Source organism: Morone saxatilis, unplaced genomic scaffold (genome assembly GCF_004916995.1).
Source record: "Morone saxatilis isolate NCDOM2014 unplaced genomic scaffold, NCSU_SB_2.0 Contig24, whole genome shotgun sequence".
Lineage (NCBI taxonomy): Eukaryota > Metazoa > Chordata > Actinopteri > Moronidae > Morone > Morone saxatilis.
This window is the reverse complement of record NW_023339807.1, coordinates 7,907,154-7,958,599: the sequence shown is the minus strand read 5'-3', so window position 1 is coordinate 7,958,599 and position 51,446 is coordinate 7,907,154. Positions and strand designations below refer to the sequence as shown.

The window sequence follows — 51,446 nt, the reverse complement described above, 5'->3', positions numbered from 1 at the left end:
TGTGTGTGTGTGTGTATGAACCTGACCTCCTATCTGGGTTTTTGTTGAGCAAGCGTTTCAGAAGATTCTGGAAGTCCTCACTGGGTGGACTGGATGAAAACTCTGAAACAAACAACAAAGAAGATAACTTTACAACACATTAATTAAACAAACAAAAAGCTGTTACTCTTTAACAGCAACATGCAAGCGTAAGTTGTTCTGTGTCTGAATGTGTGTGTGAGAGAGTGTATATTACCTGTCTGTCTGGGAGGTCGTGGTTCCTGATGTAAAATCATTTCCGTCAGTTCAGTGCAGCTATCAGAACAGAATGGAGGTTTACCTGCAAAACAAAAACAGTTTGGATTTAGGTTTACAATAAAAAACAATATAATATAGTATAACACTAAATGTTGAATGTTAATATCTTGTTGTCTGTTAACTGCAAGATTCAGTCATCAGTTATAATACACTAATTCTGTTCATAATTAGGATTTTTTGTTTTAATCTATTCATCATCAGTAGCATCATCATAATTATCATGAATTAGAAGTACCCAACAATAGCGAAAAATAGGAAGAAAATGTTAAAATCAATTCACACTAATTAATATTCAGTGTGTGCATGTGGCAGTGTGTGTGTACGTGCACATGTGGGTACCAGTGTACATGTAGTAGAGTATACAACCCAGAGCCCAGAGATCAGAGCTCCTATTGGTTTCTGATCCCTGCAAAACCTCTGGAGCGCTGTAAGTGGGAGAACCTGAAAATGCACATACAGTCATCAGAAAAGACAAAAACAGTAAAAGAAGACAGGCATCCTAATCATACACAATAAATGTTTTGATGTTAAGTGATGTTAGTCAAATTTTACATTTGTGGGAGCTAAATTGTGAAGAATTCAATAAATAATAATCCCGCCCCCCCAACCTTTTGAAATCAAACATGAGAAAAGCTGTTTTTCAACCTATTGTTGCACACCCAGTTATTCCTCAGGTGACACTAGTCTTTTTCTGCATGCTTTTCTACCACCTGTCACATAAAATCCCTGCATGACTCGTCACGTTCCCCGGCTGCCGAAGAGTTCAATTCAACTGGATCCACTGGCTAATCTACTTCTCCAATAATCAACAATGCAATGTATACACAGAACTAACATGATAACAAATACTCATCTGACCTTGTAGTCTTTTCCTGTTATCTCCTTCACCTGACTCCTCAGGTGTAGAGAGCAAGCTAAAGAAATGATCCAGTGTCTCTCCCTCTACCTTGGACGTACAGAAGTTACCAAACTTCAGAATGCCACTACCATCCAGTAGGATCTAGGGACAACAAAACCAGAGTTACTGTATCCATATGATAATGATACTTCTGCTGATATACTGTTAAGTCCTACACACACATGAATGCAGATACAAACCTTAGCAGGGGTCAAGTCAGAGAAAATGATTCCTAATTCATGGATATGTTTCAGTCCTTTCACCAAGTCCCATCCAAACCTCCTCACCACATCTTCTGACAGAAATCCATCATTAGCAATTACAGTCTGCAGGGAACCACCTGATGGGGACATTGACAGCCAGAGAGAAAAGGGGAGACAAAAGCATGAGAGAGGAAAAGTAAACCAGAATAAAAGGGTATTTACTATTAGGGAAATCTTATCAGTTCAAAGCTGCTATAAGATGCATTTCTCGCTCTACGTTATCTGATGGCTGAAAACCAGAAATGTATAAAGTTATAATAAGTAATAACTATTAATGGCACATGACTGCTTACCAGGAGAGCCAGGAATAACTACTGACCTGTACAGAGCTCCACCACCAACCAGAGGTGATTACTCGTCTCATACCACTCATAGAAGCATACTATGTTTGGATGATCCAGATCATGGCTCAGACGTACCTAACAGGGAACAGAATCAACACCATCATTTAATGTGTACAGTGGGTACTGCAAGACTCAAAAGCAAAACCCACCAGGAAAAAGACTGGTCATTTCTCTGCAGGCTGCAAAACACATCGGTTTAAAGCACTACCCTACATGGTTAGTGATCTCAGGTCGCTTGGCTTTGTCAGTGCAGATAATGGCTACATAGTTGAGATTGCCCTTCCTTCTTCCTTTATAGACAACCGAGCTCCTGCCTGTCCCAAGCTCCTCGTACAGGATGAAGTTCTCCATTCACTGTGGAACAGAAACCAAAGGGACAAAGTTACACTCATTAGACATTTTAAGAGGCTGAGCAAAAAGAAGAGAAGAGAGTAGAGTTGTTCATCCATGAGGAAAAGACACAGACTTTTTTCATCACAGAGTATTTTATAACCTTCGCTTTATCATAAACACTGTGCATTTGCTGTGATGTTATCCACTCCACAAACAGAAATATAATGTAATACTCTAAATATGTTTTAATAGTTAGAGATTATCCTATTATTACATTACCACAAACAAACTTATTCAAGTTGTTGTTTATTTGGTTTGACATAGGCCAGCAGTCTTTACAAATAAATCATCATTAAATTATTTTATCACGGCTCAAACAAATAAATATGAACATACTGTAAAGTAATACTGTAATGTGTCATATATCTAACGTACACTCGTCCTGTTAGGTTTGCTATAAGTGAGTTCACATTTAACAGAGACATACAGCTAACATTACCTGTAAAGTTAATCAGCTGATTATAATTACGGCTAATTAACCTAACACCTGTTTCACTCTGAAGGCTTGATTTGAGCGGAAAAGCTTTAATTTCCAACTAGCTATGGCTCTAAAACATGTGGCTATTGCAGTTATATTAAATGGGATGTGTGTAGTTAGCTTTGAAGTGGTGAATAAGATATTAGCGTTAAGTTAAACTGTCATGGTAGAGGCTAACAGCGGGCTTGTATTTATGTGGTCTGGCCGTCGTCTGTTCAGGAGCACAGGCAAAGTGTTCGCTTGTAACAAGACCAAAGTTACCCGCAACACCTAAAAAGTAACGTACGTACCTAAAAACTGCATACAACTACAGACACCGCGGCCAAAAACTTAACTAACAATATGTTTGTAATTCCTCACACTCAATATCAACTTACATTAACTTTAACGTTACCTCTTCAACGGCCCGCTGTTTGTTGGCGGAAGAGTGGTGGGCCACGTAATTCCAACTAGAAGAGGGAAGTCTGGAAGTATTCAAATAAAGTGAAAGCTAAATTAAGTCACCGAAGTCATTACATATGTGTAAAGAAGTTTTTTTCCTTTTTATAAAGTATTTCCACACGCACACGATTCAAGAAATACGTTGGTTTCATTGTAAAAGTTGTTGTAGATTTTAACCCAACCACCTCCAAATGGCATATTCCTGCGTCGCTAGGATACAAGGGCGCTCACAACAGACGGAGCATGGCGGAGGGCATGAAATCTAACAATCACACGCACCATCAAAATAAAACATTTTAAAAAGTATATAACACAAATGTAAGCAGCAAGTTCCACAATTTACAAAATACACGTTTCCAAGCCACAGCTTTTTATTTACAGTGACGCTCTTAGATTTTCTTTTTTTTTTTCTTCAAAAGTGAATGTTTGTTACTCTTATTTTAATACTACAGTCAATATAAAAATGTCCTGCTAAAACTGCATGGTATGTATGTTATATTGCTCACGGTTCAGCATTAAAAGACCCCCCTCTCTCTCTCTACACACACAACACAACACCAACACACACACCACACCACACCACACACACACACACACACACACACACACACTATCAGACCAATCAAAAACTGTACTCTGATGGTCTGATAGTGTGTGTGTTTGGTGTGTGTGTGTGGTGGTGTGGGTGTGTGTGTGTGTTGTGTGCTGTGTCGGTGTGTAGGACGAGAGAGAGAGAGAGAGAGAGGGGGCGGAGGGGGTCTTTAATGCTGAACGTGAGCAATATAACATCTAGTACAAATGCAGTTTACACACACACACACACTATCAGACCATCAGAGAGTACAGTTACGTCATGCATACTGTCTGTCATTGAATAAAACCTGCAGCGGGACACAAGGCACCCGGGACACTCCTGAATGGATTTTATGCACACTGCAACCATCGGAAATGTTGCAGTCATGTGCGGGTTCACCGACCCAAAAATGGTGAGGTCGGAATTTTCTATTATAACCGAGCAACAGCCACTATAAAACACCATTACCTTACAGGACCCGTCTGTATTTATCTGAACAAGCAATTCATAATGCTGTTAAGCACTTGGTTAGTCCATTAGTGAACATTAGCCTATAAAAATTTAGTTTTTGCCAATTATAGAATAAAACCCTCATACAATAATTTAATAAAACCAACAGTTTAAGTAGGCCTATGAAGCAAAACCAAGCAAGGTGAAATGGGGTGAAGAATAATTTAAAACTGTCTAAATGTTGGGGTACTGTATATAGATAAAGAAAGGATGAACAACAGGGGACAGTGGAAATCCTTTCGGTGCACAAAACTTAAAACTTCCTAATGTGTAATGTGACACACGATTTGTAAGAGTGCTATTTCCTGAGAGTATTTCATTCTACAAAATAAAAGCAACAAATAAATTCAATTTAATAAACGTTTTCTCTTACATTTGCCCCTTACAACATTGTATAAATACATAAATAAATGTCATGAACATGGATTTCAAAAGTAGGCTGTTTTAATGATTGGTGACACTTGTGTTGCAGAAAGGTTAGCCCTTTTTGTGTGGTGATACATACTGCAACAGCCAGATTACTCTGTCGCTCCTTTTCTTGAGCAGAATTACACAAATAAATCCTACTTTCGACCTCAGCTGTAATTTATTGTCACCTGTTCATTTCCATGTGTTATACAGACAGTAGAGATTGACACAGATAATCCCATAATTTAGACTGAAAAGATTTCCGACCTTGCTTTGGATAGGTGTTAGTAATTATGTTTAGTTTGAAAACACACTATGACACTATTATTTCCATAATAATAAAACTATTGTACTACTTTGTTCCTTTCATATTAAAAGGCCTTTCTCATGCTTATCAACAAGCTCTCTAAATGCAGCCCAGTGTTTTACATATTCCATATTTGCATATATGTGATTTCCATTGTCCATATCACACTTTATATGCACGATCCAGGCAAACAGAGTTCACACACTACCTTAAAGGGTATTTATTATGCTTATAAAGCTTAATCCATATTATCAATACATAAAGAACTGATATTCTGAAACAAGCTATAACCTGATATGAATGCAGTTTATTTTGGAATCGGTCCCACCGGATGTACTCCCACATTGTTTCTACCTTGACTCAGCAGCTTTGTTTCCATTAAGCGATTCAGTCACCCTTACAAAGAAAACCACAGCAAAGAGCTGCTGAACTTTTGTGAACAGACACAGGACTGACTCTGAATTATTCCTCCGTTCACTTGGCTCGTTTTCCGCCTGACTGTGGTTTGATAGTGTGAACTGTGTGGACCTCTGCCCCCCCCCTCACACACACACACAGTGTTTCCCAGTAGCGGTGCCCTCCGCAGTCGGGGTTAGGGTTTAGGTTAGGTTATGGTTGGGCGGAGCAGCGATATCTGGTTGGGGGTTTAGGGTAAGGTTGGGGTCGGGTTAAGCAGCTCTGGTTGTGGATAGGACTGAGGTTACTCTCAGGTTAACACACACATCGACGGGGAGGCAGACTTCGGCACCACGCCGGTCGTATCGCGGCGTTTTTGGCTCAAATCTTTTTATCTGATCGCCAAACGGAGGAACCGGAATCATTTCACCTCTGCGGGGAAGTCTGCTAAAGCGGTAAGAAGAAGTCTTTTGTGAGTCTGTGAGCGTCTCAGATTGAAAGTTGTTGATGATCATGTGGTGATTTGATGATGATTCTGGAGCAGGTGCAGCGTGCACACGGTTCGGTAGATAACAGGTTACTCAACACTTTTTCCACAGTCTCTCCATGAGTGGGACCCGGGTCTTTTCCTCGTTGCATGTATACTAGCTGGCCCATGTGGTTTTGCAGGAGAAGCATCCGTTGGTCTGATATAATGAGTAGTTTGCAGTAGTTTGCAGTCGTTGGTCTGACTCAGAAGTGAAAATGTGCAGCTTTGAGAGTGTGTCACAGCCGTTTGTGGGCACCTTTTAATAAGATTGATTTCAGGATTTGGCTGGGCCTAATCCTATCACAGTAAATCTGCCTCCACTCATTAAAAGTGACTGAAGTCCTCTCAGTCTCCATAAGCAGTGTGACTCATTATCAGCTATGTTACCTCTCTGACTGTGAGCAAACCTTTGCCATTAGTGTCAAGATTGTGTGTTATTTCTCCTCTGCTCAGTCAGTGGGAGCATTGTGGACATGAATCAGAGTTTTTGTAAGACAGAAGTGTACCCTTCATCACCACTATACATATTACATACAAAGCAGTTAGCTTTCCAGTCTTTAGCCATGGTCATGCATTCATACTTTGTACATCTCTCTGTGTATCTTACATCTGTTTGAGTGATTTTTAGTAATGTAATGTGTAATTAGTCTTACATTCATAATCCCCATATTAATTTCCTTCATTTAAAATATATTTTACTTTTCAGTTTTTTCCTTTACAAAACAGTCACAAAGGAGGAAACTGACACAATCAGGCCGGTTACAGAGGGCTTGTGAACGTTTACTGAGATGTGGATTGTCTTGAAGAGGCTGCAACACAATATTGTACCTTCAGTGTGAATGTTATTAAGGGGGGCAGTGTTCACATGAGCTACTCTGCTGAGGAGGAGGGTTTCTCATCCAGTCCAGAGAGGCTAAATAAGGTTCCAGTTGGTTGTGCCAACTAAGAGCACATGATCTGTGGAAGGTCTGCGTACCGTCTCACCGCTCAGACACACAGCGGGCCTCGCTGTCAACTCAGAGACTCCTGAGAACGTTCAACACACAACCAGAAGCTGGACCTGAACAGATAGCTCGTATGTCCGACAGATAGAGCGACTGACAGATGGGCTGTGGGGTGGGGGGAGGTGTTTGTTCTTATCTGACCTCTCTGTCTCACTCCAAACACACGCGCACACACACAATCACACATTCACAGGGTTGTAGCATATGGTAAATCACTTATAGTTAGACGTAAGTTATATCAGTATAAACCGAGCACCCGCTTTAAACAGGTCAGCATGAGTTTCAAGGACTAAACTATATATGACTTTCTACAAGAAATAAGAAATGATGGAGTGACGACAGTGAGTGGTATGAGAGTGGTTTCATGTGAGTTTGCTGTACTCTGTATTGCAGATTGATTTGAAAGGACCGAAAAAAAAGTAAAAGGTTGCTTTTGTGTATGAATGAGGCCCTCAATATTAACTTCAAAGCGCGTTTACTGCACACTTTCACTGCTGAGTAACTTTATGGATTTATGACTTGCTGAATTTCGGTTGATTTTTACGAAAATGTTTCACGACAGGGTTAGAGTGTGTGAGCGTGTTCAGTTAACACCGTCAGAGGAGTGAGGAGATGTTCTCACTGTGTTGCCTGTGGGATCGGCTGTTTGTCTGATCATAGGCTGACTCCCCCGACTGAATTGTTGGCAAGCTGATAGCATCATGCTGATACTACTGCGGCACCAAGAAAGTAGTTTAGCTACAGTGACTTTGATACAGTCCTCAGGATTGTCACGTCTGTTACACAGCATGTTTCTACAAGCAGGAAAAGAGAGTAAGAAGAAATAATATACTAGTTTTAGGTTTTCAAATTGATCTGGTGAAGGGTGAATTTAATGAGATTTGTGTATCATCAGAGATAAATCCTAATTGACAGATTTCCTCATCATGTGTCTATCACATCACAACTGCAGTGATTTTACGGGGGCTTAAAAAGGCTGAAATCCAATCATCTGAAGTTTAGGCCTTAAAATGAAGTCCAGTGTGAAACATTTAGGAGGATCTACTGGCAGAAATTGAATATAATATTCATAGGTGTGTTTTCATTGGTGTATTAGCATCTCAATATAGGAATCATTTTTTTTGTGTTTGTGTTGTTTTTGTTACCTTAGAATGAGCCGTTTTTATCTACAGACACTGCGGGTTGCCTATCATGCAAGCTGCCATGTTTCTACAGTAGCCCAGAAGGGACAAACCAAACACTGGCCTTAGATAGGCCCTTTCGCTTTTTTCGCAAGTTTCCTTGCCACTGTAGTTTCTCCGACACACTCCACAACCTAGTCTCTTCCCCAGGTCGTCAAATACAGACGCAAGCAGTGTTCTTCAGTCTTCTCTAGATGCCGCTAAATCTTATACACTGGTCCTTTAAAAATTGATGGATTAATGAAGTTAACGTTACTTGTACAAAGTTGCATTTTTCAGTCTAGCTTTTAAATGTGTTTTAGGGAAACATTTGTATTGATGATGATGTAACAACTACAAAACAAAGTCGACATAGAAACCAATACCAGTTTGTCATGGGCATAAAATAGGTCTCAAATTGCATTCATAATAGTGGTGGGATATTTGATAGCAAACAATGTGGAACAACAACAACCACAAGCAAAGATGAATAAAGCACTTATGATACATTCTATTAATTAAATCTGTAAGTATTTGATACAGTTGTACAAACAATAGTGATGTACTTTGGTGTGATACAGCACAATATAGTGTTAATGGTGACAATCTAATAGTTATTTTGATAAAAAGCCTATAAATTTGCAATAAGATGATTTGTTTTTGGTGCCAGCGTTACAGTTCACTGAGCTGAGGTATGGGGATGCAGCTGGAGGTTATAGAGAAGCACGCTGAACTGTGACCTATGTCTTTAATATACAAGGAAAATGGAGATTATTGTACCAGACAGTTTACATATGGCACTGCAGTTGCTAAGAACTTCTTCAGATACTTAATAATGTGTTTGGCATAAATTTTGTTTTGAAAATCCTTCTCTTCATCAAGCCTTTAACTCAGGTCTCGTATACAGTACATACCAGTGTCTCCTTGCCAGGCTGCATGTTTGATAAAATCAACAGGTCTGAGAGATTCCTTTGCTATGCCAACCTTGTTCAGTCCCAACACGATTAACCAAATAGCCTAACACCATGTACAGCTTTCTGAGCCGTAGTTAAAGAGTGTATGCGCTCTATGTTTTTTGACTTTTCTCTGTCTTCCCATTGTCTTGTAGAGTAATAACTGTAAATGACAGACCTTGCCTATCTCCCTATATTCCTCCATCACTCTCTCACTCACATCTATCACCTCTTTCTTTCCTACACCTCTCTCATCATTCTGTCTGTAATCCATCCTCCTTTTCATCTGTCTTCATCCTGGATGTGAGTTCCTCCTTTCCGCTCGGTGTGATATGAAAGCAGGGACAGTCTCTCTGCAAAGTTTCACACAGGCCGCACTGTCTCACATACAGTCATGAACACCCTCTTGAGCCAGGACGTGTTCAACTCTGACGTTACATGAAGGGACTTAAAGGATTTCGGAAAGGATGTCTCAACTTCCTTTGGCGGATCATGTGACTCGTTGGTCTTTAAAATCCAGCTTCCTGCTTCTCATCTCACCTTAACTTCTCTCTCTGCCTTCCTCTTTGTCTCTCCTTCCTGTGAAGCGGTTACACTGAGACTATGGTATACTACTGCTATCAGGTCTCGTTTTCAGACAATGAGCTTGCTATGTTTTACTCTGTAGGAAAACAAAGAACTTATGGCCATTTGAGAGAGCTCGGTGTGAGAGGTTAAGACCTGAATGAGGAGAGTAGAAATGGCCAGAGGCAGATGGAGGGAATAGGCATCCCACGGACAGGAGATTTCCTCCTGTATGCCTGTTCCTTTTGTCTACTCCAGTCACCATCAACGTCACTGAGACCACAAGTATTCAAACATGCTTTAGTGATGAGATTAGCTCAACAGGGCAGAGCGGGTGTGTTCTGTAACTTTCCTCAAACTAGATCTTTAAAGTTGAGCTGAACAGGCAGACTTTGTTGTGGTTTGTTTTAGTTTTTAAATTGTTCTTTGGTCTCCTGTTGTTCTGCGCTGTTGGTGACCGTTGCCGTCATTTATCTTGAAGGGTCAAACATTGATTAGTCAGTTAATAGATCTCTTTCACAGCAGCCATTTTGACAAGAAATAATATGGCAAACACAGGTTACATAATGACGCAATGATGATGTGTAGCAGAGCCTTACAGTGAGCCAACGTGCACAATAGGAGCATCCCTGTTTGAGCTGAATGGAACAGAACCTTAATTAGTGCCACATGTCAGAATGGCTGCTGTGAAAAAGGTCTATTGCTGTGAAACTAATGTGTGGTTGGGTCAGCCCTTCAACAAATTAGTTGAAAGGTTAAAGACTTGAGTTTCAGTTATTAGCTGATTCGATGACCGCCCTGCTAGTTGGGTGGACGAGCTACAGTGTGTGTGCAAGCTGAGGAGAGAAAGCTCAGTCCATACGTACCCACTCTGTAATGAGAGAGGACATCTAATTATTGAAATTGAAAACAGTGTGGTTGGGGGTGGGCTTTTTTAATTTTTTTTTATTATTATATTGTGTCCTCAAACAATGAAACACGCGTAATAAAAGAGAACTGTTCTGAACAAATTGAGATACAGATAACATGATTAAATACAACCCAAGTGCACAAAATTGTTTACAACTTGAATCAACCTTCATCACTGACTAAAGAATTTAAACATGTTACACTGATGGATAATAATATAGCTGATACAATACAATCACTAATACACTTTTCCAATCTAGCTAATTGGGCACTGATGACCATAGCATGGTATAAAATACTTTATCTTTTCATTTTTGTGCATGTAAAGTTGTGTGTGTGTGTTTGTTTTCCAATATTTAACCTCAGTTTATACAGCACTGACAGCCAAACATTTCATGAGTCATGAGTATTAATCAGCAACCCATAGCGTGTCATCCTTGCAGTGGTTTAAATTAGATATGTAAATGTATTGATATGTCAAAATCCTTACTACCCTACATTCCTCTCTTCCTCGCTCTTGCCTTATTCTGTAGATCTGTGTTGTAAAGAGGTGTGTGTGTGTGTGTGTATAATATCTGTGTGTGTGTGTGTGTGGGTGTGTGTGAGTGTGTGTGTTAAGGGGCCCTCTGGATCTCCATGCACAGAAGACTATTTAAGTATAGAACATCCGTTAGTAAAGAAGTGAATGTACTGTTGGAGTTGGTTAATGTACGCTGAATGTTAATTAGTGACTGAGGTTCGGGGGTTGAATGTCTTAGGCCAACGCTACCAGTGGACCACCAAGGAATCTCTGCCACAGCAAGGTTTTTCTGAGATTTTTTCTAAATTCTTCTCTGAATGTTCTTGTCTCTCATTAATCACCGCTGCCATGTAGCTGGTGAAAGTGACTGGCCAATAAGTGTGCACACACAGGTCTGTTACATGAGTGTTGCTTTAGTTTGAGACACCAGTGCAAACCTAAATAATACAAATTATATTTATATGTCACAGTGAACAGAGTTGTGATGAAATAATGAGCAGGTGCGACAATTAAAGACTATTTTTAATTCATGATAGCCTGCTTGTTCTGAACTTTTGTTTCTGTTTTATTTAGTTAGTTTAAATGGTGTTTGACTTTATTATGGTTGCTGATCTCTGTCAAAACACGATATTGATTGGATCTATTGATAATAAAGTGGGCTGCGCAGCTTGGACTGACCATCCCTTCTACAGCCTGAATGTCATTAAGTTTCAAATTGAAAATTTGTTCTAAATCACAAAAACGTTAGTTTTTTCCTCAACAGTTTACTCAGTATTACCCATATATTTGCCTTTGTCAAACATCTGGAATTTGAGGTCAAGCTGACAGAATGTCCTGGCAGACTGAGGATTTCACACCGTAGTGTCATATGAGAGAAGAGATGGCGGATGAAATAAAAGTCAACCCAATCAGTTAGAGGGAATTAAGAGAAATTTGAGCCCGAAGGCTCATGGACAGCCTGTGATGCAATTAAGGTTCAGACTGAGAATAAAAACTCACTTCCCACATTTTTGTAATTATCCCTCAAACTGAGGGCTGAACCTGCAAGCTTTATACTGTTTTGTACATGGCGACTTTGTGATAAAGCTGTTTCCATTAGCAACCAATGTTTATGAATTCTGTCAGCTTCTAATTACTGCTGATTTTATGGCAGGACATTTTTATATGTTGATTTTCTCACCAAGGTGATGTTACGGAGGCAGTTATTACATGTTTACAGCCGACATATCTTCTGAGCAGGAACCCAGAGTTCTATAACATGTCTTGAACCTAATTTTAGACTCCTGACCTTTAACCTCCTCCTTGTGTGTTTCATGGCAAAGAACATTCAGAGGAAGTTTTTTATGATGTACACAGTGTTTCCTGTGTTAGAGCTCCAGTTTATAATCCGTCAGTCACAGCATGTGCTCACAGACAGACGACCACTGGAAACAGTTACCCATTACCATGTCCTTCTCAATTCCATTAGCCAGGACACACACAGACACACACATTTAATGGCTGGAAACCAGCGCTTCTCCAATTCAAAGTGCTCTAAATTATCAGTTGGTGAAAGTAAGGAAATCCCCTCTAGCAAGGACAAACCTCAGCACTCAGCTGCTGAGAAGTGCTGCAGAGGCATGTTTTGTGAATTGATGTATTGACTGTCATAGTACTCAACAGTAGATGCATACCCATAATTGTGTTGTACTGTACTGACTCCTGCTTCAGGATAAACTGCTACAACTCTAACAGTTCTGTAGATTAATAGACATTGTGGACTAATTGGGAAGATGCAATAGAGTGTGTTCCTTCCTAAGTCATCACTAGACAGACAATTGCTTTGTTCTATATAAAACTGACAGTATATGAATAATCAGAATGACTCCTACACATATGTCTGTGTAGGCTACAGTGTGTACCAATATAGTTTCTTGCAGTTGACTGGCAGTTGATCAACAGATGGTAAACTGTGGGTGTTGTATCAAACATGCATTTAGTCACTTCATTTGCAGCCAGACTGCTCATATGTCCAGTCTGTTTCTTGTTTTTTTTGTAGTAACAATTACATTGCACAACAGTCAGTGAGAATCAATCAACTGAGGATTAATCATAATCCTGGAAAACTGAATAAATGTGGTAACAACATGTGGAACTGGCACTGTCTACAAGGAGACATACAATTTAATATTGTACAATCATAATGTTTTAAAGAGAGATTTTAAAATCTGTCAGCTCTTACTTTTCATTATACTATTTCTATATTATATTTTATAATGAATATGTTCCTGTTAAATTAGTATTATACACTGAGCGGACAAACCACACACTGGATAAAGATTGTGCCTTTTCAAGTTTTTGTGCAAGTTTCACTGCCACTGTAGTTCCTCCTACACGCTTAGAAGGCCGAGCAGTGTTCAAATGGTTGCATTCAATCTGCAGTCTGGTCTTTTAACAGATGATCAACTGAATGACTATAATTTCTGTGGACAATGCAGTCTCCATGCTGGTAGAATTTTTGGTAAAACAGGAGGAGTTTTCTTGTTTGTTTGCTTTATGTCAAGTCAGAAATGTTATGTTGTGTTATATACCGGTATGATATGAATGTAAAAGGCTGTGGTGTTAAATTTAAGGAAAAAATACACTGCAGTGCAGAGTTTGAAAACATTTCTGAAGATAGATATTGGCCTGTTTTAGGCACTGTATGTATGTTGTTTGTGTACATCTACAGTTGATAAAGGATAACAAGGCTTGTCTTTTGACCTAAAGGTCTCAAGGAGGTCAAGTTGCAAAACCAAAACACAGGGGCAACCGAGCTAGGCTTAGACTCCGTCTTCTTAGGGTCCATGTTAGAGTGTAATTGTTGATACTGACAGAAGTTTTGGGTGGTGCAAGTCTGGCTTCCTTCAGGAGCTGTGAATGAATATTTGCGGCCTGTGTTGTAATGTCCATATTGAAGCACAGTCAGAAGTAACTGATTAACACAATGCATTGAGAAATCATCTGTGGGAGCTAGAGGAATACATCATTGTTGGACAGTCTTCTCCTTGACAATGGAGCAAGAATGAATACTCCTGTCTGTACAGTGTGCACCAGTGTACACATAGTGCATTTTGGAAAATAATCTAGTGTAAAACAATGTAAAAAAAACAATAAAGACCCCAAAATTGACAAAAATGAAATTATAATCTTACTGTAGCCTTACAACTCACCATAACGCCCCCGTATTGTTGCTATTGTAGAGCTGTTGTGTGTTTTTAAGTTATTTTTTGGGCCTTTTATTGCCTTTATAGATAGGGACAGCCGAAGATAGACAGGAAAGGGGGGTAGAGAGAGAGGGGATGACATGCAGCAAAGGGCCGCAGGTCGAATTCGAACCTTGGGCCGCTGCAGCAACTCAGTATATGGGTCGCCAGCTCTACTGACTGAGCTAACCGGGCGCCCTGAATCGATCAGTGTTTGCGTCTATGTCATTATGCTTTCCTTGGAGGTAGAATAGATTAAGTATCAGCAAAGAGAGGATGCTTGCTAATACAGGGGCTCGAACCCAGGCCCCCTGGCTGCAAGTGGCTCCTCCTCATTACATCACCTCACCTGCTACAAGTATGTTAGGATGTGTATATCCCCGTGCCCTTACCCAGTTCAGAAATAAGTTACATTAGTCAGAAACACAACATGAAAGGGCTACATGCACTGAACCCACACTGCACTGAACTCTCTATATTGGAATCTCAAGAAAACAAATTGAAAGAAAGTGGAAAACCACACCTTGTCCCCAAGAGAGAAATTGTAGTTAGTATTCTGTTCTTGAGCACCGGCTCCATCAGCCCATTGAAATAATCCACTTCCCCTCAATGCAGCCCAACCCTGTCATTGTGAGACCTGCTGCAGGACTGTACAGGGTGGGGATGTTGTGGCTACAACATATTAGATCCTGGTACTGTTGATCCTGGTACTTTTGATCTTAAACTTGGAAATGCAGTACTGTTTGGTCAGCATTACTGCAATTGTAATGATGCCAATCATTCAGTGCAGTAGCTATGAAATGATTCTGTTTTAAAGAGCTGCAAAGACTTTTTTGTGATTCTGAACAGGGTTTAGAGTGTAATAAAGACAAACCGTTAAGATCAGAAAGACTTGGGTCCAGATCTATAGAAGAAACATTGCAGCCTGTCATATGTTCTGCAGTGACTGTAGGGTTTGTTGTCATTAGCAACAGTGTTTGGGCATTTGGATGTCCTAAATAATGGAAACAGTATGACCTAAATATTACTTCCCACAAGGCACTGGGCTCTGACTCAATATGTCTTAAGAGGAGGATGTGGTGGAAAAAGAAAAATGGTAAGAAATAGATGAGTGTAGATAGATTTAGAGGAGAGAATACAAGAAGTAGAGGAGGGTGTGGCGCAACAAGACCACAGCTGTGTTTTTAGTGATGATAGAGAGAGAGTTGAGGTTTATATATCAAGCAGCTTGTCTTGAGGGTTGTGTGTGTGTTTTGAAGAGTCGACTATTAATAGAAACGTAGACAAGTTCCTCTTCAATACTGCAGCCTGCTCAGTGATATGATTGTGTTGTACTTGTTCGCCTTTTAGTTTGTCAGCCAGGTTTTTTGTAACGTGATGCGTATTGGTTGCTCTTTTCATTAAGCCTCATTTATATGATAGAGTGTAGTTAATAAAAAGTGTCCTACTAAATAATCCTGAGAACCAGCTACACACTCAGCTCCAAACGAGACTCAGTTATACCAGTAATGTTTATTTTTACAGCTATAGTGTATCAACTGCTCTTGAATCACCTCTATTCGATGTGTATGTGCTTTAGGTGACAATATTCACTTGCTTCTTACATCCTCTTTTGCTATTCCATTATATAAAAAAATACACAGAGTTAAGAGTTTATTAGTGGCACCAGACAGTACAATACAACAGACATGAAATAAATCATATTTGTGAAGGTGATATGTTCAGTGTGTGAGAGGTGCCAAGAGACATTTTCATGTTTTTTCTCATATTTCCTTCAACCCCAGTTATAAGGCTGCCAGTAAAGCTGAAATGATGAATCCATTCGTCCAGTGGTTTTTAAACTGGGGTCCAGGAACCATCAGGGGTCCTTGAGTTTCTATTTTTTTAACATTTTATATTTATCAAAAGAATGATCGGCAGATTAATCGATAATAAAAATATTGGTTAATAATTGCAGCCATAGTTGACAGAAACACCACTCAGTCTATTGCAGTCCAATCCAAGACTATAAACACATAAATAATGAGTAGACTTGACATATTTATAGCATATTGTCAACAAACATAGAACATTATACACTATTCAAAGATATTATTTATTACAGGACTGTTGTATTGAATTGTATAAGATTATACACCTAATATACTGATAAGACAGTGAATTCATGTCTATAATTATCTACACCTTGAATGTGTTGTGTTTACTAACCAGCCAGCCAACATGCAGATGAGTGTGACACCATGTCTATAAATACTACTGTTAGCCCTAGTGTGAGTAAGAGAGATGGTTGTTTCAATTAAATAGTGTTTTCTGTACATGAACATGTTTTTTCACATATTAAACTAATAAAAGAGTATAAATTTTATACGCATATATATACACACATACATACACACTTATATTCTAAACACCCAGCAACAAAAGGAAACAATCATCACATATTTAGAATCCTGTATTTTTTTGCCTCTTTTTGCATCTAATGAAAAAATTGCTAATTATGGCTTCTCTTTCTGTCTCCCCCATCTTTCTTGCAGGTATGCAGTGAATGACCTCAAGTGTGTGGTTCTGGTTCTGCTACTCCCATCCATCCTGTGCATGAGTATCCTGACTAGTTTGGCGGCTCCAGTCCAATAATGCACTCAAGACAGATCTAATTCGGTTTTGATCCATTCCAAGTTTTGTCCATGGCTGGTCGTGTTTTTAATCGCTAACCACTCGGCGTCAAGCTGGACCCGAAGACTTCACCTCCCCACACCTGTTCCTCTGCCCCGCCCCCTAAACGGTCTTCCGAACACACGGCTCAGCTCCACGACCCATGGCTCCGACTGGTCAGCGAAGAGGAGGGAGAGGAGGAGTATGTGAGTGAAGCGAGGTTGCCGGCTGCACTCCAGGAGTTCACATCCACCTACAGAGATGCAGAGACCATTACAGGTAATGTTGTGCGCATACACTATAACCATAGGTAGACAAAACTTACTGGAATTCATTTGGCAGTGTTGAATTAGCACTAGATGCATTAATATATAATTCGACTGTCACAAATGTTCTCCTTTTAAATGTCCATCTGAGTCAGTAAAATAGTTATGTATCCAACTGAACCCAATTGAAAGTTTACAGTACGCAATCGCTAATGGGTTTGGAACAGGCTGAAACAACATTGTAGGCTGAGGAAGATGGTGTGTGAGAGTGTGAGAAACAGTCCCTCGCTGTGACCCTTTTCTAATGTCACATCCTGTCAGTAAAGCAGCTCCAGGGGGGCTCAGTCCTGTATAGAAGCCAGCCTGTGGAAAGAACTCCCAGTGGACTGTCTCTGTCAACTCTTTCACTCATCTCCCCTTCTCTTTTTCCTCACCACTCATCCTTCTCTCCAAGGGAGCAGAGACACTAATGTCCTGTCCGTTGTGGTCAGAATTTAGCTGTGCTGTGGCCCATCTCCTTTCTCTTTACAGTCTGAATGAGCCCACATGGACCAAGTATCTGGCAGACGCTTTTAAAAACTAGTGATGACCCATAAAAGATTAATGAATGTTTATTTTTATTTATTTTTTGCAGTGCTAATCATGCAGCTGTCTAGACTCTCCCAACCTGGAAACATAAACTGATGACAGACAAATCTTTTAGAATCATAGTTTTATGGCTGGACAGAGCTCAGACTTCATGGCCATTTCACTAAGTGATGAGTCCAACACCATCTTGAGCCTCTTGCGATAAAACTTCTAAAGACAACTGTTAAGTGCAACAGTGCTAAGCCAGTGTTTAACAACAAGCGGAGGACCCTGAGGAGCAGTAAGGAATGGGCCCAGAAGAGGGGGGGAGCTGGCCAAAAGCCACTTCAACATGGCTATAAAGCTGGCCAAGCACTTGTATAGCACCAGAGTCAGACTATGGCAGTTTCTTACACCCATAAACAACAGGAAGAGGGCCTTCCTGTAGTTCCATATAGCACACACCCTCCCACCCTTGACAATGATCTCAGTTCCTTGTATTATCACCAGATTCCCTTCATCCTCTTCCCCGTAAACACCACGAAGAGAGGCATTAAGATACCTGGAGCTTTTGATGATGTCTCATCTTGAACACTGTTCATCTATCCATCTATTCAGTTCCACTATACTTATAGGGTCCTGCAGGGCTAGAGCCTACCCCAGTATACATTGTACAAGACGCAGGTTACAACCTGGAAATGCCATCAGACACACATACACTTTCACAACTAGAAATTTAGAGATGCCAGTTGGAGGAAACTGGAGCTCCTGGGGAAAAACCATGTGGGATATGCACTAGCATAGTGAAGGTTTACTCAGATGAATTATAATCTTACATCTTCTGCAGCTGGTACAGTCCTGCTGATTTCAGACACTGGAGGAAGAACTGCATTTTTATACACTTCTGCATTTGCTCCATCACTGAGCTATGGTTACTAATACTTTTGGAAAAGTCTGACATCCCAGGGCTTCAGTGCTATAGTATGGCTTGTTGATTTTAGCTTCATTTCCAACATTTGAATTTATTACTGAATGTTGTGTGTATGTGTAGATATGTGACGTCCCCGCGTTGATCAGTGCATTAATGGCCACCTCCTAATGCAGGCTGCCCAACCATGCTTAGGTAAGCAGGTGGTGGACAAAGTAAAACGAACACGGTAGAGTGCAGTATAATGTAGACAGTTACAGTTGCTCTGCAAAGCTAATTTTGGGCTTAATATTTACAGCTTTTTTCTAACTGTGTGAACTGTCAAGAGACATTTTGCAATTACAACAACAATTTATGAGCTTGTTTATTGTGTTGCGTTGTGTTGTGTTGTATAACAGCACAAACTGTCTGTCAGTGCGGAAAAATCAGATAAACTGAACAGGAAGAGTTTGGTAACATGTGAGTGCAACAACCAACACTGCTATTCTGCTAAATGGTGAAATGATATGTGGTAATATCTACTGTGGTCATGTGTCTTCAACACTGAAGTCATTCAAGGGCAGGACCGTTGAGGTGGTCAGGTCAGTGCTGCCATCTGCTGGCATGATGAGATTATTATAACAAATGTAACTTTCCACCAAGTTTGATGTATAATCTGTCACATTTTAAATTCTTTCTTTCCTCTTTATTCGCTTCTGTTTCTGTCTCTCATCCCACTCTGTCCATCGTGTCTCGCTGGCTAACTCTCTAGTTGAATACCTTCTCAGAGAGAGAGAGAGCGAGAGAGAGAGAGATTGAGTGTGTGTGTGTGTGTGTGTGTGTACAATTTCACTAAGACTAGAGATTGAATGAACACAAAGAGCTGAATAGAGCAGCCTGTTGCCATGGGGCAGTTCCTGGGCGTGAGGTTAATTCTCCGTGGTTACCAGCCAGCAGTGATGTAAAGAGTTGAGTAACTGTGAAATTATGGGATGTTTGGTGGTGAGGGAGAGATCAGGAACAAACGGGCAGACAGAGAGGAGACAGAGGACAGAGAACTTGAGAGAAGTTATGTAAGTGGACGAACAGAGTAGAATCCAAATTGCTGAGTCTGCTCCCTGACTCTTCTCCAGTCACGGCATGCAGAAAAACCCTCCGTTGTGCTGTAATGTTCCTGGGTCATGTTTACTGTTTGCATTATCACACACACACACACACCATCCACACACACACACACAGACAGACAGAGCCAAGAAACATGAGATTGAAACTGTGTTGACCCAGTGCCTCCCGTCTGTCAGTGTTGGCTTTATTAGAGAGGTGTAGTCATTTTTTAGGGTTTTGAGGGAAATTACACTGTTGTTATACATGAAAAGTCTGCAAGGAGGCTGAATGGATGGAACAGGCTGAACTGCATTAGTCTGGTCATTGCATAAACCTTTTTTGCAGCACAGCATAATAATCTTGAAATTATTCAATGATCTTTGAATCTAATGATCGTCGGAATATAACCTATTGAGAGTTTGGGACAAATGCAGTCAGGTTGATCTCATCTAAAACAGACTTGACGAAGGAGTGCACAGTGTTGCTTGTGTCTCTTTGTTATTCTGGCTCATTTGTCAGGCTCATGACATGTTTACATATCCCATACAGGACCATGCCACATGTCCTGTCATGTACATGCCTCCTTGCTTGATCATTTCCTCTTGCATTTGTCTATACTACGCAACAGTAGCTCTAAAAACATTACACAGTATTTCACAACGCCAGAAAATGTGATATGTGGAACTGATTTTGATTCTCTGATGAGGTGAAATGGTCAGCATGCTCAAAAATCTATGTCCAGCTTGATTCTTGATTGTCAAAACCAAGTCATGACCATATCTCCATGACGCATCAGTCATAAAGTACTGAAATCACATGTACATTACGTCTTGTGTGTGTGTGTAAGCTGTGGTGACCAGCAGTGCCGTCATGTCTGACAGTTTGCATTATAATGGTCTTCTGAATTATTGTGGTTGAAATTTACATCTGCAATCAAACTGGAGTTGTGTCACTGCACTGTGACCCCTGGGATTAGTGGTAATTATTTTTATGTAACATATGAGTGAAGAACAACATACACACATACTAGACTCCCAGGTTTACGTGGTTAGTGACATTTGAACACCATGGTGCAGCAGCTCTTGTAGGCTGCCAGTGATATTTGACCATGTTGACGTACTCTCCTGTATTTCATGTACGTACCCTCTGTGACCAGCAGCAGCTTTCAACTGTTGCCCAGTCTAATTCTGGACAGGGTTTTGCAGCAGCTCCATGAGAACAGCATTGGTTAAAGTGCTCAAAAGGGGAAAATTGGTTCTAAGTGTTAGTATGCAGGTCATTATTTTTATTGACTTTTGTCAGGAAAGTTACATTGAGTGTCTAGAAAGCAGCATGCAGCTATTATTTCCCTAAAATAGACACAGTTGTGTTCAAAATGTGATTTTTTTTAATATAATTTATTTCATAAATTATTTAATTAATTGAAATCTAAAGTGTTTCTAGATGATCCTCTCACCAGGGAATCCACCACGTTCCTTATTAATGATGTAAAATTCTTAGTTATCTCAGATAATTTCTCTGGATCGGTTTTACCAGTCCCCGGTGGTGTTGCATAAATCCAAGCACTAATTCCATTCAGAGTTGTTACTAAAAACTGACTGAACGTTTCTAATGTAAGACCTTTGACCACTAATCCCATAACCTGTACTACATTTTATGTTTAAACTACTTGTGAAACACCTTATCCACTCAAATTAACAGTACATTTAGCAACTAGTAATTATAAACTGATTAGTGTAGGGTCGCTTTACACAAGTTTAGGAATAGATTTACTCATATCAGGTGCCAAAGATGCTGGGATCTGTAGGATTACATGAAACATACTGAGTGGGTTTTTGGCAGTTCTTCTGCTGCAGCTTTACTCGTGTAGCCATGATTACTGCTGTAACTGGGCTAAATCTGCCTCATGACCTGTTGCTCTGGCAGTTATGAATGTTTAACATTTATATACCGTTATACTCTCTTTATTTTTCTAGTAGTCTTCATCAGGTCTGTGTCACTCTATGTGAGAGTTTACAGTAATCTAATGGAAGTGTCTGCTCTAGGAACAGCTTCAGGCCTGCTGTTAACCAGTGTGTGTGTATAGTGAAGCAGGATAGGAAGAGTGTGTTTAGTTAGTACAGCTCGTAGGAAGACAGCTGGGTTTGTCTGCTGTCAGCGTGAGGAAGAGAGAGAGAGTGTTGAGGGGGAGCTAGGGGCGGTCCATGTGGATATCGTCATTGGCATGTCAGGCATGACGAACCCTTTTGGCTCGGGTCTCTTCTCCTCTTCACTCCTCCCTCGTCTCCTTTCTGTCTGTCTCTTACACCCAGTGCCGTCCTCTAAAACTTTTAGCACCCTCTCTCTTGTTCTTCCTGTCTCTTCCCCTCCCAACGCTCTTTCTCTCTCTCTCTCTCTCCTCCCTGTGTGATTTCTTGCGACCTTGCCCTCTCCTGCTCCGGTGGAAAATGTGATTAGAGGGCAGGAGAGTTGGTGGTTGTCGGGCTTCAGGCACCATGAGTGAGTACACTGTGCACGGCATGTTTTTCTGCCAGTTTCAGCCGGACTGTAGTCAAGTTCATGACGAGTCTGACTAACATCTGGGTCGCGTGTCTCTTGCTGCCTCTATCTTCTTTCTCTATCTTTGTTTGTTTTTCTTTCACTCTGTCGTCCTGTCTATCTGTGAGTCAGTCAGCTGTTTTCTCCATTTTTGGACTTGCTTTGTTATGGGACCTTCAAGAATTTGCCTTTACAAGTTAACTATTTGTATTTCCAAGCCTATGTCTGTTGAAGTTGGTTTTTAAGGTTAAAAGTTTACAATGAAATGTATCATTGAAAGGTCAACTTGGCTCTTTTACTATCACTTTGCTACAAGTTGCACTACTTTACAGTGATAGCTTACAGGAGGCTACTCCCTGTTTGACAGAGGAGGCTTTGCATTTGGATTTGTTGTATTCTGTTTAGCAACATTTCTAAAATGTTATCCACACCAACCACCATGTGTGGTGGGTTTGAATCTAGCACATGTGTTTGTATACCCTTCTTCCCTTTGGTGACCTAATTTTGGGTCTGTGTCCAGTGATAGTACACTTGGTTATATTATATGTGCTGTCTTGGTACTTCAACTGGCAGCTAGCAAGTTCTGTTTTAATGCTGGTAATTCTGCTTGATCTTTATTGTTGACTTTATTGCTTTACCGTAGTTTGACCAAATTCTATGTGTTTTTGGATCCGTGTAATTTTCCATTAGTGTGTCTCTACAGAATGATCTCATAATGATTAAGACACTTTCTGCCTTTCTGACTCTGTCTTTTGCACATTTCAGTGTGTGTATTGCTCAGTCTGATGGTGTGAGAGTGGCCTATTCTTTTTTTTATACAGTTTTCACATACATATAGACAAAACAATATAGCAAATAATGTACAAATTAAAATAACAATAGTTATAACACTAACAAACTTGTTCTTTTCAAATACATTCTCTTTGGTATGTTAATTTTTCAAGAGTGGCCTATTCTTACATGTGAACTTGAACTTTCTTGCTCTGGTGGCTAGTATCTGCTGCTAATGTTGCTGTGACCCCGCAGGTTGTGTTCTGTGTGCCAGCAATCTATATTTACATTTGAATGTTGAACTTGAACTTCTCCTAGTCACATATCATCTCTGTCCATTGATCCCAAATCTGAAACTTTAATTAGTTCCTACATGGTGGTCTTTTAATTCAGTATTAAGAGTGCTAGATGTAAAGTAGTCCTTGTGTTTCCCATTACTGTTGTTTTCTGTCAAAGGAAAAAAAGAGGACAGCAATAGAGAACAGAAGACAACAACACCACTGTTTACTTTGTACTTTGGACAGTCCTGGTTAATTTGTAGTGGCTGTTTCTGTTTAAGAACTGGGAAAATAAAAAAAATAATAGATACAACATACACATAAACACACATATACACACACGTTGCTGTTTCCATTGACCTTTTATCAGCACACACAGCATGGAAGGGTTTGTGCTATTATTATCCTCATCCATGTCCTATCGACACTCATTTTAGGAGCTGAAGTGCATTGGTTATATTTCAGATCAGTACAGAGAAGAAATCTTGTGATTCTGACCAGATAATGGACACTAAACTGTGTATGGCTCCTGGCTCACAGGAACACTTTTTTACACTAATTGATAATGATATGGATTTAGTTTCAGGGGTAATGGTTTGGGATTTAACATTTAAGAGGTGTTGTTTAAATAGATTCCATGTGTTTTATTTGAGAATCGCACTATTCTAAGGTGGAACGAATTAGTAAATACCTAAATTACAGTAAAATATCCTTTTTATAATGGCATTGGTCAGAATTGCAATTCAGCACTTACTTCTGTGCTGAAACCTTATTGGCTGTGCTAGCTGAATGATTTCCCAGCTGCTGCTGTGTGTGTCTGTGTGTGTGTGTTTCCCTTTTTCAGCACAGTCAGTCATTCAGTCTGGATTAGCAAGCTGTGAGAGACAGCATTGTTAGAGAGACATACATGTAGACAGACTGACAGACAGAGGGAGTGACAGAGCCAGAAATAGAGGGAGATGGAGAAACAAAGGACTTTATTTTTTACTATATGTTAATCCCCATTCTATGCTAATTCTGGCTATCTAAGAGCTTCTCAATTCAACATTTCTGTAAAAGAAAAAGTGACTAAAACCTCAACTCTCTGTGTGAACACAGAGACTGTACACGCTAATGGAGTCCTAAATGGATGACCCCTTTTAATAGCACACTAAACTGATGTGAGAACAGGGAGGCACATAGCTGAACGCTTAGGTAAGATTATTTGGTTTTCCACAGCAGCACACAAATGTGGCTCTCTGGCTGACTCACTGCTTTTCAGTAGAAGGCTGCTGTTGACTTTGTTACAGAGACTTCGTCGGCTGGTTTAACTGCCATTTCAAAGACTCCTGCTTTTGATGTCTCTTCCCATAGAGTGTAAATAAAAGCTGAAGCTGTTTGTTTGATTACTGTAAATAGTACATTTTTACTGTAGTGGTATTTGAAGACCTTTAAAAGAACAATTCCAAACAAGTGTCTATCCTTGTTAACTTCATATGTCTCTTCTTAGACAATAGACTAGTCACCACTGCTGTTCTGAAGTTCTTTGAGATAATTACTTCTAATACCAGCTGGCTACACAGATATTGAAGAAGTAAATACAGTGGAATATAACATAGTAAAACCCTCCTAATATATACACAAAAGGAGACAAATGCATGTTGCGTCACTGTCTTATGGGTCTCAATTATATGGACTGGCTAGGAATGCATTCCTGCAGCCAGTTAGATAAGGTTGTAGCACAACACATGGGATTCTGTTTACATTTATCACAAGCTAACAACCAAACTGTACAGCCCCAACCTAAGGCCAGCATTCGATTAATTAAACTGAGGATGCAAAATGACACAAATTAACCTGACCTAACCAGCTGGTCTCAATTTTTGAGTGCTCCCCAGTAGATGGAAGGGTCAGTTCCTCAATTTTCCACTAGAGGGCATCATATACTTTTTGTTCTGATAGCTTGCTGAAATGTCTTGTTTGGATGGGTTATTAGGAGAGGTCCTAAATTCTTACAAATGACCAGAGATAACATTTTGGATAACAGTGCCTATCATAAAGCTCTATTCTTGCTAAAGACAAGGATCACCTTTGTTAACTGCTTATAGGAAATGCCAGTTTATTATGACTTAAAAAAAACATATTGCCTGTCTTTCTTTCCGTACAGATGTGTGTAACAGTACTGATTTGCCAGAACTTGAGATTATCAGCTTATTGGAGGAACAGCTGCCAGTCTACAAGCTGAGGGCCGACACCATCTTCGGCTACGAGCAAGATGATTGGCTGCACACGCCACTGGTGGCCCCCGACTCTGCCCTCGACCTGACTACTGAACAGATAGAGGAGACCCTCAAGTACTTCTGTAAGTGCATCATATACTGTTACTTTAGATGATTTAGTGTAGAAATGCTGTATTTCATCTCAATGCGAAATGATGATGATGATGATGATGATGCTTGTTGAAGTTAGAATTTGATGTTCTTATACAAAAACGTAGTTCTATCAATGTACAAATCTGAAGATTTAAGTGGTTTGTGATCCCATATCAGACAATGACAACTTGTCCCCTAACACAGTGGTTGCCATCCTGGGGGTTGGGTCACCAAAGTATATATACAGTAGGCCTATATTTCAGCATTTGGTTAACTTCTGTGAAGAAATATAAAGTAAATTGTCAGTTTACTCAATGATAGGAAATGGGTCCCTGAAGGCAAAAGGTTGTGAACCATTACCCTAACATACAGGTGTTTATGTATCAATATGTTTCAGAAAGACACAAACTTTCATGAAACTGTTATTGAAGAGTTAGAATGCATTTAAGATTGAGAGGTGATATTTATACTGACCTTGAGCGAGTAGGAATCAGAGAGATATGGCCACCTGCTCATCAACTGGAAGCGACAGCTGGCCATGGTTGCCACAACAAACATACCTGATGGGTCACATTCTCACTCTCTGTTGGTCTATGCTTTGCTTTCTTGCACTCAGCCCTCTGTTGTGTATTCATGCACGTGTATGCTCTTGTCTTATCAGTCTAAAAGCTGCCCTGGTGTTGGCGTCTATGCCAGCTGTAGAACACACACACACACACACACACACACACACACACACACACACACTTGTACTCAATTAATAAACACACACAGGCTCACATAAAACACGTGCAAACACTGCACACGGCAAAGCAAGGGAACGTAAAGTGGTTTTTTTTTTTACCATCAATAATTCAGTTCTAATTCATGTCTGCTTGAACTGTGACTCAGGGTAAAAACAACCCTTAAAAATAGACCAGCGTCTTATAAATAGGCTTAACCGGGAACTGTAAGTTCACCTTTATGCCCCATGCCAACACGGTCACTTTGGCCTTGACATTCATCATAGCCAGCCAGGCTAAGAGGCAACAACAAGGTCATGTTACATAAGAAACACTACGAGACATTCTGCAAGGGGTGTTTTGCTCAATATTCATCTTTGCTTTTGTGCTTTATTGTTATTATTTTATTATTAACTGTGTTCTCCACACATTGTTTTCCAATTTATCCTGATCCCAATTAGAGGCATGTTGCTCCTCATTATTGCCTCAAACAGATGGCCGGGTACACCCTGAGGCCCGGGAATGAGCAGGGATAGGTCATTTCATCCTGCTCATAAAGCTGTGTTTCACTGGTAAAATACTACGTTACTTGTAGTTACTTGTCCTGCTTATTCTTGACCTGGAGCTCACGGTGGTTTAAATGTTTAAGATCTCTGTGAATTAAAGGCTCATGTAACCTGCTGCATGAGGGCATGTTTGAGGAGGTGATGACATGGAGACAACTGACCAAGAGGGCTACTTGATATTGTGTTGACGTCACATCCACATAGCTCACATATGTAAAATATGTTATTATTATATACTTATGTGATACCTCCTTTCCTCCATATAGTATATGATGATGAAATGTAACTGAATCTCCTACCAGGGGTGATGCAACCTCACTGCATTACACAAGTAAAATCTGAAACAGTTATATGACCCCTCTGGCTAGTTAGCATTCACATTATGTGCAAGTTACTTCATTAGCAGGAGTTTTTACACATCATAAACACATTTTATTAAAGTCGACTTGCTCTGTGTCATTTTTTGAGGTTGCCATTAGCCTGATAGCTATCGGTCCCGGCTTTGTGTTAGCTTACTCTGCAAGTATTAAATGATATTGAACTTTCTTAACTTAATCTTTCCATATTATGCATCATAGCAGTCTCTGTTAGCACTCTCAAGCTGGTTGACATTGAATGTTGCTCGTATTGTGATTGAATTGGGCCGTATTCAGCATTTTGCTTTTGCCCTGATGACACAACATAGCTCCAGTCTCTCATGCACTCTCCATGTGCTCATTTCATCACTCCCCAGCTAAAATGTCCAATCCCTGAACACCTATTGTGTTCATTCATTTTGGGTTAGCCACGTCACCTCTGCCAACACTGCACTGCTTTCCTGCTAACTGCTTTTACATGCTGCTCAGCCTCGGGCCTTGGAGTCTGAGCCTGTTACTATAGAAACCACACAGAAGGACAAAGTAGAGGAGAGGAGGGGGGGAGATGCTTACATACGAATGGAGGGCGGGAGCCAGCTTGTGACACTGCTCCCTCTGATTGGCTATAGGCATCTTCTAACCCCACCCACCCCCCTGTGTCATGATTATCATCATTTCTGCTGCAAAACTCGTGACTGCTGCTGCTGGCTCTCTCACTCTCTGTATCTCTGTGTTTATTGAGTCATTGTTGGAGATGCGGTGGTCCATGTGTAGAGCTAGAGCTGTCACTGAGCAAGGAATGCTACACAAGAGAAGACAGTGGTTATAATATGACCTCAGAAAGACTCGGCCAGAGGACAAACTGACTGAAGCACAGGAAGATAAACTGACAGGAAGCTATGAATGGACGGAGACATGAGAGGATTGAATCTGGCACATTTGCTGAAGCTTTGGAGTGACTGAGGAGAACTGATGGACAGACAGAAAGACGGCACAGATTGACAGATGGCGACAGATTCCAACTGACACATGCTGAAACGGTGAAGAATTAATGATGTAGAAAAGAACTATAAAATGACACTGTTTTTTTTTTCTGCTGACAACTGATGACGCAAGTAACGGTTTGGTGGGATGACAGGCAGAAATGGCACCAGCACCACAAAAAATATGGAGCATAATACGCTGACAGTTTGCTGCTAATGAGTGTGGCACAGAAAGGACATATGATGAGAACAAGCAGACTGTCACCAATAAGGGCTGTGTGCCAGCCGGTAACTGCTAAGCATGCTGGAATAGCAGAACTGGACACTGACTGACTGACCAACGGACACTATCAGTAACTAGTTTGTCTCTAAGCATGCTAGGAAGTTGGAAACAGCACAGCTGTCTGTCAGAGTAGTGAGGATGAAGAGACGAGGCCATACCAGAGGCCAGACGTTTCTCAAGGCAGACTACTACGAGCTGGACTGGTACTATGAAGAGTGTACTGATGGTAAGCCAACAGTCTGCTGATGCAGTGACATCTACTACTGCTATATACTAAGGGCACTGATGTCTGTTGTAGAGGTTGTTTTTTTATATATAGTACTTCCTGTTGAAGTGAATTGTGGGACATACAGTAGAGGTGGCTTTGTGTAACTACTGTGGTATACTGTAAAATGCACTGAGTACCAAAACAAGACACAAGCTGTCTAGAAACTATACTGACACAACAAGTGAGCTGCTGGGTACACAGTGCATTACATCCCACAATACCTACTAAGAAGTACTATCCACCATTAATTCTGTTTCAGGGTTCAGAAATATAAGAGGTGCTTCGATAATGCCATGTGTCTGTGTTGTAACGTTGTTTGGTAAGCAGTCGCCAGGTTTTATAACGTGTCCTCTCTGAGGTTAAAAGGAAGAGAGCTAGTGGCAGGATTAAGCCGGATTGGTCAGTATTAAACAAGGTTCGTGACTAGGTAGACATTTCTCAACATATTGGAAAAAGTGGACTACAAGGTAATTAACTTCCAAAAAGATTTAAAATGCCTCTTATTGTCTTTCAACTAAAGCCCTAGTGGAGTCAGCTTAAACAGTTTTGTTTCTGCTAGTTTCCACAACCCAGTGAATGTGACCTTGTGGACTGGCTTTCACAACACCAAAGAAATATGAAGGCAGATGTAACAGTAAGGACAAACACAGCAGAATTAAAGCTGTATAGCTACAGATGCTGCTGGGTACAGTAGGTGTCGTAACAGGTGCTCTGTGGCAGCTGAGTCAGTGTGGCTTCTAAAATAGGGCCAGGGAGTAGCTTATATGACGAGCTGTCGGTGTAAGAGTGCTGCAAAAGAGGGCGATACCAGCTGACCTGGAGAGACACAGGTGGTAGAAACGGTTTATTGTGTGAAGAGGTATATAATAAAGATATAATCAGCTGGTAAATTGTCTAAGTGACAAAGTATGGGAGTGAAAGAAAGCTAGGTTTGTCAAGAGACCATTTTATTACGATTTAGGACTGATTAAAATGAAACAAAAAAACAACTATTATGTAAAAAACATAGCAAGTAATAAGGACCAGATACGTATAATGAAAAGATTGCTGCAAAGCTGTAAAATGCCAGATTAATTGTGGGATTTGGTGCAGTGATTTGCACTTATGTAATATACCCTAGTTTCTCATGACATCTTGTTGTATTGTCTTGCAGTAGTCACAGTATGTTACCTGTGTGGATAATGATCACACACGCACACGCACACACACACACACACAGCTAAGACATGTGGAGGACTGATGGTGCTTGATCATGTGACGTGTGACTAACAGCAGGTGATAGCAGTGGTTGGTTTATTACCAGCCTGTTGGAACCCCCTCTGGCTCTTCCTCCCTCCTCTCTGTGTGAATCTGTCTACCACTGTCCGTCTCTCTCCTCTCTTGTTTTGTAAGGCAAAGCTTTTTTTGTGAATCTGATATTATATTTAGGTAAAAACTGAACCAATGTAATGTAATGTGATGGTCTGATGCATTAAGGAAGAGAATACAGTCAGTACAGTTTTATGTGCACTATGCTGTGCATGTGTTCCAGGGATGCTCTGTACAAATTCTTACATAACAGTTTTAAGACCGCTCAGCATCTCCTCAGTGTGAGCTGTGCTGCTTGAACGTCTGCAGTATTATTTAGCCTTGGCAGCTAACCCGGGTTTGATTTCCTGCTAGACAGTAGATTTTGTGCGCTTGATGCTGAAATGATCAAATATCCAAATGAGAGGGGACGTGCGGGTCCTTTGATAAATCTTCTGTTGGAGTGTAGAGGCAGAAATAGAAAGCAGCTGGTTTGGTGTTATTCTGAGATATGCAAGAGGAGGGAGGTGGAAGTAGGTTGGCTTATATTTAGCTCAATGATTTGCATCCTGCTGTAAGCCAACCCTGTTGATAGCAGCCTGCCAAATATTCTTTGGCACTTTTTAGAAGCCTTCAAAACAAATGGCTGGACAATGGAGGGCAACCAGGACAGAAGGTTGGGTCTGAGAAAGAGGGCAAACATTCTTCCAGTGGGGATGTGACAGAATGGAGGAATAGTTAGAGGAAACAAAATGTGAGCTGGGACACAAAACATTTTTGTGTCAGCAAGTTTCAATGGGGTTTTGGAAACCGTTAGAGCCCACTGCAAACTAGGGTTATTGAAGTCTATATAGGTAACTGTCTCACCTGTATAGTGTGAAATAAGTCCACATTCATCACTGGAAGAAATATTTGATCTTGGGAGCTTTGTTAACTTTACTCTGCTGTATTTCAGCGACTCTGTCAGTCAGCAGCAGGACCGATAGTAGTTCCCTGGCTGTTTCTGCTCTGTTGGTAATGTTGCTACTGTTTCTGTGCCAAAGAAAACTGTTAGTAGGAAATCCAAGAGACACAAGTAGAGAGATGTGAAGCCAAGAGCCATAGCAGACAATTTTAGCTAAGTGGATTTCTTGATTGCATCAGCGTTATACATGTAACTGTCTAACGCGTTGATTGTATATATTCCTTGTCCATCTTAGTAATTTTCTTTAAAACTACTGTATAAAGCATACCAACAGAGACTGGACAAACAAATCGCATCAGAAGACGGAAGGGTGTATGAAAGGAAAAACGGAAGAACAAGTGGAGTGTAAAGAGTGAATGTGACCAGAAAAGCAATGGGAGAGGGAGAAAGAAGCACTAAGTGGTGTTTGTCCACGACTCCTTTGTTGCCTGCAGCATTGCATCCTAAGGACCATTGAGTGGAGTTACTCAAGCATGCAGGACGCTCCTGAGCTGGCATCAGTTTTCTAGACCAATTACAGTAATTATAACACTTGAGCAGTGACTAATGAGCAGAAAATTAGGCAGCTTTGATGTGGCCCATATTCATTTATGAAGGTATGGGTCGTACTAGCTCAACTCAAATAGTCATGTGACATTGAGATACAGTGCAGTATGTACAATTAGACTCGATTTGTCTTTATGAATGTGGAAAAGAAAAGTCTGGAAAGTATTAGGGTATGTAATGGTAAAAGGTTTTCAAAAATGGTCACTATATGTATTTTTCACTACACCACCAAGGCAGCTATACCATTCATATTTTTATAGGAACGGATTGTATATGGTTGTTTTTGAGTGAACTGACTATCAGTAGAGCTTATGTTGGTGCTTAACCAGTCAGCCTTAGCTGAAACATTTGAATGATGTGATAAAGGGTATACATTGAATGGTTAACTAAAGTAAACATATGAGTCAGTATTAATGAAACTTTTACAAAGACTCCACTAATGGTTTAAGTTTGGCATTGGACTTTTGTGTCCATTTTCCAGAAACCCAGACAGAACACGCTGCACAGTCCGATCAGCTTGACCCAGTTCTCTCTGTTCTTGTATTTGAGGTTGATATAAACTGTCTTTTGTGCCAGTTTTCAGAGCAGAAGTTTTTATTTATTTTTAAAATATTTTTTATTTTAAGATCTCCCAGTTTTTGATAAAGAAATGTCCATTTTCTTCTCACTTCAGTTCACATGAAGTTCTGTTCACTCCACTTTTATTTTAGTCATTTTTTAACCAGTACAGGACTCTGGACCTGTCTTTCTTCCAACATCCAGGAATGTTGAATCTTGTCCGTGCAGTTCATGGAGAGCACAGGGTGCACACTCAGTTTATATGGCTGTAGCTGTAGAAAGATGTGAGTGTACTGTCTCTATAACATCATAGGTTGGAACCCTTTCACTTATGTCTTTCCAGTCTTCAACATTTACATGCTTGTATAAGTATTTGTATAAAATAAGTATTGGAATCGCAAGTTAAACATATTTTATAATAAAAATGATGTGAACATTATTTATCTTCTGCTTCACATTATATTCTTGTTAAGGGTGATTGAAGAGCAGTAAATGCTCAAACTGACAATTCTTGAATCTCTCGTTGAGTATTCATGTGACTGTTTGCCACCACATTAAACTTGCTATCCCATGAGTCTCACCTGACGACGAGGTTGAATATGTGTAAAAACAGTTACCTACTGTATTAAAGTTTCACAGTGACTGGCCCCACCCTGGAAACAGGTGCAGGTCTGTTATTGTTCGCTTTGCCCTATTGTCACCATAGAAGCTGAACAGGACTGTACCAAGTTACTCTCACTTGAGGGGGGTTGTAAAAGGACTTGCTTTCATTGGATCTGAAGCATACATGAGAAACTGGTATCTCAACCCTTTAAATTGAAAAAGTGGAAATGGGTTGAGGGTTTGGATCACCGGGTTAAAGGATACAGATTATTTTAAATGCTCTCATCTGTTGTATTAAATCTATTTTAACCTAGTTTTATGACCTTAAATAGCTAATGGACACTCCTTTATATATATGTGTGTGTGTGTGTGTCCACTCCCCCTGTCTGTGGTAAAGTAGAGTAGGCCATTCACTGACCAGTCACAGAGGAGATGGGGAGGAGTCAGGTTATCTGTCTCACAGAGCTACCACGGGGCACAAGTGATACACAGACTTTTAGAAACTCACTCGGCAGACATTATTTTGTACTCAGTACAATGAGAGGGAGACATACCATACACTGTCCTCTTTGGAACAAACACTATGCCAGATGTGTACTTTCACATCTAGGCTCACATAGATTAAGTATTGGTTTATAGTTTAAAATACACACACACACCCACAAATGCAGACAGCCCAGGCAGGAGCAGTGGCGCTGCACCGGCAGGCTTTGTGGTTTAGTAGTTAGCTTGAGTGCCAGAGTGGAGGATGGCACTGCTCACAGCTGCTGGCACCGAGACCGAGCTGGAGTCCTCCAACCAGACAGAGGAGGATGAGGAATATGTTCGTCTACCCAGTCGTGAAAGCACGCAGCTGGAGGAGGAGGAAGAAGAAGAAGAGGTGGAAGAGGAGTATGTCTGTCTTCCCAGTCATGGAAGCACAGAGCAAGAGGATGAAGAAGAGATGGATGAAGAGCAACAAGTTTTGTGTGAAGGTAGTCTGTGGTCTCATCATGTGCTCTTCTTCTCTTCTTCTTGGTCCTGGCTAGTCTGTGCGCTAGCTTGCTCAGTGTATCGGACCTTTGTTCTGTCTTAATTCATTTGTTCTTCAGCTATGTGGATTTCAAAAGGGATTATTGGATATTAGTGTGACATTTAAAAGGGTATCTTGTCTCCTGTGGGTTGTGGTGTTATCCAGCAGATATCTGCTCTCAGCACAGCATGGTTCATCTACCTGCTGATTTGACATGTTCAAATATGGGCTTGGCTCTTTATACCAGCTTTATGCCAGCATGCCACAGTATGTTTGCTTACAGAAATTGCACAAGCTCTTTGATATCTTATTTGATATTTAGGTTTTGAGCTTGTGTTTAGTCTGGGATTTATTTCAAGGTTTAATATTCAGACTGAAGTTTTCACAGACATGGTTAGAAAGACAATTGAAAGACAGAGACAGGCTGTTGATGACACAGAAGGATGTGCATTGTAAGAGATACGTATAAATCGAATGCACTGTACCACACTTCTGTGATCTGATCAACTGAAAGTAACTAAAATGAGGGTTTATTACAAAATATGCATGAAAAGAGAGAAATTCTGATGTCACTTTGATCCTGTGTGAAGCATTTCGGACAGTGCATGAGACACTGAAGCATACACATGTTTTTATTGTGGCAATTCAGATTAATATCAGCCCAGGTCCAATAAGGAAATGGTACTTAACACACTCACATTACATGACATTTTAACAGCTCAAAGCAGCCTGGGATTGGGGGTATTTATTTGAATAACAAGGACTCCTTTCTGTCTGTTGTCTTGGTGTTTGTTTGTTGTTCTTGAACCTGTGTGTTGTCTGTTGCCCCAGTAGCAACACGGAGGCTGATAGAGCCAGACCTAAAGCCAGGAGTCTGCTAATAGGTTCTTACTGAGCTTTAATGACTCTGAGGGACCAAAGTTATCCACCAAGGTAGAACCCATATAGTTGTTTAACTTTACGCCTGTTGTGAGGGAGAGAGAGAGCAAGCGAGTGCGTCTGTCTTCAGTTACCTGCTCACCGTATAAAACACCAAGAAAACATCCCGATCACCTTCCAATATTAAGTTACACCTCCTATTACGCAATCCAGGTTATAGTTGCCTTCTCTGACCTGTGTCTTCACCAAAGTGGATTAATAAAGTAAATCAGTAAGAGAAGGTTACATTTACGTTGTCTGCTGACCTCACTGAAAGAGCAGGAAGTCCTATTTTATTTATAGTTAATAATTACATTTCCTAATTGTACAGAATTGTTGGTACAAGAGATAAGTAGTTGTTTGTCTAGGATCACAGCCATGTTGTTGTTTCTATTCAACCACGTCCGTGTCTCAGCAACTCGGCTTCCTTCTTAGCCTGGATACCGTCTTTACACAGCCACAGGTAGAAGTAAAGGTGTCCGCTGTCGTTATCGAGGCAGTGTTTTGCTATAGGCCTATACGCTTGCATTACTCAGTTTTAGCTTTACCCAGTTATTGATCCAACTTGGGTGGAGTATTGCCATGGAAATAAACCAACATGCTCCTCGTCAACAGGAAGAACACACACAGGTATGACAGGTAAACAGGCGGCACCTTTTGCTATCAAGTGTACAATCTCTTTGTTGGCCAGGTAGTCGACAGATACAAGTGATGCATTATGTGTGTGTGTGTCTGAGCACGTACACATATGAGTGTTACTTGGTTATCATGCCGATTTGTTCCCATGGTAACACCCTGTGCCTTAACTCATCCACAATGTGTGTGTGTGTGTGTGTGTGTGTGGTTTCATGTTGTTTATTTGTTTTTTAAACAAATAAATAATAATAATAATCAACATTTTAATTCGTACTATAAAAAAATAAGAATTTTTAGCAAATGTTGGAATGTGAACATACTCAATAAGGTGGTGAACAGTTGTCTGATCTGTGATGGGTTCATAGAGGTTCAAATCCTGGACCAAATGAATGACAAACATGTTAAGGTGCCCTTATTTAATCAAACAAAATGCCCATGTGGAGCTGCTCAGTGTCATGCACACTCATTCAACCTTGAAAGAGAAAAGAGCAACTTGTTCAATATTGGATGGTAATGATGGGACGTATCTCTAACTAAAGCACAGCCAGCTGAGGCCTTGTGTCTGTGTTTCTAGCAGCCACACGCTGCCTGTGACGTATGAGGATATGAAAATATAATGTTTGCATTGGCTAGCTCTGTTTTGCATTCTGGGAGGCCTCTGAGTTAGCACTGCTGTGCACATGCCTTATATGAAATCTGTCCTTCTAGACTGGAATATATTATTATTTCTGTGGAAGTTGAAATAGTTCAATTGTTTTGTGTTGTAATCGTGTGCATCATATTATCTCACTGTGTCCCCTGGCATTACACCTCCAGACAGTGTAACATCACACACCGTCTCTCTCCAACTCAGTGTTAAAAGTGACTAACAAGGCAGTTAAAAAATAAGCATCCTCATCCTGTCATATCCACACCAAGTCATTTTATCTATCTTCAAACACACTCTGCAGTTGCATATCGTGTATTCTGCCGACAAGACCCTGTTTGAATTTTGCCCTTTGAGGTGAATAATAATTCCAGTCTAGACTGGAGGCTGAGTAATTGAAGTCAGAGCTTTGTATGAGGACAGAAGGAATTGATAATGAACGTGCTCATTCAGCTGAAATAGCAGTGCTGGGGTGTGACCACTCATATTATGTCCAGAATAGAGTTGCTTATCTTTTCTAAATCACTAGACATATAGGTTGATGAATAGGTGGGTCTGTATAGAGGTGTAGTGTATGTAGTATGTGGGTGTGTACTTCTTAGGAATATAATATGATTCATGAGCTGAGAACAAGAACACGGTGGAAAAGAAAGACGATAGGAGGAGCAAGAGGGGAGGTCCTTTTTTTGTTTTTTTAACTTCAATATGAAATCTAACATGTAGCAGTGCTGTGTGTTAGAAACACTGAGAATCTTATATAATCTTGAGTTGAGTCATCTTATATAATTTGTAACAATTATTCATGCTGTTTAAAACCATAGCTGACATATATCTCTCCCTAAATTACATTGTGAGCTCATAGCAACATATTCTCAGCCATCTACAGTCAAAAACTCACAGAAGTTTGTTTTTGGAAATATTCTCTTGAGACTTAGACTTTTTTTCTGTCTTTGTGTCTTTGCAGTACTTTGTGCTGACAGAGTGGGCCAGATGACGAAGACCTACAGTGACATTGATGCTGTCACTCGACTACTGGAAGAGGTAAGATCATCGCAAAAGATCAAAACATAAAGGACTACAGTATATGCAGACTGTGAGGCGCTTTGGTCCCGTTATTATGTGGTCTGATAGTCTAAAGTCAGGTTGCTTTATGAGGTTAATGACAGAGGAGGTTTGATAGAACCACATCATAAAACTAGTTTCTGCAGCTGATATTCAAATATAGCTCATCCATATCAGAATGTCAGGCAGGACGTCACTGGTGAAGAGCTCAGCCAGCTCTCTGCATAAATAACTGTGAAAATAGAATAGCATCATTGTTCAATGAATCATGGAATTCAACAGCCAGCCAGCCAGCCATCTAACTATTAACTAAAAGATGTCAAACCATCAACAAACAGACTGAACAACTGTTTTCATTACGGGAGACTTCATTGTACTGCCCTCCATTACCTAGAAAAGTTAACTTCCTTGTGATGACAATGCATTAATATTCACTATTCTGAGTTTAGTAACACTAAGCTAAACCTCCTGATCTAAATGGATGTGGACTTTTGTGTTTACCAGTAGCATGTAGCATTTAAGACGAATAATATTGTTACTGATTGCAGCCAGATGTAAAACAGGAGTGGCTGGCACTCATTGGCACATAATAAGCTTTTAATTATTGTTCTTTGTTGGGAGTTTTCTGAGGCTTTCTTGTTCCACCTTTTCCTTCCTTGTTTGTTGCATGTCTTTCACAAACATTATTCCTAGAGGACAAATTTGCACAGCTGTCATTTGAAAAGAGTTGTTTGACAGTTTGGGAAAAACGCTTATTCACTTTCTTGCAGTGTGTCAGAAAAGATCAAACTACTCTCATATCCATCTGTTAAATATGAAGCCAGCAGCCAGTTAATTTAGCATACAGACTAGGCGAGGTTCTGTCTGAAGGCAAAAGTCAACCTCACGACAAGAAAGTGAATAAACGTATAATTCCTTCAATGTCTGCAATGTTTTCAACTGTTTTGCTGTTAAAACACTAAAGAAAACTTTGTGTCGGTGCAGAAAGAGCGTGACTTGGAGTTAGCAGCTCGCATCGGACAGTCACTGCTGAAGAAAAACAAAGCCCTCAGTGAGAGGAACGAACTGCTGGAAGAGCAAGTAGAGCACATACGAGAGGAGGTACACAGCAGGAGCGTGTTTTTGTGTGTGTGCTTCTGTATTTGGTGGTCAAATGTGACAGTGTTTGGGAAATGTCTTCATTTCTGCACAATTAATTGAAATACTATCTAAATTGCAATATGACCAAGTGCAATATGCAAATTGCAGAAGCTACAGTTTTTTAATAAAGGTAAAATGTGTGACAGAACAGTCAAAGTGCAGAGATTCCCTGGCCTACAAATCCTGATCTCTAGATTTAAGAAAACATGTTTGTTTGGTACAGACCCCCAAAAATGTCACATCACAATTTTTCATTGAAAATTTTAATTTAAATTAAATGTAATTTAAATTTAAAATGACAAATCGTCAATTATATCGCAATATCTGTAAAAATAACCATGTCGTGCAGCCCTATTTATAAACAAAGTGTATATAGTCTTTGTCATATTTTATAGGACCACATACTGGTGGTCTCTGAATGTGCTTTGTTATGGTTTGTGTTCTTTTAATTTAACTGTCATCTATCTACATATCTCTTTCCCTTTTCCACAAATAGGTTTCTCAGTTGCGTCATGACTTGTCCATGAAAGATGAGTTGTTACAGTTCTATACCAGCGCTGCTGAGGAGAGTGAGGGGGAGTCTATCACCTCCACACCGTAAGTCTCCTTTCATCTCCTCTTCTGTCCTTCTAGATTAAAATCATGCAGTGCATTTGTGCGTTGAAAGTTAAGTCTAATGAAAACTACCCATTATTTTTGACAGCCGATAATACTAGAAATTGATTTTTCATTGCCCCACTAACAAATAACAAATCTCCATTTGTGTGCGTGAAGAAAAAATAATTTTAAAATGTGAAAGAGAGTAGTAGACTAATAATAATAATAATAATAATAATAATAATAAGATCAACACTACAGAGGTTGTTCCCACTACTGCATATAATGTGCATTTCACAGCATAGTAATGGATGAGTGATTGACCTACTGATTCAAGTTTCTCTCTCATGGGTGTGTTTACAGTGTGCGTCCCAGTGAAACCAATGTGTCAACTCCAACTTTTTTCCCCTTGGACTCCTTGCAGAAGAAACTCAAAGATCTGGAGGAAGAAAACAAATCATTGCGATCTGAGGTACACATTCACGCTTGAATTAAACAAACACACACTAAACAAACACATCGTTAATACATTTCAGCATTTTCTTGTTTTTTAAGTAAATCTATATTATTATTCCTTTGATTACTTATCAAAGTATGTTAACATTTTTACATTGCATGTAAATATTGTTTCCAAAAATCATAATAACCCATGTAATAGTAAGCTATGTCAAAGTTTAAACCAAACATAATGATCATCAAAATCTAATTATTTTATTTATGTGTTTATTTATATGGGACAATGCACATTAATCAACACTGACATTAACTCTAAACTAAGCTAAGCTAATTAGCACCTGTAGTCCCAACACAACTAAAAACTAGTGTGTTTAATTTCACTTGTTGCCAGAAATACTGTTTGTGTTCATTAGAATGTCTTGTAAAACAAGTGTAAACATGACCTTCTGGTTATCTTTGAAGAGAAGTCATTCATTGGGTTAAATAATAATGACTACAGTGTGTAGTATTGATAAGTAATGTCTGTTTTTTCAGGCCAGTCATTTGGAGACAGAAACTATCTCCTATGAGGAAAAAGAGCAGCAACTTGTCAATGACTGTGTCAAAGAACTACGTGAGTATTTGACTGGCGGGAGTTTTATTATGCTCAATGTTACATCTTTCGACTGCTGTCTCACTCCCTAAAGGCAGCGGGGAAGGTTTTTCTTGGCAGATTCTCACTTGAACACCTGTTGATGCTTCCAGGTAATTCCAACCTGCAGATTTCCTCTCTGGCTGAAGAGCTGGCCAGGAAGAGTGACGACGTCTCCAGACAGCAGGAGGAAATCACACACCTCCTCTCCCAGATAGTAGACCTCCAGAAGAAGGCCAAGCTGGTATGAAACTCCCCCTAGTCATCTCTCATACTAATAATGTAAACTATCTGCTGTATATTTGCCTTATTAATGCCTGTGTGTGTGGATACATTGGATACAGTGTTGTCCTATTTTGTCTGGCATGTTTGTAGTATGCCGTGGAGAATGAGGAGCTGACTCAGCACTTGGGGGCAGCCAAGGACGCCCAGCGACAACTCACTGCTGAGGTTAGGCAATCCACAACGCTCTGACCGTGGCTACATCATCCTCATTTTCTGCAGTGGCAGCTTCCACCAATAAATATGTCGCTAGAAGAGCCTGCCTAGGACCAAATCCTGTTCCTTAGATGTGTATACTCCTTCAGAAGCATACACTTATGCAGGGTATTTTTTATGATAACAGTATAATCAATAATGGTTCAATATGAGACATTCCACATCACCACAAATAATATAAAACCTGCATTACAAAGCGCTTTAAATCAACGAAAACAGAACTACACCTACATGTTGTAGCACAGTTTGTCTCTTTTTTTTTAAGAGTTTTTTTCTTAATGCTTCCTGTCTCGTCTCTCATGGTCTTTCCTTTCCTTTCCCTTCCTCCAGTTGCGGGAGTTGCAGGATAAGTATGCAGAGTGTATGGAGATGCTTCATGAGGCTCAGGAGGAGCTGAAGAACCTAAGAAATAAAACTCTACCACTCAGCACACCAAGGCGTTTCCACTCTCTGGGTCTCTTCCCAATGGTGAGCTTGAACAAGTATCAGAGTATCTCCATGGCCCCCAGCAGCTACAAACTCCTTTTACATTTTTTTGCCTTCTTCTTCAGGACTCTCTGGCAGCAGAAATAGAGGGCACCATGAGGAAGGAATTACAGATGGATGACCCGGATGTAGAAGAGCAGAGGTATCAAAAAGGCTCAGCTTAAAGGAAACAAGGATAAAGGGTTGCTGATGATTTGGTCTGACTGTATAGCGAAATGTTCTAGGTTGATATGTTAAAAAAACCCTCAATTCGATATTTATGTGATCATGTTTCTCCAGATTGCAACCAAAGCGAGTTTTCCAGACAGTGAAAAACCTCAACCTGATGCGTCAGCAGCGTTCATCACTAGCCCCCTCCCCTCTCAACATCCCAGGCTCCAATCAGACATCATGCCTCACCTCAGGGCGCTCCAGCAGGGTGGGCACACCTCGCTCCAACTCCATATATAGTAGTGAGATCGGAAGTGGGATTTTCCTGGACAACAGGAATAGCAGTATCCTGGAGAGTCCAGATGATGGGTACGGACAGGTTGACACATTTTACACAACTCACATTTTAGATTTTCTTCGTTTTGAATCTCATTTCTATGCTTTTTATTTCCTCTTTCGTCCTCATTTTCTCCAACAACTAATGGGATGCCACTCTAATTTTTGTGTTTATTGGTAACCTTGGTGTTTGTTAGTGTATTCCTGTTGTTTATGTTGTGCTTAGTAACTAGCTCTAGCCTTAGTTTCAGGTTTCAGTCATTAGCTGCTGCCTTTTTATTAGTATCCAACACAATAGGTAACAACTGAGCTTTACAAAATAACAAAACTGAGAAGGAGAGACATTCTGCTTTTAAAACTCTCTACTGAAACCCAAACAATGTCAACTATGTGCCTCTCCCCAGGTCAGAGGACTCTAACAAGCGGCCCCCTGGCACCCCAGGGACCCCGGGTAGCAGGGACCTGGAGGCAGCCCTTCGGCGTCTGTCCCTCCGTCGCGACAACTACCTCTCAGAAAAACGCTTCTTCGAGGAGGAGAGGGAGAGAAAGCTGGCTTACCTGGCCAAAGAGGAAGAAAAGGGAGGTGGGGGGAGTAGCGGAGGACCGGGAACACCGACGGAGAGCCTGCTGTCGCTATGCTCGCATCCCTCCCTCGGAAGCGTCTGGTCGGGATACTCATTCACAGCGAGATCCTACCTGCCGGAAAAGCTGCAAATTGTAAAGCCGCTAGAAGGTGATTATTCCTCTCAGAGACACAAGTCCTCTAATATTCAGAATGTGCACAATGAAAATGAAAGTTTTCAGCAACCTCAACAGAATCAAAATCAGACAAATTCAAAATGTATATTTTTACATACTCCCCAAAAACAAGCCCTTCACAACCAGCAGCCGAATCAATATCTGATTTTTCAAAAGCACAGTCCCTCCACCATCTGTCTGAGTGCCTCACAGGGCCCTAAGACCCTGCAGAGGAGCTCCAGTTTGTTGGAGCTGAGCAGCCTGCGGCGCTCACAGCCTCACCTCAGAGCTCCACTGGCTTTAGTCACAGGTCTGCTGGAGGTGTTGGAGCAACAGGAAGGCAGTTTAAATCTACAGCACTCCTTTTACTTCAGAAATACACGGGCTCGCTGCTGGTTTGAAGTATAGAATACCAGACAGCCTGCTATGTGCTGCTGGTGTGAAGCCATTAACACCCATTATTGTTTTACATATACATTTGTGCTATATATCTTTGAAGATTATAGATTGAAGTGTAAGATTCAACCCTTATGAAAATGTATACCGTACCATAAAGGGATATTGCATGAATGGCCTTTATGTCAGTTTTAGTTTAGTTCCCAGTGTTACATTTATCCCAAATACATCACAAATGGTGAGCACTCAGTTTTTTTGCAGTGAGAGAGAGTCAATATGTGGTATTTTAAATGGCACACATATTTTTCAACACAGTTTTCTTATGCCTTGTTTTTTTAATAGATGGTTTAATATTATCCTATAAGTATTTATTCCCATACTGTATTGGTTATGGAGTTTATATGTAGTTGAATTGTAAATATATTTGATGTCAGGTATTTATCCACACAATGATGCAGTTAAGATACAATTCTCTTTAAAGCATTTTCCCAATCTTAAGTGGACACAGTTTTTAAAACTGTTGTCACAGAGGTATTTCCTATTTTGTGGCACCACCTAGTGTTCAAACTCAAGTACAGCATTTGCATGGTAACACTGAAACGTGATACATAAACACCAGATAATGTGCTTAAATTAAAAGACAAAATTAAACATGGCCTTTTTCTTTTGGGGTGAAGGACAATAAATGTGGCACTGTTTAATTTCAAGTCTAATGATGGTTGTCTGAGATGTGAGAATTTATTTGATTTGTTATTTCTTGGTAACCTCATAGTATTTGTGTTCATAATTATTTCATGTATAATAATTCTGGCTGATGTCAGATGACTATCTAATTTAAAATTAACTAAGAAATACCAATATTTGAGTTTTGGCATATTCTTACTGTATGAGACTTAAGTGTAGAGACAGTTTCTTCTGCTACATTAGTGCCATACTACTGTATGTACTGTCCATCCCTTTCACTCCTCTTTTTTTCCACCTTTTTCTTTTCTTCATTTTTGTTTTGTCTTGTCTTTGCACTTTACTTCTTTTTTTCTTCAACTTGTCTGTTTTCTCTGTTGATGATTTCTTGAATAAAATCTTACTAATTTTCTCACCTTCCTTTTTCTCTCATTCTTTTTGTGTTTGTCTGATGGGTCTGTGTACTGACATCTCTCAAAGGCCCTTCATGTGTCACGAGAAAACAACCATTCATTGGACTTGAAATGTGACCAGTTTACTAAGTGCAAGGAAGCTCAATAAACAGAGAAACATTGCGTACAGCAGCATTTTATTCACTGTTACTGCAGTATGTGTGACAGTCTGTACGTGCTGCTTGAAGAAATATTAACAGTAACAGTCAAAGAATATGCTTTATCCTGTCCATCTTGTCTGTGTGACATTAATTGTGTGGCTGTTAATATGCATGTGTTATACTGTGTCCCCTCGGGTGTGTGTGTTTCTACTGTCTGCCTGTGTATGTATCTGTTTATATACAGTATAATGTCTGCCAGTGAACAGCTGATTTTGATCTATTTTTAAACATTTATACATAGAAATGACATTTACTGAACAGACATAATGTCACTGTCTACATACAGTGTAGTGCTCTGTTTTTGCATGTAGCATATGATACTGTAATAAAATGTAAACCTTATAGAAGTAAGGGGAGACTGAAGCTGATGTGATTTGGGTTGGATTGCAGTATTAAGTTTAGGGAAGCAGGCCTGCGGCTGAGTCTAGCTGTGTGCATTTGCTCGCCCTTCTGTGATTATGACCAACACTGCCACTGCCCTTGAGGTCACAATAGTAAGACATTTTAAAAGCATCTAGTTTGCAATTTTTTTTATATTTATTGACAAATTACAAGTTTTTGATATTGATTAAAAAAAGGTCACTTTTACCATAGTTCTGAGATGCATTTGTGAAAGAGAGCAACTTAAGACAGATTGAGTTAACCTGAGTGTTTCTCTGACTGTTTCCCCAGGCTCTGCTACTCTCCATGCTTGGCAGCAGTTGGCTCAACCCCACATGGGAGCTCTGCTGGATCATCGGCCCGGTGTGGTCACGAAGGGCTTCCGCACTTTAGCGCACGAGCAAGAGCAGGAAGACTGGCAACTGGACCAACCAGAGGAGGACGAACTTTCATGTGACTCATTTACTGGCTTGTCAGGAGAGAGCCCTGCTCCCATGGATCTGCCTCGCTCTACCTCTTCTCCCGTCTGCTGCAACAAAAACGGAGACGTCGATGACGACAGCCAATCAGAAACATTGCAAGGAGAAATGTGCCGAGCTAGAGAAATGATGCAAGTAAAAGATGGACATGTTGCAAACATGCCCCTTTCCTTCTCCAGACCCTCCCTGTCTTCTTCTCCTCTCCCCTCTTCTTCTGAGATGAACGGGCATGTGGACCTCAAGGAGCTCCAGGCCTTACAGCCCGCCACAGTGGACCGTTTGCCTGGTGAGGGAGCACTTAGCTGAGCTCACTGCACTGCATCCACCATCCCATGTAATCCTGGAGCATGGGGGTAAAGGGGAGGGGGTAAGACGCGGGGTGGGAGGGTGAGGGATTTGAGAAAAAGCATTCACTGGACATCTCACAACCCCAAAGTGACATCCTCTCCTGCACGATCACGCTCATGTGCACACACCTTGCACACCCACCCGTCCTACCGGCAGTCCTTGTGCAGCCATCGAACCCCATCAACTCAGAGTACATGTTTTTTTTGTTCATTCATTCACGTCTTCCTTCTCAGTTCACACCTCCTTTCACTGCCACACTCTGCTTCATTTCAACCAATCACACTTATTTTTCGATCTTCAGCGATGCCTATCCTCTTCAACAAATCTTCTGAAGTCTATAACTTAATGGTGTCTTTAATTATTCTAATATAGATATATGTATATGTATATATATAATTATATTAATCTCTCAATCTTTCACTGATGACCTGCAGCACAGAATAAGTTTCTTGTTTTGTTGTGATTCATTGAAAATTCATTGTGGCAATAATTTCTTCTAGCAGTCAACACTAGCTCACCACACAAACACATGCATGCAGAAATATCATGGCTAGGGTCTGGTATGTGGGCACGTACGTATATATCGGGTATTATTAGTGCAGCTGTCCAAGTCACATGATCACATGACACCCACAGTGGGTTAATATTGGAGTTGACCAGTAGCTTTGGCGTAGGGTCACCTTAGTACACACATGATATATGATTTCATTTAGTTATTGATTGCAGACATTAAAAAAAAAACATGTTAAAGTGGCAATATATTTTCAACATGGTTACAAGATGTTAAGAGACAAAACACAAGACATACAACATAAAATTAAACAATACAAACTTAAAATCCAAAACTACATCATCACATCATTACCAACATGAGTTTGAACAAAGTGACAATCCTGCATTTACCACTACAGCACACATTCTGGGCCAAACTCACAAACTTTGTGAACCTATCCTTTGATCAAAACATATGTATGACTTCAGATAATGAAAGTGAAATCTCCCTCATACTTTGTGGATATTCAGTGAATACCTTTCATGACTGAAGTGACTTTGTTGAAATGAACCCTGGGACACAATTTCTGTTTCATGGAATCTGCACACCCCATCATCACTACAATACTTTATTAATTTGGGAGCCAATATGCCAGTGCTTTTGCTTGGGGCTTATACTATGATCATGGCCTTTTTTCTCTCCACTTTGTTGTGTTTTTTTTTTTACAGTGTTGCTTGGTGCCCTTTGTCTCAGTACTTACAGCCTTCTCCTCTGCTCTATTCTCCTTCTCCGTTCCTGTAGTTAATTTCCCAGGGAAGTGTATGTCCCATACTAGCTCTACGTACACCTTCACCACCTGCCGGATTCTCCACCCCTCGGATCAGCTGACCTCTGTGTCCCCAAGGTAAACATCTTCAACACCTGACTACTTTTATCACTTTATTCTGTTTTTTAAATGTCTGTAGAAATATTATTTAGTCTTTGATGTGTACAATTGAGTGTAGTGTACTATTATGAACACAAGATGGAGTCATTTTCCTATCTAGATTCCATTGTTGCATTAAATCAAATGGCACATCTACTGTAAACAGGAACCCTTACACAGAAAATGAATGGAGACCTAGTGTAATAACATTGAATCTCCATTGTGTGCTGTAAATCAAATAGCTGCTTCTCTGCCAAGGAGCAAATTCCCCTCTTGTCCCCCTCCAATAGATTTTGAGGCAGGGCTACTTTGATGCCACACTCACCTGACTTCATACTCTCTAAGTCCCTGCTGTCTGATTGGCCTTGGCAGGTCAAGTGATGAGGAGGATGAAGTGGAGTTGTATCATATGGTTGTCATGGCCGGAGTAGAGCAGACCCATTGAGTGCACCCGCTGGGGTGCACATGGGTGAGGCAATGCATGGGAGTGCATTCCATAAGACTGTGGGTGTGTTTAAACTAGAATAACATCAGCAATTTGCCTCTAATGTTCTCTGCTGACATGTTTCAAACTAACAATCCAGCTTCTGACACAATGCTGTGACTCAAATTACCGATCAGATCTAACTTTGTAAGGATTTGAGCGTGGTTGTTCAATCTTTGAGAATAGTATGTGGTGGAAATAATCTAAGAACAAAGGTCCACTTCCTAGCATTCAGAGCTTTTAAACACATGTAGTATCTTCATTCAGCGACAGGCACTGGCTCAAGTGTAATCATGTGATCTGGTCCTTTGGTCAGTTGATAACAAGTGGTTGTATACTGGGGGAGATCGTAAACCCTGTCTCAATGGAATGCCAGGGATTTAGCACCTACAACAAACCAGTGAACACTTTAAGACCTCTGCTGGTACACCCAAAAGACTGGATTACTTTGAGGTCTGCTTTGATATATCCTCCTTGTGTAAGACCACTTAGCCCATGTGAACCAAGGACCAGATAAAGGTACCGGTAATGTGATGACGCCTGATGGTTCGTCCACAGTGCCTACTTGAGCAGTGTGTGACAGCTGCCTCACTGAACTGCAGCAGCTCCCACGCCTGTGGTATCCACACAGAGAGCCCTGTGTTTCTATACTGAGTTTGCCTTTGATAAATACGGTACAATAAAAGCATTGTTAACATATGAATGGATTCTGACCACAAATGCTTTCAATCTCAGTCAGATACAGGAGGTGTTATTATCTTTCATGTCTGTGACATATTCTTCAGGTATAGACATTGAAACTGTATATCTATGTGTAGATATATGTCTATATGTTGATGACATAATGTCAGTATGAGTAAGAATGTCTATTTTTGCTGGGAACTGCACGCAGCTCCCAGCAAAAATAGGCAAAACTTTGACTCTAGTGAAGTGTGAGTCAGCTCCATTTACTGAATGAAGACCAACAAGTGGACTTTAGTGCTTAGTTTCTTTTCACCGTGTAGCTACTATCTGGGCTCTAATAATTAAGTTATTGTGTGACAAATAATGTGTGTAAAAATGAGTTCTTTGTCACTACTGATAACAAATAACTCTGATTTTATTCTGATCTGAACTCCACATTTTAGTCGCCCAAACAGGAAAAAGGTTTGATTACTGCAGTTATGTTTTAGGTTGTGTGTTAATTGTACTAAAAACCAAGTATTAAGACTTGATAACTCATGACCATTTATTTCTGTCCTTGCACACCCAATGCCCCGTTCCTCCTCTCTTTCCTCTATCCTCCTTCACCCATTTCTCCACCCCTTACTCCTCCATCTCCAGCTCAGCTCTAGGCTCTTGTCAGAGCAGCGCTTGCATCAGCAGCCCTACCCCCATTTCCTCTCCTATACCCTTCTCTGCCCCACCCACACCTTCCTACACCCCCTGCTGCACCCCACGACGCCTCTCCCTCTCGCTCTCACTAGCAGAGTCCTCCACCAACCTTAGGGACTCCACCAAGACCACCAGCACCTCTCTAGGCCTGGTGCGCCTCCTGCTGGAGCATGGGATTTCTGCCTCAGTGTATGACCCTCGCAGCTGGGACCGAGGGTTTGATGCCAGTGGAGCTTCGACACCCGTGGTAGGAACGCAAGCGAAGAAGAGCGGCGACATACCTGGGGAAACCAAACCTAGACGATTGGGGAAACGCCCAGACACCCTCCTCCTCCAGCCCTCCACCCCGCCCAACTCCCCTCGTTCCAAATCTGCCTCCTCTACCACCACCTGCCCAGTTTTTCAGTTCAGCCCCACCAATGATGACCCCCCATTTTATGACACTTTCCTCGCCTCTAAACCGGCTCGTACCATTCTGAGGGAAGTACTGGGGGAGGTGGAGAGGGAGCGAGGGGGGCAAATAGATGATGATGGCCAAACAGAGATGCTGAATCTGCGACTTGTGGACAAACTGAAAAGTTTCCGCACCCTCCCCCCTCATGCTGCTTCTGTTTCATCTGGGAGTAGTCTATTAGCCCCCTTTGGATCTACTGGACTGGGGAACAGTGCACTCGGTGGCGGGCTCCCAGGTTTGAATGCAGGGCTGAGGAGGAATCGAAGCTATCCTGCTATGGTAGGAGCCAGTATGGCCATGAAAGACCCGGGAGGCCCCCCTAACACAGAGATACTCATACCGCATACAATGCAAACGCCACATACCCAACACGCAGCACATACACAAGAAAAAGGCAAAATGCAAACAAATCACACCCTGGTCACGAGGGCCATACATATACCACAGACACTACATGCACTGGAAACAGTCACACCACAGACAATAATACAGAGACACACCAGGCCAAACGACGGACTGCAGGATTCAGCAAGCAATGACCATCACAGTGATGAAACTGGGACATAATGGGAAATGTTCAGTGTTTTAGCCCATATTACAACACACATGATACAACACGCATACAAATTTATTGACAACCAAATACCCTTCATAACTATATAGACATCCCTCAGCTGTGGAATATCCCCAGAACCAAACAGCTGCAATAGTCCACCCCCCTCCACCTACAGACTCAACTATACAGTAAGTCATCTTTCCTAACCAGGCAGACTCCAGCTGATTTATTTAAACAATCATCAGTCTGATCAACGCAAACTGAATGAAATGGTGGTGAATAAACCATTAGTGGCTGACACTGTTACACTGTGTTATACTCATACACTGTCAGACTAGACTGATGATGATGGAGTATGTTGCCTTCCTCAGTGTCCGTTGTAACTGTATATTGTATAAGCTGTGTATGCAATATACTGTGTCATATATAGTATAAGATTAAAAAGCCCAATCTGGTGAAAGTACAGCAGAGCTTTCCCCTCTTTCAGTCTCATTTTCCTTCTGGACCTGAATGTGCACTATTAAATAAAGGCAACACATGAATTTTAAATGCCCTGTATTGGCCCGAATATAAGATTGGTTTATTTCTTTAGATTAAGAAATGCAAGTTGTATTTTCCAGGAATGCACAATTATTCATTCAATAGAACAGATGTTACTTTAAGAAGGTGCTGTGTTATGGGTCGTGTAGTGTTGATAAAAAAACATTTTCCCCGTTAAAGACCACCAGAAATGACACATCTGTTGACAGGTTCGGTAAGAGGACAGAGAGACTAATAATGTCAAATCCAACCAGGAAGAGAAAAATAATTCTCTTCCACTGTAAAACTACAGTCAGTAAAGCTGGCTGCTTGCCTATAACCAGCCTTTATTTAGCTAAAAGATTTTTTAAATTGTAATATTTTATACTTATTTAAATGTGGAAACACATTCAAATATGATTAATTTGCCTTCATTGTTTAATTTAAAGTGCAAAAATCTTATATGCGGGCCACTATGGTATTATAAGCCTTTGATTGTTTGTGTCTCCATTATATTGCACTGGAGAGAAATGGAAGTTATGATGTTGGCACTAGAGATTATTTCCTACCAGCAACTCTCTTTCTCCTCTCTGTATGTATGTAATCTGTATTTTCAAAAATAATCCGGATTGTGGCTTTAATGTGTCATCTTGCTGTGACTTACTATTCTTATGTGCCTAAAAACAGCTAACATACTGTATCTTATGGGAGAATCATTTGTCATATTTTGTTATTTTAATGCAGTAGAGAGAGAAATTGAGAATAATGGTGCGAATTAATATATTTGCATCTGAACCTGCTGAGGGCCCCCACACATGCTCATTTGTGTCTGTCTATTTTTGGCTCTTTGTTTTCGTGTCCTAATGAGATTGTGTGAAGCATCCCCTTTATGTATAATCACACAGAGACATGTACCACATAAACTGTAATACAGACCAGTCCAGTTATATAGACACGTTTAAAATACTGTGACTACAGAACCCAAGAGGCAGCAACAGTTGTTTTCTTTTTGGAGCACCTCCATTCTTTCCATACTTGTCAGTAACACAGTACTTGTCAGTAGAACATGTTTGAGAAGGATGATGAGTGTAGAGCAGTTTGAATCATTGAGAGTGAGGTATGGCATAGGCATAAAGATCCAAATAAAAATGCAGAATAGAGCTGTAACATCAGAAAGTAAAGTCTGCCACCATCACTGCTGCACCCAGAGCTTTCACTCAAAACCAAAGTTACACCCAAATGAAGAGTGGATGGGCCCATAACTAGGCAGGAATTGAAATATGTCTGTTTACAAAACAGACCGTAATTACATATTTACCTTTTTATCCATGATGCCGATGTAAACCTGAATCACATACTGACGCCATGTAATTTATTTAGTCAAAATCAAACAAGCGCGTGGCTGAAAAAAATAGCAATATTAGGAATGATAAAACTTGTATGTCTCTGAATGTAACTGTTTAGGTGATGACTTGAAATATCCGAATGTTGGTTTTAAGAGCAAGAGACTGAGCTTTTATCACAGTTTGATGCTGAAGGAAAGTTTTTAGTACCACTGACCCAGTTCCAGTGTCCACCCTCACGCCCATCGGACATCATGTACACTATCTCTATATCTTGTTAGGCAACAGTGTGTGTGTGTGTGTGTGTGTGTGTGTATATATGTATATATGTGTGTGTATATGTATATGTGTG

General features: G+C 40.5%; 2 protein-coding genes across 9 annotated transcripts in view; one reads left to right on the top strand and one right to left on the bottom strand.

Moving 5' to 3' along the window:
• ulk4 (unc-51 like kinase 4) overlaps window positions 1-3,096 on the bottom strand; it is a gene marked incomplete at its 3' end in the record, with an annotated part of 71,124 nt that extends 68,028 nt beyond the window's left edge. The window contains 8 exon segments of the mRNA XM_035672886.1: window positions 27-102; window positions 236-319; window positions 637-738; window positions 1,156-1,297; window positions 1,396-1,535; window positions 1,778-1,877; window positions 2,016-2,156; window positions 3,068-3,096. Of these exon segments, the coding sequence (XP_035528779.1) occupies window positions 27-102; window positions 236-319; window positions 637-738; window positions 1,156-1,297; window positions 1,396-1,535; window positions 1,778-1,877; window positions 2,016-2,153 (782 nt within the window).
• A 13,792-nt stretch (window positions 3,097-16,888) lies between these two features.
• LOC118335864 (trafficking kinesin-binding protein 1-like) lies at window positions 16,889-50,550 on the top strand. Of its 8 annotated transcripts, none has more exons than XM_035672344.1 (16): window positions 16,889-17,103; window positions 25,402-25,596; window positions 36,919-36,995; window positions 38,001-38,117; window positions 38,653-38,753; window positions 39,117-39,225; window positions 39,744-39,822; window positions 39,954-40,084; window positions 40,216-40,290; window positions 40,669-40,806; window positions 40,890-40,966; window positions 41,104-41,343; window positions 41,715-42,043; window positions 44,411-44,884; window positions 46,241-46,343; window positions 48,172-50,550. In XM_035672344.1, exons 3-16 carry the CDS (start codon window positions 36,945-36,947, stop codon window positions 49,241-49,243), a joined length of 3,096 nt encoding a protein of 1,031 aa, XP_035528237.1. In that variant the 5' UTR covers window positions 16,889-17,103; window positions 25,402-25,596; window positions 36,919-36,944; the 3' UTR covers window positions 49,244-50,550. The 8 variants fall into 8 exon arrangements, 7 of the variants coding, with proteins under 7 accessions (XP_035528237.1, XP_035528234.1, XP_035528236.1 ...); XM_035672341.1 differs by lacking the exon at window positions 16,889-17,103 and adding an exon at window positions 21,964-22,167; XR_004797078.1 differs by lacking the exons at window positions 16,889-17,103; window positions 25,402-25,596 and adding exons at window positions 33,285-33,716; window positions 46,737-46,872 and having other exon boundaries at window positions 48,172-48,283.
• Window positions 50,551-51,446: the final 896 nt, after the last annotated feature.

What these genes read in the sequence shown, in the direction of transcription:
- LOC118335864 (XM_035672340.1), top strand. Translation starts at nt 33,491, where the DNA reads ATGGCACTGCTCACAGCTGCTGGCACCGAGACCGAGCTGGAGTCCTCC. An exon ending in CTGGAGAGTCCAGATGATGG is followed by an intron (nt 41,344 to 41,714) that starts GTACGGACAGGT and finishes GCCTCTCCCCAG; the next exon opens with GTCAGAGGACTCTAACAAGC. An exon ending in CTGACCTCTGTGTCCCCAAG is followed by an intron (nt 46,344 to 48,171) that starts GTAAACATCTTC and finishes CTCCATCTCCAG; the next exon opens with CTCAGCTCTAGGCTCTTGTC.